A 72089-nucleotide genomic window follows, 5' to 3' on the forward strand; every position below is an offset into this window, starting at 1 on the left:
CCCGCCCAAAATGGTTTAAGGTTATTGTAGCAGTCAATTTATATTGGGGGTCGGGAGGGGGCGGGGCGGGGGTCCCGAGACGTTGCCAAAGCATTTTCGGGGGTCCCCGGCCAAAAACGTTGAGAACCCCTGCCTTAAAGGACCACTTCACCACTTTTCAACCTATCTTCATATAATATGTCCTCACTAATAATCATGATAAAATGGCACAATTGTTTTCTACTCAGTCTGTGTCTCATAGGAGGGCTGTGGGCAGTTTAGAAACCTGTCCACCAGTGACATCATCGTTAGGCAGATTCTTTTTTAAACAAGTTTCATTTACAAAAATGTTTCAATTTTTATTATCGTGAGAACGATGGCTTCCAATTTTGCGTTGCAACTTTTCAGGACTAGAAAGCCTGCAGTTTCTATTAGCTTGGATTCCCCATCGATGATGTCACTGGTGGACGGGTTTCTGAACTTGCCACAGCCCTCCTATGAGACACAGACCGAGTAGAAAAAAATGGTGGCATTTTATCACGATTATTAGTGAGGACCTATTATATGAAGATAGGTTGAAAAGTGGTGAAGTGGTCCTTTAATGACCAAATTAATAGAAAAAACACAAATAAAAAGTATGTCATGACATCACAGGTTAATCCTTAACCGTTGAGTATTAAAATGTGATTAATCGTGCTGCCCTGAACTCTATTGAAATGATTATTTTCACAATATAGATAAAGAGCTTCAACTTTTTAACAAAAAAAACCTTTGTTTTGACCAGAAATATCACTTACTGTACACTACCTTTAACTCTTTTTTTTAATGCGTTATGTAAATATGTTTATTTTTATTTTATTTTTTTATGTTGTTTGACAGAGCATTTACATCTTTTGAACAGATGGAATAATTCACTGTAATTACAGAACAGATGGAATAATTCACTAATTACAGAACAGATGGAATAATTCACTGTAATTACAGAATGAACAGATGGAATAATTCACTGTCATTACAGAACAGATGGAATAATTCACTGTAATTACAGAATGCATAATAATTCACTGTAATTACAGAACAGATGGAATAATTCACTGTAATTACAGAATGCATAATAATTCACTGTAATTACAGAACAGATGGAATAATTCACTGTAATTACAGAATGCATAATAATTCACTGTAATTACAGAACAGATGGAATAATTCACTGTAATTACAGAATGCATAATAATTCACTGTAATTACAGAATGCATAATAATTCACTGTAATTACAGAATGCATAATAATTCACTGTAATTACAGAATGCATAATAATTCACTGTAATTACAGAATGCATAATAATTCACTGTAATTACAGAATGCATAATAATTCACTGTAATTACAGAATGCATAATAATTCACTGTAATTACAGAACAGATGGAATAATTCACTGTAATTACAGAATGCATAATAATTCACTGTAATTACAGAATGCCAATTCATATTCCGCCAAGAATTTCTGCCGCTGTAGAAACAATGTTTGCAAAAAACCCTGAATCACGTTCGTTAATTATTGCACTTTATAGCAAACAATACGTCGATGCCATTATTGCCCTTTTTGCCTAGCGTGTTTCCTCGCTCGTGGACTCGTGTGCAACTGGCTCGGAGGGTTCATTTTGCATGCTCTGAAATGCAGTGGTGGAAATAAGTACTCTATTGTTTTACTTAAGTAAAAAGTACCAATACTGCAATTTAGAAGCACTTCGTTACAAGTAAGGCTGAGCTCACACCTTTCATGCAATTCTCTGTGCTCGTTGGGTGTTGTGTCATGGCCGCCCAGCGGCCCAATGCATTTCCAATGGAGGTCACATGGTTTGACCCAACATTGTGTTGTGTGAGGGGGAGGGGCGCAGTCGTCCGCCCCTCCCCCTCACACAACACAATGTTGGGTCAAACCATGTGACCTCCATTGGAAATGCATTGGGCCGCTGGGCGGCCATGACACAACACCCAACGAGCACAGAGAATTGCATTAACCGTGTGAGTGCACCCTAAAACTACGGAATTGAAAATGTACTTGAGTAAAAGTACAAAAGTATCGGCATGAAAATGTACTTAAAGTACTAAAAGTACTCATTGAGCAGAATGTGCCATTTCACAAGTTCAAAATGTGTACAAAATCTATTGAAAATAGACAATCTACAAGCTCACAATGCGTCGCAACGCGACGCATTGTGAGCTTGTAGATCGGCTATTTTCAAATGGACGAAATGTATAGGGTTGAAGTGGTTAATGTATGTTTTCTAATCAAAATCAAAATCGCCAAAGTAAGTTGTAACTAAAGTTTTCAAATATTTGTAGTGGAGTAAAAGTACACATTTTGACTCGAGTAAAGTACAAATACCTCAAAATTATACTTAAGTAAAAGTACTTAGTTACTTTCCACCACTGCTGAAATGTGACATTTGTAGCCGAGAAGCTTTAAATCAATATGAATAATGCTAGAGCGGCTTCGTTTTGTCTAAAACATGTCAATAAATGTCTTACAATTCAACCCTTTGTCTTCAATGTGCAATACATCCATCTTCAACCTCTTATACGTAGTCGGGTCGTGGGGGCAACATTAGAGACTTCCTCCTGGGGGATCCCGAGACGTTCCAAGTCCCAGTGAGTCGATGTGTTTCCTCCGAATGCGCCTTGGTCTGCCCCGGGGGTCTCCTCCCAGTGGGACGTGCCTCGAGGACCTCCCTTCGGGCATCCTAACCAGATGCCCGAACCACCTAAGCTGGCTCCTTTCCAGGCGAAGGAGCAGCGAATCTACTCCGAGTCTCTCTCATGTGACTGAACTTCTCACCCTCTTCTAAATCAACTTTTTCCTATTATTTATATCAAGGTCCATTATTTATTCAGCGTTTGGGCCACACGGACCACCATTTGGTGACATTTAGCCTCTCAGACCCAAAACTAAAAGAATATTTTCTTATCGTTGGATACGATTTTGTCCACATTTCCATGCTGTATTGATGTTGGTATCATTAGGAGAGACAACAGGCAAACGTTGATCAAAATAACAATTCTTCCACATTCTCTAGTTGTGTCTTGTAAATTAAGTAAGGCAGGTGATAACGATTTAATTCTTGAGAGCGTAAAATAGAAATTTGGTTTAATTTTACACTCTCAAGAGTTGAAGATCTAATAGGGGTCCATTTGGTTAGCAACTATCAATCATTTAGCTGTGTGGGGACCACCTGGAACCCTCCCTCTCAAGGACCACCGGTGGTCCCCGGACCACTGATTTAGAACACGATACTAAACTAAATATGGTATTCTCTTGGGTTGCCAATTTTGGTCACTACTAAAAATGGATTATTGAAATGTTTGTAAAAAAGATAATCACAATAATGAAATCAAGAGTTAAGCTTTTATTCAGCTTTTTTCCACATTAACAGATTTATATACACACTCAACAAAACAAGTACAAAGATATGATTAGTTATTCTATGTGTGAATCACAGGAGAGGTGAGAGGGGTACGACGTGCAGAAATCCACAGTTGGACCATTCAAATGTAAAAAGCCTATAGTTTCACCCATCCTGGGCGGGAACCCCTTTTGGTGTTAGCATTATGTTATGCTTTAGCTATTGAAAAATAGCAGATCTACAAGCTCAAGCTAGAACTTGGGTAAATTGACCCTATGGGAGCCAACCCAGGGCAAAGCCAGGAGGGGAAAGAGGCGCATTTGATGACATTTAGCCTCTCTCTCAGACCCAAAACTAAAGAATATTTTGTTGTTGGATACGATGTTTTTGTCCACAATTCCATGCTGTATTGATGTTGGTACCATTAGGAGAGACAACAGGCTAACGTTGATGAAAACGACAATTGTTCTGCATTCTCTAATTGTGTAGAGTTCTTGTAAATTAAGAAATGTAGATGTTTAACAATAATTGAACTCTTTGAGAGCGTAAAATGAAACCATTTTACGCTCTCAAAGAGTGAAAGATCCAATAAGGGTCCATTTGGTTACCAACTCTCCATCATGTAGCTGAATGGGGACCAGGTGGAACCCTCAAGGACCACTGGTAGTCCCCGGACTGCTGGTTTAGGGGGTTTAGGGTATCACGTGCGTGCGTTAGCTCTCTCGGCTACTGAAGGGACACACCACACAGACCTGGGCGATGTCGTCGTACTCGTACGTTCTCTTCAGGAAGGTGTCTGTGAGTCGGAGGCCAGAGATACTCTGGAAGAGAGGAGATTATGGTACAGGCTTTAGTTCCAGGAAGTAGAGATACTCTGGAAGAGAGGAGATTATGGTACAGGCTTTAGTTCCAGGAAGTAGAGATACTACAGGCTTTAGTTCCAGGAAGTAGAGATACTCTGGAAGAGAGGAGATTATGGTACAGGCTTTAGTTCCAGGAAGTAGAGATACTACAGGCTTTAGTTCCAGGAAGTAGAGATACTACAGGCTTTAGTTCCAGGAAGTAGAGATACTACAGGCTTTAGTTCCAGGAAGTAGAGATACTCTGGAAGACAGGAGATTATGGTACAGGCTTTAGTTCCAGGAAGTAGAGATACTACAGGCTTTAGTTCAGAGAAGTAGAGATACTACAGGCTTTAGTTCCAGGAAGTAGAGATACTACAGGCTTTAGTTCCAGGAAGTAGAGATACTACAGGCTTTAGTTCCAGGAAGTAGAGATACTACAGGCTTTAGTTCAGAGAAGTAGAGATACTACAGGCTTTAGTTCAGAGAAGTAGAGATACTACAGGCTTTAGTTCAGAGAAGTAGTGATACTACAGGCTTTAGTTCAGAGAAGTAGTGATACTACAGGCTTTAGTTCAGAGAAGTAGAGATACTACAGGCTTTAGTTCAGAGAAGTAGAGATACTACAGGCTTTAGTTCAGATAAGTAGAGATACTACAGGCTTTAGTTCAGAGAAGTAGAGAATGAAAGAGAGGAGATTATGGCACAGGCTTTAGTTCCGTGCCATACTATCGGTTCCGACTGTCATTAGACCGACACCCTTCCCCCGAAACCCTAACCGCACGCAGGGCGCAACGCATGTCGGACCAAACGCATTCTCGGGAGCGACGGGTGATTTCTGCATGTCATCCGCCCTAATTATGTTATATTTTAACTATTGAAAAATAGCATATCTACAAGCTCATAGCGCGGCACCGAGTGCCGCGCTACGAGCTTGTAGGTCTGCTATTTTCGAAAAATCGTGAAAATGAGGCACAAATCTTTGAATATATATTCTTTCAGAGCGCACGTTTTAACTCAAATCTTTGCAAGTTGTGGCAGCGGTGGCCGAACGGATAACGGCGCGGTCTAGATACCGGAAGGTTCCCAGTTCGAATCAGCCGTCCGACACGTTAAAATTACCACCGCTGAAATGCCCTTGAACAAGGCATCAACCACTACGATGAAATGTGTTCTATGAGCAGGGCCTGGCTGGAAACAAGTTCTTGAGCTTAGCCCAGATACCCTGGGTAAATATAGATTTCATTTCATTTCATTTCATTTCATTTCATTTCACCTGGGGGGGGTCCCTGGAACAACATATTTTCAGATGGGGGTCGGCGGCCAATTACATAATTCTGGGGGTCCTTGACATGAAAATGTTTGAGAACCACTGACATAGAAACATGGATTTTTCAGAAAACTGTCATGATTTAGAAGACATTTGTAGAATTGTGCTAAACAATTAAGGTTTGTTGAGGGATTCTAACCTGCAACCCCTGGACTGACGACAGCAGCTTGAGCGGCAGCGACAGGAAGGCGCTGGGGCCGAGCTTCCCCAGCTGTCGGCCCGACACCCCGCACCAGTGGATGGACCTGGTATTACACATCTCCAGGACCAGGTCCATGGTCCGCTCACTGAGAAACACAACGCCACTGTTAATGTATACGTATCACGGTCATGGTACCTGTACCAGAGATCAGTTCCAGACCCACAGGAACGCACCCAGGGTGCTGTCCTGATTCTGGCGAGCCGTCCTGCGTCCGAAACGGTTGAGAAAGGACAGAGTTACCATGTGGAGGTCCCTCTACTGTACTGTACAGTACAGTACTGTACTGTCACTGTACTGTACTGGCACACCCAAAATCACCATATATACAGTTAATATGTGCGTGTGTGTTTGTGTGTGTGTTAGGTTGCGCACAGGTGGTGAAAAACAACAATGCTGTTTTCGTGCTCAGACCCACCCACCCACCCACATAGCTCCGTACGGACATTTTTAAAGCGCAGCTCAAGACCCACTTCTACACTCTTGCTTTTAATTGATCTTTGAATCTTTTGTTATTCATGTCCTCACTGTATTGCATTACTGCTCTTGTTTTTTAATGTTTATGCCTTGCTTTTCTTTTCTTTCTTTCTCCGTTGCTCTGTAAAGCACTTTGAGCTGCATTTCATGTCATGAAAGGTGCTGTACAAATAAAGTTGTATTATTATTATTATTACTCAAAAACAAAAGAGATGTGTTTGGGTGAGCGGTGAGTCTCTTGACCTGCTTACCACCTAAAACTGTATGACGAGGACTTACAGTTACACATTGTCACTGTACCAGTACCACTGTTCATTTACTGCTCATCTCACCGTTTGATTGTTTGATTGATTGAAGAGTTTATTATTAGAGAGAAATGTAAAACAGCAACAGAGTACAGTCAAAGTATCGTGCAATCAATTGGTTCCTTGTTCTGTTCTTTGACTATATAGTAGTGTCTATTTGTACGTCTCTAAATGTTTTGATGAATTGAACAAGGTGGACCCTCTTGTAAACAAGTGTAATGCTTAATTGGGTCGTCCACTCACAGTTAACAGTCTTTGTATTGAGTTTGTGCTTGAAATGTACTGTAATTCTGCAAACTGTTAATAAATATTTCAATCAATGAAACGAAATTGAGATTTAAAGCGTGTGAAGTGAAGGTCTGACCTGCAGTTGGTGATCTTGCAGGTGATGTCGAAGGTTTCCTCTAGGCTGACGGTGTCTGGAATCATCTCCAACGACAGTCTGATGTCCCCGTAGCCAGGAGCCTGTTAGGAGAGGACCACACACACCACACCACACCACACACACACACACACACACACACACACACACACACACACACACACACACACACACACACACACACACACACACACACACACACACACACACACACACACACACACACACACACACACACACACACACACACACACACACACACACACACACACACACACACACACACACACACACACACACACACACACACACACACATTAAATAAGGTCTTCTGATGTCCCCGTAGCTAGGAGCCTGTTAGGACAGGACCGACCACACACACACACACACACACACCACACACACACACACACACACCACACACCACACACACACCACACCACACATTAAATAAGGTCTTCTGATGTCCCCGTAGCTAGGAGCCTGTTAGGACAGGACCACACACACAATCTTATTCAGTTTTAAGGGCCTTTCAAACGTGAAGCGATATAACGCGCCTATAGTTCGTTTTCAATGAGAGCTGCGTCTCTGCGCGGAGCACTGTGGGGAGCAGTCGCGGTGCGACAACGCAAGCGTGTTTACGTGAGCGCGGTGCTGTGAATCTGTTGCGCGCGTGCTCGTTACGCGCACACGCCTGCGACTCACCAGACCTGGATTCCTCACTTCACATTTGCAAGGCCCTTATGTACCATTCTCTGGTTAAATCAGTACCATTCCATTCTCTGGTTAAATAAGTACCATTCCATTCCATTCTCTGGTTAAATAAGTACCATTCTCTGGTTAAATCAGTACCATTCTAAATCAGTACCATTCTCTGGTTAAATCAGTACCATTCTCTGGTTAAATCAGTACCATTCCATTCTCTGGTTAAATCAGTACCATTCTCTGGTTAAATCAGTACCATTCTCTGGTTAAATCAGTACCATTCTCTGGTTAAATCAGTACCATTCTCTGGTTAAATCAGTACCATTCCATTCTCTGGTTAAATCAGTACCGTTCTCTGGTTAAATCAGTACCATTCTCTGGTTAAATCAGTACCATTCTCTGGTTAAATCAGTACCATTCTAAATCAGTACCATTCTCTGGTTAAATCAGTACCATTCTCTGGTTAAATCAGTACCATTCTAAATCAGTACCATTCTCTGGTTAAATCAGTACCATTCTCTGGTTAAATAAGTACCATTCTCTGTAGCTGGCTGGTTAAATCAGTACCATTCTCTGGTTAAATAAGTACCATTCTCTGTAGCTGGCTGGTTAAATAAGTACCATTCTCTGGTTAAATAAGTACCATTCTCTGTAGCTGGCTGGTTAAATAAGTACCATTCTCTGGTTAAATCAGTACCATTCTCTGGTTAAATCAGTACCATTCCATTCTCTGGTTAAATCAGTACCATTCTCTGGTTAAATAAGTACCATTCTCTGGTTAAATAAGTACCATTCTCTGGTTAAATAAGTACCATTCTCTGTAGCTGGCTGGTTAAATCAGTACCATTCTCTGTAGCTGGCTGGTTAAATCAGTACCATTCTCTGGTTAAATAAGTACCATTCTCTGGTTAAATAAGTACCATTCTCTGGTTAAATAAGTACCATTCTCTGTAGCTGGCTGGTTAAATCAGTACCATTCTCTGTAGCTGGCTGGTTAAATCAGTACCATTCTCTGGTTAAATAAGTACCATTCTCTGGTTAAATAAGTACCATTCTCTGGTTAAATCAGTACCATTCTCTGTAGCTGGCTGGTTAAATCAGTACCATTCTCTGTAGCTGGCTGGTTAAATCAGTACCATTCTCTGGTTAAATAAGTACCATTCTCTGGTTAAATAAGTACCATTCTCTGGTTAAATCAGTACCATTCTCTGTAGCTGGCTGGTTAAATCAGTACCATTCTATGTAGCTGGCTGGTTAAATCAGTACCATTCTCTGTAGCTGGCTGGTTACATCAGTACCATTCTCTGGTTAAATCAGTACCATTCTCTGGTTAAATCAGTACCATTCTCTGGTTAAATCAGTACCATTCTCTGGTTAAATCAGTACCATTCTCTGGTTAAATCAGTACCATTCCATTCTCTGGTTAAATCAGTACCATTCTCTGGTTAAATAAGTACCATTCTCTGGTTAAATAAGTACCATTCTCTGGTTAAATAAGTACCATTCTCTGTAGCTGGCTGGTTAAATCAGTACCATTCTCTGTAGCTGGCTGGTTAAATCAGTACCATTCTCTGTAGCTGGCTGGTTAAATCAGTACCATTCTCTGTAGCTGGCTGGTTAAATCAGTACCATTCTCTGTAGCTGGCTGGTTAAATCAGTACCATTCTCTGTAGCTGGCTGGTTAAATCAGTACCATTCTCTGGTTAAATAAGTACCATTCTCTGGTTAAATAAGTACCATTCTCTGGTTAAATCAGTACCATTCTCTGTAGCTGGCTGGTTAAATCAGTACCATTCTCTGTAGCTGGCTGGTTAAATCAGTACCATTCTCTGGTTAAATAAGTACCATTCTCTGGTTAAATAAGTACCATTCTCTGGTTAAATCAGTACCATTCTCTGTAGCTGGCTGGTTAAATCAGTACCATTCTATGTAGCTGGCTGGTTAAATCAGTACCATTCTCTGTAGCTGGCTGGTTACATCAGTACCATTCTCTGGTTAAATCAGTACCATTCTCTGGTTAAATCAGTACCATTCTCTGGTTAAATCAGTACCATTCTCTGGTTAAATCAGTACCATTCTCTGGTTAAATCAGTACCATTCCATTCTCTGGTTAAATCAGTACCATTCTCTGGTTAAATAAGTACCATTCTCTGGTTAAATAAGTACCATTCTCTGGTTAAATAAGTACCATTCTCTGTAGCTGGCTGGTTAAATCAGTACCATTCTCTGTAGCTGGCTGGTTAAATCAGTACCATTCTCTGTAGCTGGCTGGTTAAATAAGTACCATTCTCTGTAGCTGGCTGGTTAAATCAGTACCATTCTCTGGTTAAATCAGTACCATTCTCTGGTTAAATAAGTACCATTCTCTGGTTAAATAAGTACCATTCTCTGGTTAAATCAGTACCATTCTCTGGTTAAATAAGTACCATTCTCTGGTTAAATAAGTACCATTCTCTGTAGCTGGCTGGTTAAATCAGTACCATTCTCTGTAGCTGGCTGGTTAAATCAGTACCATTCTCTGGTTAAATAAGTACCATTCTCTGGTTAAATAAGTACCATTCTCTGGTTAAATCAGTACCATTCTCTGGTTAAATAAGTACCATTCTCTGGTTAAATCAGTACCATTCTCTGGTTAAATCAGTACCATTCTCTGTAGCTGGCTGGTTAAATCAGTACCATTCTATGTAGCTGGCTGGTTAAATCAGTACCATTCTCTGTAGCTGGCTGGTTAAATCAGTACCATTCTCTGTAGCTGGCTGGTTAAATCAGTACCATTCTCTGGTTAAATAAGTACCATTCTCTGTAGCTGGCTGGTTAAATAAGTACCATTCTCTGGTTAAATCAGTACCATTCTCTGGTTAAATCAGTACCATTCTCTGGTTAAATAAGTACCATTCTCTGGTTAAATAAGTACCATTCTCTGTAGCTGGCTGGTTAAATCAGTACCATTCTCTGTAGCTGGCTGGTTAAATCAGTACCATTCTCTGGTTAAATAAGTACCATTCTCTGGTTAAATAAGTACCATTCTCTGGTTAAATCAGTACCATTCTCTGTAGCTGGCTGGTTAAATCAGTACCATTCTATGTAGCTGGCTGGTTAAATCAGTACCATTCTCTGTAGCTGGCTGGTTACATCAGTACCATTCTCTGGTTAAATCAGTACCATTCTCTGGTTAAATCAGTACCATTCTCTGGTTAAATCAGTACCATTCTCTGGTTAAATCAGTACCATTCCATTCTCTGGTTAAATCAGTACCATTCTCTGGTTAAATCAGTACCATTCTCTGGTTAAATCAGTACCATTCTCTGGTTAAATCAGTACCATTCCATTCTCTGGTTAAATCAGTACCATTCTCTGGTTAAATCAGTACCATTCTCTGGTTAAATCAGTACCATTCCATTCTCTGGTTAAATCAGTACCATTCTCTGGTTAAATAAGTACCATTCTCTGGTTAAATAAGTACCATTCTCTGGTTAAATAAGTACCATTCTCTGGTTAAATAAGTACCATTCTCTGTAGCTGGCTGGTTAAATCAGTACCATTCTCTGTAGCTGGCTGGTTAAATCAGTACCATTCTCTGGTTAAATCAGTACCATTCTCTGGTTAAATAAGTACCATTCTCTGGTTAAATAAGTACCATTCTCTGGTTAAATAAGTACCATTCTCTGGTTAAATCAGTACCATTCTCTGGTTAAATAAGTACCATTCTCTGGTTAAATAAGTACCATTCTCTGGTTAAATCAGTACCATTCTCTGGTTAAATAAGTACCATTCTCTGGTTAAATAAGTACCATTCTCTGGTTAAATAAGTACCATTCTCTGTAGCTGGCTGGTTAAATCAGTACCATTCTCTGGTTAAATCAGTACCATTCTCTGGTTAAATAAGTACCATTCTCTGGTTAAATAAGTACCATTCTCTGGTTAAATCAGTACCATTCTCTGGTTAAATAAGTACCATTCTCTGGTTAAATAAGTACCATTCTCTGGTTAAATAAGTACCATTCTCTGTAGCTGGCTGGTTAAATCAGTACCATTCTCTGTAGCTGGCTGGTTAAATCAGTACCATTCTCTGGTTAAATAAGTACCATTCTCTGGTTAAATAAGTACCATTCCATTCTCTGGTTAAATCAGTACCATTCTCTGGTTAAATAAGTACCATTCTCTGGTTAAATAAGTACCATTCTCTGGTTAAATAAGTACCATTCTCTGTAGCTGGCTGGTTAAATCAGTACCATTCTCTGTAGCTGGCTGGTTAAATCAGTACCATTCTCTGGTTAAATAAGTACCATTCTCTGGTTAAATAAGTACCATTCTCTGGTTAAATCAGTACCATTCTCTGGTTAAATAAGTACCATTCTCTGGTTAAATCAGTACCATTCTCTGGTTAAATCAGTACCATTCTCTGTAGCTGGCTGGTTAAATCAGTACCATTCTATGTAGCTGGCTGGTTAAATCAGTACCATTCTCTGTAGCTGGCTGGTTAAATCAGTACCATTCTCTGTAGCTGGCTGGTTAAATCAGTACCATTCTCTGGTTAAATAAGTACCATTCTCTGTAGCTGGCTGGTTAAATCAGTACCATTCTCTGGTTAAATCAGTACCATTCTCTGGTTAAATAAGTACCATTCTCTGGTTAAATAAGTACCATTCTCTGGTTAAATCAGTACCATTCTCTGGTTAAATAAGTACCATTCTCTGGTTAAATCAGTACCTTTCTCTGGTTAAATCAGTACCATTCTCTGTAGCTGGCTGGTTAAATCAGTACCATTCTATGTAGCTGGCTGGTTAAATCAGTACCATTCTCTGTAGCTGGCTGGTTAAATCAGTACCATTCTCTGTAGCTGGCTGGTTAAATCAGTACCATTCTCTGGTTAAATAAGTACCATTCTCTGTAGCTGGCTGGTTAAATCAGTACCATTCTCTGGTTAAATCAGTACCATTCTCTGGTTAAATAAGTACCATTCTCTGGTTAAATAAGTACCATTCTCTGCAGCTGGCTGGTTAAATCAGTACCATTCTCTGTAGCTGGCTGGTTAAATCAGTACCATTCTCTGTAGCTGGCTGGTTAAATCAGTACCATTCTCTGGTTAAATAAGTACCATTCTCTGTAGCTGGCTGGTTAAATCAGTACCATTCTCTGGTTAAATCAGTACCATTCTCTGGTTAAATAAGTACCATTCTCTGGTTAAATAAGTACCATTCTCTGCAGCTGGCTGGTTAAATCAGTACCATTCTCTGTAGCTGGCTGGTTAAATCAGTACCATTCTCTGTAGCTGGCTGGTTAAATCAGTACCATTCTCTGCTTAAATCAGTACCATTCTCTGGTTAAATAAGTACCATTCTCTGGTTAAATAAGTACCATTCTCTGTAGCTGGCTGGTTAAATCAGTACCATTCTCTGTAGCTGGCTGGTTAAATCAGTACCATTCTCTGGTTAAATCAGTACCATTCTCTGGTTAAATAAGTACCATTCTCTGCAGCTGGCTGGTTAAATCAGTACCATTCTCTGCACCTGGCTGGTTAAATCAGAACCATTCTCTGCACCTGGCTGGTTAAAAAGTACCATTCTCTGGTTAAATAAGTACCATTCTCTGCAGCTGGCTGGTTAAATCAGTACCATTCTCTGCAGCTGGCTGGTTAAATCAGTACCATTCTCTGCACCTGGCTGGTTAAATAAGTACCATTCTCTGGTTAAATCAGTACCATTCTCTGCAGCTGGCTGGTCTGCAGGCGTCCTCTCTCTCCCAGGTTGGTCTTCCAGACGATGTCCAGCTTGCCGATGACCGTCACGCCCTTGATGACCCCGGCCTTCTCGGCGAACTCGGGCTTGGGTTTGAGGCAGTAGAGGTACTGGCGCGTGTCCATGGGCTGGAGGTAGGACATCTTACCGAACGTGGACATGCTGAGGACCAGGACATGGAAGAGACCAGTGGTGATTTTGTCGACTAAAAACTAAAACGAACAATGTTCGTCCACTACCTTTTTTTCCACTGACGAAAACTAAATTAACACTAAACTATAACGACTAAAACTAAGACTAAATATATTGACAATTTCGTCAACAGCTAAAAACTAGACTAAAATGTTAGGAAGGGACTAGTGGACAAGAGATCCAGTATAAGTAATTTTACACTTGGTTGCATGCTAAAAATAGCAGATCTACATTATTTTCCTAGCTCAATTCTAACGACACAGATGCGGTCCGGCCCGCCCCGGGGGCGTTCACGTCACGACGGTCGGTTGATGTAGTTACCCTTCTTGTCCAGTGGAGGCCACTGTGTTGAGCTCGGTGACGTTGTACATGATGGAGGGCTCCAACGAGACCTTCTCCATGAACATGGGAGAGGTGGTGATGTTCTGGATCTGGGCCTCCAGGAACACCTCATCAGTCTGAAGGATGGACCACAAGCACAGCGACACAGAACCCGCCGCGCAACCGCAGCACCGTTAGCTAGCTGCTAACCGCAGCACCGTTAGCTAGCTGCTAACCGCAGCACCGTTAGCTCGCTGCCAACTGCAGCACCGTTAGCTAGCTGCTAACCAACCGCAGCACCGTTAGCTAGCTGCTAACCAACCGCAGCACCGTTAGCTAGCTGCTAACCAACCGCAGCACCGTTAGCTAGCTGCTAACCAACCGCAGCACCGTTAGCTAGCTGCTAACCAACCGCAGCACCGTTAGCTAGCTGCTAACCAACCGCAGCACCGTTAGCTAGCTGCTAACCAACCGCAGCACCGTTAGCTAGCTGCTAACCAACCGCAGCACCGTTAGCTAGCTGCTAACCAACCGCAGCACCGTTAGCTAGCTGCTAACCAACCGCAGCACCGTTAGCTAGCTGCTAACCAACCGCAGCACCGTTAGCTAGCTGCTAACCAACCGCAGCACCGTTAGCTAGCTGCTAACCGCAGCACCGTTAGCTAGCTGCTAACCGCAGCACCGTTAGCTAGCTGCTAACCGCAGCACCGTTAGCTAGCTGCTAACCGCAGCACCGTTAGCTAGCTGCTAACCGCAGCACCGTTAGCTAGCTGCTAACCGCAGCACCGTTAGCTAGCTGCTAACCGCAGCACCGTTAGCTAGCTGCTAACCGCAGCACCGTTAGCTAGCTGCTAACAGCAGCACCGTTAGCTAGCTGCTAACCAACCGCAGCACCGTTAGCTAGCTGCTAACCAACCGCAGCACCGTTAGCTAGCTGCTAACCAACCGCAGCACCGTTAGCTAGCTGCTAACCAACCGCAGCACCGTTAGCTAGCTGCTAACCGCAGCACCGTTAGCTAGCTGCTAACCGCAGCACCGTTAGCTAGCTGCTAACCGCAGCACCGTTAGCTAGCTGCTAACAGCAGCACCGTTAGCTAGCTGCTAACAGCAGCACCGTTAGCTAGCTGCTAACCAACCGCAGCACCGTTAGCTAGCTGCTAACCAACCGCAGCACCGTTAGCTAGCTGCTAACCGCAGCACCGTTAGCTAGCTGCTAACCGCAGCACCGTTAGCTAGCTGCTAACCGCAGCACCGTTAGCTAGCTGCTAACCGCAGCACCGTTAGCTAGCTGCTAACCGCAGGACCGTTAGCTAGCTGCTAACCGCAGCACCGTTAGCTAGCTGCTAACAGCAGCACCGTTAGCTAGCTGCTAACAGCAGCACCGTTAGCTAGCTGCTAACCGCAGCACCGTTAGCTAGCTGCTAACCGCAGCACCGTTAGCTAGCTGCTAACCGCAGCACCGTTAGCTAGCTGCTAACCGCAGCACCGTTAGCTAGCTGCTAACAGCAGCACCGTTAGCTAGCTGCTAACAGCAGCACCGTTAGCTAGCTGCTAACAGCAGCACCGTTAGCTAGCTGCTAACAGCAGCACCGTTAGCTAGCTGCTAACAGCAGCACCGTTAGCTAGCTGCTAACAGCAGCACCGTTAGCTAGCTGCTAACAGCAGCACCGTTAGCTAGCTGCTAACAGCAGCACCGTTAGCTAGCTGCTAACAGCAGCACCGTTAGCTAGCTGCTAACCGCAGCACCGTTAGCTAGCTGCTAACAGCAGCACCGTTAGCTAGCTGCTAACCGCAGCACCGTTAGCTAGCTGCTAACCGCAGCACCGTTAGCTAGCTGCTAACAGCAGCACCGTTAGCTAGCTGCTAACCGCAGCACCGTTAGCTAGCTGCTAACAGCAGCACCGTTAGCTAGCTGCTAACCGCAGCACCGTTAGCTAGCTGCTAACCGCAGCACCGTTAGCTAGCTGCTAACAGCAGCACCGTTAGCTAGCTGCTAACCGCAGCACCGTTAGCTAGCTGCTAACAGCAGCAACGTTAGCTAGCTGCTAACCGCAGCACCGTTAGCTAGCTGCTAACACCAGCACCGTTAGCTAGCTGCTAACCGCAGCACCGTTAGCTAGCTGCTAACCGCAGCACTGTTAGCTAGCTCAGTGGTTCCCAAAGTGGGGTCTGGGGGGGGGGGGGTTCCAGGGGGTCCCCAGCTAATATAAAATGGGGGTCTCAGGGATAGAAATGCCATTAAATGGGGGGTCCGTAGACTAATTCATATCAAACTGGGGGTCCTTAAAATTAAACGGGTTGAGAATCACTGCTAGAGCCGTAAAAATCTTCTTATGGGGGTCCGTGGCTCATCTTTTCAAATGGGGGTCCGCTGGGCTAATAGGTGTCAATTTGGGGGTCCTTGACATGAAAAAGGTTGGGAACCACTGAGCTAGCAGCTAACCGCTAACCAACAACCTACAAGGTCAACTGAGTGACACGTTGATAAAAAAAAAGAAAAGGAGCACTTCACCCAATTTCAACCTATCTTCGTGTAATCGGTTCCTCACTAATGCTCATTATAATATTATTATGGCACCATTATCTACCCTGTTTGTGTCCGGGTAGCTCGGTCGGTAGAGCGCCTGCCTTTCGACCGCAAGGTCATCGGTTAGATCCTCGGGCAACCGCCAACTCAGCGTATGAGTAGCTGATGGTAGGTGTTGCGCTCCACCTCAGCACTCCATCTCCCAGAGGTCATTGCAACGGGGATAGACTCCATCTCCCAGAGGTCATTGCAACGGGGATAGACTCCATCTCCCAGAGGTCATTGAAACAGGGATAGACTCCATCTCCCAGAGGTCATTGAAACAGGGATAGACTCCATCTCCCAGAGGTCATTGCAACGGGGATAGACTCCATCTCCCAGAGGTCATTGCAACGGGGATAGACTCCATCTCCCAGAGGTCATTGAAACAGGGATAGACTCCATCTCCCAGAGGTCATTGAAACAGGGATAGACTCCATCTCCCAGAGGTCATTGAAACAGGGATAGACTCCATCTCCCAGAGGTCATTGCAACGGGGATAGACTCCATCTCCCAGAGGTCATTGAAACAGGGATAGACTCCATCTCCCAGAGGTCTAGTGCATTTTAACGGGGATAGACTCCATCTCCCAGAGGTCTAGTGCATTGAAACGAGGATAGACTCCCGCACCCTGGCTGATACCGACAATAAGCCTATCTGACCTACATACTTACTACCCTGCTTGTGTCTCAGAGGGCTGTGGACAGTTCAGAAACCTGTCTACTCACTCTGTGTCTCAGAGGAGGGCTGTGGGGGGTTCAGAAACCTGTCTACTCACTCTGTGTCTCAGAGGAGGGCTGTGGACAGTTCAGAAACCTGTCTACTCACTCTGTGTCTCAGAGGGGGGCTGTGGACGGTTCAGAAACCTGTCTACTCACTCTGTGTCTCAGAGGGGGGCTGTGGACAGTTCAGAAACCTGTCTACCAGTGACATCATCAATGGGGAATCCGAGGTAATGGAAACGGCAGGCTTTCTCTCCAATTATGTCACTGATCTAATGATGATGTCACTGGTATGCAGGTTTCTGAAGCCCTCTTATGAGGAACTGAACAGGATCTGAAGGTGCGGAGAGCACTTGCCTGGAAAGCCTTGCACGGGATGAGGAGAGTGTGGAAATCAGACATGGGAGAAGACCTTAAGAGGCGGCTGTTCTTAGCTACTGTGGAGTCAGTACTGCTGTATGGGGCCGAGACATGGACCCTCACAGTGGAGTCAGTACTGCTGTATGGGGCAGAGACATGGACCCTCACAGTGGAGTCAGTACTGCTGTAAGGGGCAGAGACATGGACCCTCACAGTGGAGTCAGTACTGCTGTAAGGGGCCAAGACATGGACCCTCACAGTGGAGTCAGTACTGCTGTATGGGGCCGAGACATGGACCCTCACAGTGGAGTCAGTACTGCTGTATGGGGCCGAGACATGGACCCTCACAGTGGAGTCAGTACTGCTGTATGGGGCCGAGACATGGAGCCTCACAGTGGAGTCAGTACTGCTGTATGGGGCCGAGACATGGACCCTCACAGTGGAGTCAGTACTGCTGTAAGGGGCAGAGACATGGACCCTCACAGTGGAGTCAGTACTGCTGTAAGGGGCAGAGACATGGACCCTCACAGTGGAGTCAGTACTGCTGTAAGGGGCCAAGACATGGACCCTCACAGTGGAGTCAGTACTGCTGTATGGGGCCGAGACATGGACCCTCACAGTGGAGTCAGTACTGCTGTATGGGGCCGAGACATGGACCCTCACAGTACAACAGGAAAAAGCCCTGGATGGACTCTACACAAGAATGCTACGAATGGCACTAGCTGTCACATGGACGGACCGCATCAGAAATGTGGACCTCTATGGGGACCTACCACGGGTCACGGACAAAGTCAGAGAGAGAAGCATGAGGCTGGCAGGGCACTGTGTCAGGCACCCAGAACTTGAGGCGAGTAAATTGACCCTATGGGAGCCAACCACAGGGCAAAGCCAGGAGGGGAAAGGAGTGTACCACCTATGGATAGACGTGCTGTGGCGCGACAACTTGGCTGACAACACTGCAGAGCTCAAGAACCTGATGTTGGATAGGAAAGGGCAGCGATCCAGGAATTGTTGTGTTGGCTAGACCTCACTCTCGCAGAAACTAACTAACTAATCAGTGAAGATAGGTTGAAAATGGGTGAATTCTTCCTTCAATTATTCCATACTAGCAGTAAACAGTAACAGGTATGAATGAATGCACTCTTCAGAACGATTAGGAATTAGGAGTGAAAGCGTCACAAGTGAAGCTGAGATTCAGGGAATTAAAAGGTAGTGTAAGAAGTTATATATTTTTATATAAGCTTTATATTGTGATAGCACTCATTTCTATAGTTTGTCCAGTAACAGCAGTCTTCCCATCTCTCCAGCTCAATTTCATCCAATCAGCAGAGAGAGAGAGAGAGAGAGAGAGAGAGAGAGAGAGAGAGAGAGAGGGAGAGAGAATTTCAGACTAGAAGGCTTTCGTACCTATTTTGTGCAAAAGCACATTATTGGCTATTTCCTCTACCATAAGCCCTCAATGAATTTAATTGAATTGAATTGGGCTATGGGTTTTAGTGCTAATTCGCTAATTTCCATCGCTCAAAAATCTATTTTTTTGTATATAGCCTCTCTTCATAATGTAAATAGTATCCCAAGCGGCACACTTTACTACTTATTTCGATGAAAATAAGCGAATTAGCACAAAAACCCAACCCCCATTGAGGGCTTATATTAGGGGAAATAGCCAATAATGCACTTTTGCACAAAATAACACCTGGACCTCTTTGGTGGGGACGTAACAACTACAAATAACACCTGGACCTCTTTGGTGGGGACGTAACAACTACAAATAACACCTGGACCTCTTTGGTGGGGACGTAACAACTACAAATAACACCTGGACCTCTTTGGTGAGGACGTAACTACAAATAACACCTGGACCTCTTTGGTGGGGACGTAACAACTACAAATAACACCTGGACCTCGTTGGTGGGGACGTAACAACTACAAATAACACCTGGACCTCTTTGGTGGGGACGTAACAACTAGAAATAACACCTGGACCTCTTTGGTGGGGACGTAACAACTACAAATAACACCTGGACCTCTTTGGTGGGGACGTAACAACTACAAATAACACCTGGACCTCTTTGGTGGGGACGTAACAACTACAAAAAACACCTGGACCTCTTTGGTGGGGACGTAACAACTACAAATAACACCTGGACCTCTTTGGTGGGGACGTAACAACTACAAATAACACCTGGACCTCTTTGGTGGGGACGTAACAACTACAAATAACACCTGGACCTCTTTGGTGGGGACGTAACAACTACAAATAACACCTGGACCTCTTTGGTGGGGACGTAACAACTACAAATAACACCTGGACCTCTTTGGTGGGGACGTAACAACTACAAATAACACCTGGACCTCTTTGGTGGGGACGTAACAACTACAAATAACACCTGGACCTCTTTGGTGGGGACGTAACAACTACAAATAACACCTGGACCTCTTTGGCGGGGACGTAACAACTACAAATAACACCTGGACCTCTTTGGTGGGGACGTAACAACTACAAATAACACCTGGACCCCTTTGGCAGGGACGTAACAACTACAAATAACACCTGGACCTCTTTGGTGGGGACGTAACAACTACAAATAACACCTGGACCTCTTTGGTGGGGACGTAACAACTACAAATAACACCTGGACCTCTTTGGTGGGGACGTAACAACTACAAATAACACCTGGACCTCTTTGGTGGGGACGTAACAACTACAAATAACACCTGGACCTCTTTGGTGGGGACGTAACAACTACAAATAACACCTGGACCTCTTTGGTCGACTCACCCCTGTTATTGAACAAATATAATATAGCAATGATTGCCATCACCATAGAGCTATTTAACACTTAATAGAACCCTTACGCCACCTTTACAAAGCTCTCAAACGGTGCTCAGTGACAGAACCTTCAGGGTTACAGTACAGTTAGTAAAGTGCTGACCACAACCAACATGGTACACAGTAGGGGTTGCACTAACTATTATTATTATTATTATTAATTTACTTAGGTCTTCCATCACCAATGATCCATACGACACTAACTAGTCACGTTTAACACATTTTGGGAGATCTACAAGATCTACAGGCACAGAGTGCCGCGCTACGAGCTTGTAGATCTGCTATTGTTGAAAAATTGTTAAATGTGCCTCAAATCTTTGAGTACAGTATATATAGTTTTTTAACTAAAATCTTTGCTTCTGGGTGGAGGGTCCCTCGGACAACATATGTTCAGATGGGGGTCGGCGGCCGATTACATATAATTTTTGGGGTCCTTGACATGAAATATTGAGCACCACTGATATAGAAACGTTTTTCAGAAAATGATTTAGAATACATTTTTTAAATTTCGATGTCAGGCCTTTAAAACCGTATGTAGGACGTCCCCCCCCCCTCTCTGCCCTCGGATGATTTACATTTCAGCTCCAAGACATGTTTTTGTACCGACGGGTTTAAACAAGCGTTTCTCAGTGCAACCTCTAGTATACAGTAATGAGTAAGAAGCAAAAGATTAGTTCAAAATTAGGTTGAAAATTTGAGTACCTTCATTCATTCATAAATGGAATAATAATAATAATAATAATGACGACAATCCCAACAACAATAATCATCATAACAACAAACCAGCCCAAGTTTCCCCAGTGTTTGATCAAGGCAATCAATCCCAGCCCTCTGCAACTCAGCAGCAAGCCCCCCCCCCCCCCCCCCCCCCCCCCAAAAAAAATAGTCAATTAATTAATGAAACCGTTAATTAGACAGTTAGCCCTGCTGTGTGAAATGAGTTAGCGAAGAGTGCAGAAGCATCCGAAGAAAGAGCAAAGGCTAAACGTGGTGGAAAGTCCATGTCGACTCGTCGTGTACCAACATACTTTTTTTTTATATATATAATTTTTATCCCACGATTTTTGTAACCCATCTTTTCACCCCTGTGTCAATTATCTAATGTGATCCTGGGCTCTACACACCCTCCGCCAACCTGGGGAGAGCAACGGACTTGAACCCGCCCACCCTTTTTTCCCCTCACTGTATGTTTCTTTTCCCTTTTTACCTCCTTTATGATGAATTCCTGTTCTGTTCTTTGACTACCGGTATATAGAAGTGTCTATTTGTACGTCTCTAAATGTTTTGATGAATTGAACAAGGTGGACCCTCTTGTAAACAAGTGTAATGCTTAATTGGGTCGTCCACTCACAGTTAACAGTCTTTGTATTGAGTTTGTGCTTGAAATGTAGCCTACTGTAATTCTGCAAACTGTTAATAAATATTTCAATCAATCAATCAATCCTTCATGCCTGAGTGTCCAAGTTGCTCCTTTACACCTGACAGGGGGGAGTTTCCCTGGTTGGACGTAGCGCGTGGAAGGAACACGTTATTCCGACCAGTTCCTTTTCCCGCCATCAGGCGCCCCAGCTGGCCAGGGGGAGGCAGTTTAGAGACCAGGATTACTGCATGTTTTTTGTGAGGGTACCTACCCTAGGGGACACGGGGAGAACATGCAAACTCCACACAGAAAGGCCCTTTCGCCAACCAAAGTACCAAAGTACTTTTAAAACACTTCTTGGGTCAGAGTAGCTTGATTCAATATTTAGACGTGTGATATTAATTTGAAGCCCATTGAACATCAAACTCCACGTGTTGACCTATATATTCATACATCCATCTTCAACCGCTTATCCGTAGTAGGGTCGCGGGGGCAACAGCTCCACCAGAGAGCTCCAGACTTCCCTCTCCAGAGCAACATTAGTGACTTCCTCCTGGGGGGATCCCAAGGTGTTCCAAGGCCCAGTGAGTCGATGTGTTTCCTCCAACTGAGCCTTGGTCTGCCCCGGGGTCTCCTCCCAGTGGGACGTGCCTCGAGGACCTCCCTAGGGAGACGCCCGAGAGGCATCCTAACCAGATGCGTCGAGAACCTCTCTAGGGAGACGCCCGAGAGGCATCCTAAACCAGATGCCCCGAACCACCTAAGATGGCTCCTTTCCAGGCAAAGAAGCAGCGACTCTACTCCGAGTCTCTCTCGCGTGACTGAACTTCTCACCCCATCTCTAAGGGAGATGCCAGCCACCCATCTAGAGGAAAACTAATTTTGTCCGCTTGTATTCGGGCCTTATTCTTTCGGTCATGATCCACACTTCATGAGCATATTAGGCGAAGACCTTATATAATCATAGACGAATTAAACATGACTTTCCACGCATTTGTCCCCGCTATACTTTTGCTCCTTCTTAGCGGCCCCAGAGAAAAGACATGGAAAGAAATGCAGCTTGCGTGGAGGTTAATTTGAAGCTAATTAATGTTCAGCGATGAGAACAGAAAAAACTAAACGAAAAAAAAAAAACATTTACCACTGAACTGAGGTCACTCTAATGGAGAAAATAAAATACAAGACATCATAAAACATGAATGAAGTTACATGCCAATGACAAATGAATGACCGTGAATGAATAATCTGCATTACACACAGTACAAAATGCTATATGCAAATGAAAGAAAATTAAAGAAATGTGGGGGGTAAAAAAAGCTAAATGTCTTTGCCTTTGGAAAAACCCTGTATGTCCAACTGTGGGGATTGAAAAGATGCTCTCACTGTGATGTTTTCTTTTCTTCGTAAAACATTGCCTTTGGCCCATTTAGACGCATATGTGTCACTTCATAGCTTTAAACCATTATTTTAAACTTTAGCTGTTGAAAAATAGCAATTATACCACAGGTCGTTTCGAGGAAGCAATCTGATTGGTTGAAACAGCCTTCTAGCCGTGGGTTAAACCAGCACCATTCACCACCTAATCAAAACAAAGAATTCAGCTGCTCTGTTCTCCCAGAGCGCTAGCAAACTCGGTGGCTAGGCTAGCTAGTTTCTTGGGACATTTGTGGTCATAGTGACTACATCTGTCATTAAAAAAATATATTCTTTCAGCGATTTTCTTAGTTTTAAGGGTAACTGTTGTATAATTGCAATATTACACTCGAGGGTGTGGGTTAACGTGATTATTGCCACTTCAGTGATGCTTGCGGAACTCGACTTCGTCTCGTTCCTCACCGCATCCCTGTCGTGGCAATAATCACGTTAACCCACACCCTCTCGTGTAATATTGCTTAATTCTAAAACGGTTAGTCCTTATCTCACCGATAATCCACACATTCAATCACTTCATATAATTCCCAGCTGATCTGTAGCTGTACTGGGGAAGGGGAGCGCTTGATTGCCTTACAAGCCCATTCCGTGCGGGCGTCTCTAAGCTCATATGACTGTGAATGTGTCCCTGGAACAACATGTTTTCAGATGGGGGTCGGCGACCAAATACATAATGTTGGGGCTCCTTCACATGAAATAGTTTGAGCACCACTGCTGTAGACAGTGGCCTTGTGGTTAGAGTGTCCGCCCTGAAACTGGGAGGTCGGGGGTTCGATCCCCGGGCCGGGTCATACCAAAGACTGTAAATATGGGACCCAACGCCTCCCTGCTTGGCACTCAGCATCAATGGGTTGGACTGGGGGGGTCAAATCAACTAATGATCCCCGAGTGCGGCGCACGCTGCAGCTCACCGCTCCAAGAGAGATGGGTCAAATGCGGAGAACAAATCAAACTAATCATACGACTTTGAAACAAAACTGTCATGATTGTTTGTACAATCTGGTCTCAGGTCTCCATGGTGTGGCGGGGGTGGGCGACGTTGACCATGGAGAGAAGCACCTGGACATACGTGGTCTCAGGTCTCCATGGTGTGGCGGGGGTGGGCGACGTTGACCATGGAGAGAAGCACCTGGACATACGTGGTTTTAATCTGGTCTCAGGTCTCCATGGTGTGGCGGGGGTGGGCGACGTTGACGATGGAGAGAAGCACCTGGACATACGTGGTTTTAATCTGGTCTCAGGTCTCCATGGTGTGGCGGGGGTGGGCGACGTTGACGATGGAGAGAAGCACCTGGACATACGTGGTTTTAATCTGGTCTCAGGTCTCCATGGTGTGGCGGGGGTGGGCGACGTTGACGATGGAGAGAAGCACCTGGACATACGTGGTCTCAGGTCTCCATGGTGTGGCGGGGGTGGGCGACGTTGACGATGGAGAGAAGCACCTGGACATACGTGGTTTTAATCTGGTCTCAGGTCTCCATGGTGTGGCGGGGGTGGGCGACGTTGACGATGGAGAGAAGCACCTGGACATACGTGGTTTTAATCTGGTCTCAGGTCTCCATGGTGTGGCGGGGGTGGGCGACGTTGACGATGGAGAGAAGCACCTGGACATACGTGGTCTCAGGTCTCCATGGTGTGGCGGGGGTGGGCGACGTTGACGATGGAGAGAAGCACCTGGACATACGGGGTTTTTCCATACTACTCTATATTAGAAAACGTTCCCAAAAGGCAGAATGTAAACGTGACTGACAACATGAGGCATGTTATTAATGCAATGCAGTGGTTCTCAAAGTGGGGCCTGATGAGTGTAGCAAAGAAAAAGCTAACTATTTCTATGAAAAAAAAAAAAGGGAAATGCAATAATCTTTCGAAGTCATTTTATGAACAAATGAAACAATGTAATGTAAGAAATTTCATAAATTAGAAAACAAATCAGTTGTTCAAGAAGTATATTGAAAATAGCCGATCTACAAGCTCACAACGTGCCGCGGAACGTTGTGAGCTTGTAGATCTGCTATTTTCACTAGTTTGGCTCCCCCGGGGGAAAAAGGTCTAATTTCTCTTGAGCTAAAAAAAAAGAAAAAGTTTGAGAACCACTGCTTTACAGGGTAACTGTGGAATAATATTATTACCTAAGTTTAAAACAAATTATTTCTTCCACCAGTGTTGCCAGTCAAGACTTCATAATAACAGCCCCTATAGAGCGTCGCAGTCCCGCCCCTTACCATGGACCAGGAAATGAATCCCAATGCATTTTTCCTCCTAGACATTTCGAAAAGTATTTATTTAAAGACCTTTTAAGCGTCGTACGAAGCCAACTCGAGTCGTGACAAATCATGACAACACACACAATATTTTGGACCAAACAAATAATTACATAGAAGAAAAACAACAAAAAAAGTGTTGTAACCTGCCCGTTTTTTTCTACTTTCTAATTCTTTGTTTGGCCGAAAAATTGTGTTTGTTGTCATGATTTGTCACGACAAGAGTTGGCTTTGTCCGCGGCGTAAACGTCTTTAATCCATTGAGACCTGGAACACATCCATGTCACGTTAGCATTTAACCACATTAACCATTAACCCATTTTGGGCGGGAACCCCTTTTGGTGTTTTAAATATTATGTTATAATTTAGCTATTGAAAAATAGCAGATCTACAAGCTCATAGCGCGCCACCGAGTGGCGCGCTATGAACTTGTAGATCTGCTATTTTTGAAAAATCGTTAAAATGTGCCTCAAATCTTTCCGAAAATTGTCACGATTTAGAAAACTTTTTTTTTTTAAATTTCGACGTCAGGCCTGAATGGGTTAAATAAATACTTTCTGAAATGTCTATGAGGAAAATGAACGGAGAATCATTTCCTGGGCCACGCTCTATAACGTACACATAACAACACATTATAACGCTTACCTCTGCGTTGTAGAACTTGGTCTTCACGTCCAGCGGCTTCAGGACCTGCTTGAGAATAGATTGTAAGCTAAAGGCCGGTGTCGGTGGTTTCTCAACGCTTTCCTCCATTCAAAAAAAAAAAAGGCAACAAAAAACAAATAAAAAATAAAAGTACAAAATGTACAGTGTCTAGTTTAATGTCCTCTTATTAACGTCAGGAGATCCTGTCCAAAGAAAGACCATACAAATGAAAGTGTAGAACTCAACGAAGGAGTTCCACCGTTTCATCTGTCTACGAGGTTAAGTTCTCCACACTGAGTGCAGTGTGTGTGTGTGTGTGTGTGTGTGTGTCTCTCTCTCTCTCTCTCTCTCTCTCTCTGTGTCTCTCTCTGTGTCTCTCTCTCTCTCTCTCTCTCTCTCTCTCTGGCCGGTCGCACAAAGCCCATAGCTTGTATGCTAATTGGTTTTTCGCTCTATTGTAGACTTGTGACATTTCTCAGACTGCTATCATCAACACATGCTGCTCTAGTCTGAAAGCCTCCGTCCTCGGTAAATAAACTTTTCCCCGAGCAAGTCTGTCCTTTCCTTGCTCGGGACTCGGAAACCTGTCTCTCTCTGTGTGTGTCTCTCTCTCTCTCTCTCTCTGTGTCTCTCTCTCTCTCTCTCTCTCTCTGTGTCTCTCTCTCTCTCTCTGTGTCCCTCTCTCTCTCTCTGTGTCTCTCTCTCTCTCTCTCTCTGTGTGTCTCTCTCTCTCTGTGTCTCTCTCTCTCTCTCTCTCTGTCTCTCTCTCTCTCTCTCTGTGTCCCTCTCTGTCTCTCTGTGTCTCTGTGTCTCTCTGTCTCTCTGTGTCTCTGTGTCTCTCTCTCTCTGTCTCTCTCTCTCTCTCTCTCTCTCTCTCTCTCTGTGTCTCTCTCTCTCTCTCTCTCTCTGTGTCCCTCTCTGTCTCTCTGTGTCTCTGTGTCTCTGTGTCTCTCTCTCTCTCTGTCTCTGTGTCTCTCTCTCTCTCTGTGTCTCTGTGTCTCTCTCTCTCTCTCTGTGTCTCTGTGTCTCTCCCTCTCTCTGTGTCTCTGTGTCTCTGTGTCTCTCTCTCTCTCTGTGTCTCTGTGTCTCTCTCTCTCTCTCTGTGTCTCTCTCTGTCTCTCTGTGTCTCTGTGTCTCTCTCTCTCTGTGTCTCTGTGTCTCTCTCTCTCTCTCTGTGTCTCTGTGTCTCTGTGTCTCTGTGTCTCTCTCTCTCTCTGTGTCTCTGTGTCTCTCTCTCTCTCTCTGTGTCTCTCTCTGTCTCTCTGTGTCTCTGTGTCTCTCTCTCTCTGTGTCTCTGTGTCTCTCTCTCTCTCTGTGTCTCTGTGTCTCTCTCTCTCTCTCTGTGTCTCTGTGTCTCTCCCTCTCCCTCTGTGTCTCTCTCTGTCTCTCTGTGTCTCTGTGTCTCTCTCTCTCTGTGTCTCTGTGTCTCTCCCTCTCCCTCTGTGTCTCTCTCTGTCTCTCTGTGTCTCTGTGTCTCTCTCTCTCTGTGTCTCTGTGTCTCTCCCTCTCCCTCTCCCCTTTCCGTTTACTTTTCATTTGTATTATATTCAAATACAATTGAGGCTCAGGAATGCAACAACAACTAAAAGGTATCCATGCGCTTCATGGCACGTGGAATTGATAGAAAATAAAGTCATAGTTTTGGGTTAACTATCCCTTTAAAGGAGAATTCCATGCTAGAAGGCTTTCTTACCGTTATTTGTAGTTGTTACGTCCCCATCAAAAGGTCCAGGTGTTATTTTGTGCAGAAGCGCATTATTGGCTATTTCCCCTAATAATAAGTCAATGAATTGAGGACTTATTTGTTTTGTATATATCCTCTCTTCATAATGTAAATAGTATCGCAAGCGGCACACTTTACTACTTATTTCAATGGAAATAAGCAAATTAGCACAAAAACCCAACCCCCATTGAGAGCTTATATTAGGGGAAATAGCTTTTGCACAAAATAACACCTTGACCTCTTTGGTGGGGACGTAACAACTACAAATAACACCTGGACCTCTTTGGTGGGGACGTAACAACTACAAATAACACCTGGACCTCTTTGGTGGGGACGTAACAACTACAAATAAAGGTAAGAAAGCCTTCTGGCATGGAATTCTCCATGTGCATGTGCAACCTTTTCTGTTTCCAGAGGTACAATCCGCAGACACATCCTTTGCTGTTCCACACTTTGCATAAACTCTGCCTCAACTCCGTCTACCCGATGTGGTTAAAAATAACGTTTTGTTCATCAAACACAACAAGTTCTGGATTGTGTCGTCTGAGCTCCTCTGATGCAACCTGACAGGAGAACGTCGTTCAAGCAGTGACAACAACAATAATGCAGTAACAACTCACCTGGAATTTGAAGAATTTTCGGAAGTAGAGTTTCTCCCCGTACTGAGTCGTGTAACTGACTGCACACACCAGGCTAACGAGTGGAGAAAGAGAACGGAGTTTAGCGCGACAAAAATATGTTGGGTTTATATTTGAACACTCTGTGTGTTTATATCAGTGGTTTTCAACCCTTTTCATATCAAGGTCCATCATTAATTCGGCATCTGCAGCCACGGAACCACCATTTGTGACCAGATTTGACTGAGGGACTGCCATTGGATTTGACTGAGGGACTGCCATTGGATTTGACTGAGGGACTGCCATTGGATTTGACTGAGGGACTGCCATTGGATTTGACTGAGGGACTGCCATTGGATTTGACTGAGGGACTGCCATTGGATTTGACTGAGGGACTGCCATTGGATTTGACTGAGGGACTGCCATTGGATTTGACTGAGGGACTGCCATTGGATTTGACTGAGGGACTGCCATTGGATTTGACTGAGGGACTGCCATTGGATTTGACTGAGGGACTGCCATTGGATTTGACTGAGGGACTGCCATTGGATTTGACTGAGGGACTGCCATCGATTTGACTGAGGGACTGCCATTGGATTTGACTGAGGGACTGCCATTGGATTTGACTGAGGGACTGCCATTGGATTTGACTGAGGGACTGCCATTGGATTTGACTGAGGGACTGCCATTGGATTTTTTTTTAAATTTTCGTTTTTTTCATGTCATATGAAAGCAGGGAATCATAGCTTCAAATTGACATATTATTGGTTGTTCAGTTTGACCCTCCAGTTTTGGAGATATGGCTTATAGAGTAATGTCTTGCAGAAAATGACATTTAGCCTCTCAGACCCATTTGATCCACGGACCACCATTTGATGACATTTAGCCTCTCAGACCCATTTGAGCCACGGACCACCATCTGATGACATTTAGCCTCTCAGACCCATTTGAGCCACGGACCACCATTTGATGACATTTAGCCTCTCAGACCCATTTGAGCCACGGACCACCATTTGATGACATTTAGCCTCTCAGACCCATTTGAGCCACGGAACCACCATTTGATGACATTTAGCCTCTCAGACCCATTTGAGCCACGGACCACCATCTGATGACATTTAGCCTCTCAGACCCATTTGAGCCACGGACCACCATTTGATGACATTTAGCCTCTCAGACCCATTTGAGCCACGGACCACCATCTGATGACATTTAGCCTCTCAGACCCATTTGAGCCACGGACCGCCATCCGATGACATTTAGCCTCTCAGGCCCAAAACTAATGAATATTGTTGTCGTCGTATGACATCATAAAGACACAGGTGATGACATCGTTATGACATCATAAAGACACAGATGATGACATCGTTATGACATCATAAAGACTCACATGTGCGTTCCGATCTCCTTGACTTCGTGGTGGATGACGTCATCGATGCAGCTCTCTGGCTTCAGCTCAGTGACGGTGGAGTTAGACGCCGAGAGGTTGAGCCTCTGGGAGCTGGTCTGGAGGTCAGCCTGCAACGCACGCACGCGCACACGCACACACGCACGCACGCACACACGCACGCACGCACGCACGCACGCACGCACACACACACACACACACACACACACACACACACACACACACACACACACACACACACACACACACACACACACACACACACACACACACACACACACACACACACACACACACACACACACACACACACACACACACACACACACACACACACACACACACACACACACACCCTATCATCATTCCATCATCTCAGAATCTTTGGACAACTGAAACATTTTCTAAATATGAATTTAACCCATTCATGGCGGGAACCCCTTTTGGCGTTAGCATTATGTTATGCTTTAGCTATTGAAAAATAGCAGATCTACAAGCTCGTAGCGCGCCACCGAGTGGCGCGCTACGAGCTTGTAGGTCTGCTATTTTTGAAAAATCGAAGAACCACTGAAATAGAAACATAGCTTTTTCAGAAAACTGTCAGGATGTAGAAGATATTTTTAGAATCTGATCTCAGGTCAACATGGGTTAAGCACATGCTACTTCTGTCACATTTTCAGTTGTAGTGTTAAATGTCACTCTGGCTTCAGTGGGAGAGCCAACGTAATGTTAATGAGAACGTACCTTCACCAGAACGTACCTTCACCCGAACGTACCTTCACCAGAACGTACCTTCACCAGAACGTCGTACCTTCACCAGAACGTACCTTCACCAGAACGTACCTTCACCAGAACGTACCTTCACCAGAACGTACCTTCACCAGAACGTACCTTCACCAGAACGTACCTTCACCAGAACGTACCTTCACCAGAATGTCCTTCACAATCTGGATGCTGTCGTTGTGAACACTGATGTAACTGGAGAAGGTCTCGCCAAGGAAGATGTTTCTGTTGAAAACACACATTATTTGAGATTGTGATATCATAAAAATTTGACAAACAAATGTGTCCAGTGGCTGATCCATACATCGATTGGCCAATGTAACAATGTATTTTTATTATTTATATCAGACGGAGATCACCGTCAAGTTCAAGTGCACGGTCAGTTGCCCGAGACGGAGATTGATAAAAACGACGGAGATTAATGATATCAAAACCGATCGCATCGCTCCACAGCCTAGGAGCGCTTGTTGCCCGATCCTCCACAGCCTAGGAGCGCTTGTTGCCCGATCCTCCACAGCCTAGGAGCGCTTGTTGCCCGATCCTCTGTGTTGCACAACAGTGACACGTCATCGAAAATGTTCCTTGGCTGTTTAGAGGACGACAACGAAAATCTTAAAACGTTCATAACTCGCGATCTAAATCATCCCGCCTAATTATAAAAAAAGATCCTGTGTTAGACGGCGGTCCAGTCGCTAGTCGCGATAGATTTATTCTTACCTCCCGTTGTTGTCGATCGACTCTAGAGTGGTGTGGCTATTGTTAGCTGCTACACACACATTCACAACAACTTCCGGTCCGCCGGTAAAAGTGGTCCGGGCGCTATAAACGATGGGCACATTTTATTAATGGCTTAAATAGGCCCGGGCCCTCAAGGTGTTAAGTGTCGAAACACTCTAAGAAGGTTGGGGACCACCTGACGACCTCTCATCAACACTCTAAGAAGGTTGGGGACCACCTGACGACCTCTCATCAACACTCTAAGAAGGTTGGGGACCACCTGACGACCTCTCATCAACACTCTAAGAAGGTTTGGGGACCACCTGACGACCTCTCATCAACACTCTAAGAAGGTTTGGGGACCACCTGACGACCTCTCATCAACACTCTAAGAAGGTTTGGGGACCACCTGACGACCTCTCATCAACACTCTAAGAAGGTTGGGGACCACCTGACGACCTCTCATCAACACTCTAAGAAGGTTTGGGGACCACCTGACGACCTCTCATCAACACTCTAAGAAGGTTTGGGGACCACCTGACGACCTCTCATCAACACTCTAAGAAGGTTGGGGACCACCTGACGACCTCTCATCAACACTCTAAGAAGGTTGGGGACCACCTGACGACCTCTCATCAACACTCTAAGAAGGTTTGGGGACCACCTGACGACCTCTCATCAACACTCTAAGAAGGTTGGGGACCACCTGACGACCTCTCATCAACACTCTAAGAAGGTTGGGGACCACCTGACGACCTCTCATCAACACTCTAAGAAGGTTGGGGACCACCTGACGACCTCTCATCAACACTCTAAGAAGGTTGGGGACCACCTGACGACCTCTCATCAACACTCTAAGAAGGTTGGGGACCACCTGACGACCTCTCATCAACACTCTAAGAAGGTTGGGGACCACCTGACGACCTCTCATCAACACTCTAAGAAGGTTGGGGACCACCTGACGACCTCTCATCCAGGCCAAGGCTTTATCCATTAAAACATTTAAAAGATAAAAGAATAAAGATTATTATCGCATCTTTGATGTATTTACAAAACTTATATTACCCAAAGTTCTGAGGTAACGTTAACATCTCTCCTAGCATTAGCGATTCGGCTCCTTTAATAGTGGACGGGTCCTCCTTCATGAGCCGATCAAACACATCCCCTGTGAACACACAGAACACATCATAGGTAGTTAAACAACTAGTCGACTAGGCAACTAGTCAACTAGTAAAAATGTGAAGTGAGTGGTGCAACTCCGTGTGGGGGTGCCCGGGGGGGGGGGGGGGGGGATGGGGGGGTGTTCCAGACCCACAGGAACGCACCCAGGGTGCCGGTCCGATTCGGGCGAGCCGCCCCGCGTCCGAAACGGTTGGGAAATGACAGTTACCGTGTGGGGGTCCCTCTACTGTACCCTCTACTGTACTGTACTGTACTGTCACTGTACTGTACTGGCACACCCGAAATCACCATATATACAGTTAATATGTGCGTGTGTGTTTGTGTGTGTGTTAGGTTGCGCACAGGTGGTGAAAAACAACCATGTTGTTTTCGTGCTCAGACGCACCCAGCCACCCAGCCACCCACCCACAGCTCCGTAAGGGAGTGGTTGCACCACTCAAAAATGACTAGAATTGAATGCCCTACTTTCTACGATTATAATTGGTACTAAAGGTGCCAACTACGTACATGTTCGTAGACAACCGTATACTCCATATATGAAAACGGCGACCGTCAAATCGAATGAGTTAACCCATTTAGACCTGGGAACAGATTCTACAAATGCCATGTTTTCAGAAAAACCTTTTACCATTTATATATCACCAAAAATATATGTAATTGGCCGCCGACCCCCATCTGAAAATATGTTGTTCCAGGGACCCTCCTCCCAGAAGCAACGATTTGAGTTAAAAAACGTTCGCTGTGAAAGAATATATATTCAAAAAACGACATTTTCACAATTTTTCAAAAATAGCAGATCTACAAGCTCGTAGCGCGGCACCGAGTGCCGCACTATGAGCTTGTAGATCTGCTATTTTTCCATAGATAAAGTATAACATAATAAAACACCAAAAGGGGTTCCCGCCCCAAAATGGGTTAAAACGAACACCATAAGTTCCCTGCATCTAAATTTGGGAGCTGGATCTAACACAATCAAAGGTCATATGATGATGGCTAATCTAATGGAGCTAATCTGCTGCCTCCTTGCTGTTTATTACCAAAACATAATGCAGATAATATAATAATATGACTCAGCAGCATACATACCTGCATAAACAGCTCTGGTCTGGAACTATTGTGATAATACCAGGATATACAGCTCTGGTCTGGAACTATTGTGATAATACCAGGATATACAGCTCTGGTCTGGAACTATTGTGATAATACCAGGATATACAGCTCTGGTCTGGAACTATTGTGATAATACCTGGATTTACAGCTCTGGTCTGGAACTATTGTGATAATACCAGGATATACAGCTCTGGTCTGGAACTATTGTGATAATACCAGGATATACAGCTCTGGTCTGGAACTATTGTGATAATACCAGGATATACAGCTCTGGTCTGGAACTATTGTGATAATACCTGGATTTACAGCTCTGGTCTGGAACTATTGTGATAATACCAGGATATACAGCTCTGGTCTGGAACTATTGTGATAATACCAGGATATACAGCTCTGGTCTGGAACTATTGTGATAATACCTGGATTTACAGCTCTGGTCTGGAACTATTGTGATAATACCAGGATATACAGCTCTGGTCTGGAACTATTGTGATAATACCAGGATATACAGCTCTGGTCTGGAACTATTGTGATAATACCTGGATATACAGCTCTGGTCTGGAACTATTGTGATAATACCTGGATTTACAGCTCTGGTCTGGAACTATTGTGATAATACCAGGATATACAGCTCTGGTCTGGAACTATTGTGATAATACCAGGATATACAGCTCTGGTCAGGAACTATTCTGATAATACCTGGATTTACAGCTCTGGTCTGGAACTATTCTGTTACAGGAGGACCCAATGAAGCTGATCACGGATTTATTTATTTATTAACCCATTTAGGCCTGACGTCGAAATTAAAACATAAAAAATGTTTTCTGAAATACCTATGTTTCTGTATCAGTGGTGCTCAATATTTCATGTCAAGGACCCCAAAAATGATATGTAATTGACCGCCAACCCCCCATCTGAAAATATGTTGCTCCAGGAACCCCTCAGAAGCAAAGATTTGAGTTAAAAACGTTCACTCTGAAAGAATATATATTCAAAGATTTGTGCCACATTTTCACGATTTTTCAAAAATAGCAGACCTACAAGTTCATAGTGCGGCACTCGGTGGCGCACTATGAGCTTGTAGATCTGCTATTTTTCAACAGCTAAAGCACAACATAATGCTTAAAACACCAAAAGGGGTTCCCGCCCAGAATGGGTTTTAATGTATATGCATACATTTTAAGATATTTATTTCACATCCATGTTTTAAACAAACAATAAATAGTAACAGAAAATAAACTTACCGAGGAACAATTTAATTCAGAGAAGTATTTAATTTATGAATTTAATACAGAGGACCCGAATGGAAACAAGTTTTTTTTTAATGTTATCCTTTGTCTAATAAAGTATTCAATCAATCAATCAGTCAATCAATCAATCGATCACAAATTTGAAAAACTATCTTTTTTGTGTCCATATCACTCGCCCAAAAAATAGTTCCATGTGATAGAGGGGTCAAAGTTGAACGAAAACCAGAGCAGAACTCCGACCACTCAGGCAATCAATTAATACAGTTGCAACCACTATATTAATGGTATTTCATACAGCTTAAAGGGACACTTCACCCTTTTTGCTAAAAAATATATGTTAATGACGTTTAGGAGCTTTAGAACACTTTCCTGGGGGTCTTTATGTGTGTAATATGTGGATTTAGATATTTTAGATTGTAGCAGTGAGCCCAGTGTCTCTGATGTCATGGACACTGGGCTCACTTACTTCCTGGACTACATGTTGTCTCAGTAAGACAGCCATCCCCCTATTCACAAGGAGGAGCAGTGCACCAAAGTATTATGGGAATTGTAGTCCAGGAAAGAAGTGAGCCCAGTGTCCATGACATCAGAGACACTGGGCTCACTGCTACAATCTAAAATATCTAAAACCACATATTACACACATAAAGACCCCCAGGAAAGTGTTCTAAAGCTTCTAAACGTCATTAACATATATTTTTTTGCAAAAAGGGTGAAGTGTCCCTTTAAGTTCAACAAATCTGAACTATCCCTTTAAGAACCAATTTTCGTTTTTTCATGTCATATGAAAGCAGGGAATCATAGCTTCAAATTGACATATTGGTTGTTCAGTTTGGCCCACCAGTTTTGGAGATATGGCTTATAGAGTAATGTCTTGCAGAGAAACAGCGAGTTGAGAAAACAGGCCTGAAAGGTTCACTTCTGTGGACTCTAACATTACACCTAGCTACATGTTTAAGCATTTATTTCATATTTACATGTCTTCTGTGGACTAACATTACACCTATAGCTACATGTTTAAGCATGTATTTCATATTTACATGTCTTCTGTGGACTCTAACATTACACCTATAGCTACATGTTTAAGCATGTATTTCATATTTACATGTCTTCTGTGGACTAACATTACACCTATAGCTACATGTTTAAGCATGTATTTCATATTTACATGTCTTCTGTGGACTCTAACATTACACCTATAGCTACATGTTTAAGCATTTATTTCATATTTACATGTCTTCTGTGGACTCTAACATTACACCTATAGCTACATGTTTAAGCATGTATTTCATATTTACATGTCTTCTGTGGACTCTAACATTACACCTATAGCTACATGTTTAAGCATGTATTTCATATTTACATGTCTTCTGTGGACTCTAACATTACACCTATAGCTACATGTTTAAGCATTTATTTCATATTTACATGTCTTCTGTGGACTAACATTACACCTATAGCTACATGTTTAAGCATGTATTTCATATTTACATGTCTTCTGTGGACTAACATTACACCTATAGCTACATGTTTAAGCATGTATTTCATATTTACATGTCTTCTGTGGACTCTAACATTACACCTATAGCTACATGTTTAAGCATGTATTTCATATTTACATGTCTTCTGTGGACTCTAACATTACACCTATAGCTACATGTTTAAGCATGTATTTCATATTTACATGTCTTCTGTGGACTCTAACATTACACCTATAGCTACATGTTTAAGCATGTATTTCATATTTACATGTCTTCTGTGGACTCTAACATTACACCTATAGCTACATGTTTAAGCATGTATTTCATATTTACATGTCTTCTGTGGACTCTAACATTACACCTATAGCTACATGTTTAAGCATGTATGTCATATTTACATGTCTTCTGTGGACTCTAACATTACACCTATAGCTACATGTTTAAGCATGTATTTCATATTTACATGTCTTCTGTGGACTCTAACATTACACCTATAGCTACATGTTTAAGCATGTATTTCATATTTACATGTCTTCTGTGGACTCTAACATTACACCTAGCTACATGTTTAAGCATGTATTTCATATTTACATGTCTTCTGTGGACTCTAACATTACACCTATAGCTACATGTTGAAGCATTTATGTCATATTTACATGTCTTCTGTGGACTCTAACATTACACCTATAGCTACATGTTGAAGCATGTATTTCATGTTGATTTCAGCTCTGACACTTATTTCAGACATGCTCTAGGACAGTGGTCCCCAAAGTGGGGTCCGGGGACCCCCTGGGGTCCTTGAGGGAGTTCCAGGGGGTCCCCAGCTAAATGATAATTTGGAACCAAATGGACCCTTATGGGTCTGTGACTCATAGTGTACAAATGGAACCAAATGTTCCATTTGTACACTCTCAGAGTTAAATTAGTATTGATTTTACAATATAAATTGGGGGTCTCCTTGAAATTAAACGGGTTGAAAATCACTGCTAGAGCGATACAAATCTTCTCTTATGGGGGTCCCTGGCATATCTTTTCAAATGAGGGGTCCGCAGGCTAATAAATGTCAATTTGGGGGTCCTTTTGGGAACCCCTGGTCTAGTATGTGAAGAGTCTGCCTGTGCTATTAACCCATTCAGGCCTGACGTCGAAACTTTAAAAAAAAAAGTTTTCTAAATCATGACAATTTTCGGAAAGATTTGAGGCACATTTTAAAGATTTTTCAAAAATAGCAGACCTACAGGCTCATAGCGCGCCACTCGGTGGCGCGCTATGAGCTTGTAGATCTGCTATTTTTCAATAGCTAAATTATAACAATGTTTAAAACACCAAAATGGGTTAATGGTTAATGTGGTTAAACGCTAACGTGACATGGATGCGTTCCAGGTCTCAATGGATTAACAAAAAAAAAAAAAAAAGGGTTTCCTCCTCTGGTGAAAAGCTGGAATTTGCAGGCTCTCAGTCAAATCTGGTCACATTTAACTTCGGTGCTGTACTTTAGCCGGGCCAGCGGTGCGCGCCGCGCCGCGCCGCGGCACCATGAAATGTCATGCGGAAGCCGGGGCGGAAGCCACCGTTTGATAACATTACAGATGATTATTATCCCAGACGCAAAACTCCACTCAATTCAATCTCATTATGGAGCAGAGAGTCACAGCCAGACCATCTCATGACAACACACTTCACATAATCGTTACTGTCGGGTAGAAGGAAAATATCTCTCCTCTCCATATTTCAAAATGTTTAGGGTTTAAAAACCCATTCTGGACGCGGAACACACTGGAGCACTGTGTTATACTTTGGCTATTGAAAAATAGCAGATCTACAAGCTCGTAGCGCGGCACCGACTGCCGCGCTACGAGCTTGTAGGTCTGCTATTTTTTTTTTTTATCTGGAAAATGTGGCGCAAATCTTTGAATATATATTCTTTCAGATCGAATGTTTTTTAACTCAAATCTTTGCTTCTGGGAGGGGTTCCTGGAACAACATATTTTCAGATGGGGGTCGGCGCGTGGCCAATTACACATCATTTTTGTGGTCCTTGACATGAAATATTGAGCACCACTGAAAAAACCAAAAGGTATTTAGAAGACATTTGTGACCAGATTTGACTGAGAGACTGCCATCGCGCACATTACAGCTTTTCACCAGAGGAGAAAAACCTTTTTTTTTCCTTTTTTTTCAAAATGAGTTAATAGCACAGGCAGACTCTTCACATACTAGAGCATGTCTGAAATAAGTGTCAGAGCTGAAATCGACATGTAAATATGAAATAAATGCCCAAACATGTAGCTATTTGTAATGTTAGAGACCACAAAAGTGAACCTTTCAAGCCTGTTTTCTCAACTTGTTGTTTTCTGCAAGACATTACTCTATAAGCCATATCTCCAAAACTGGTGGGTCAAACTGAACAATCAATATGTCCATTTGAAGCTATGATTCCCTGCTTTCATAGGACATGAAAAAACGAAAATTCCAAAAAATCCAATGGCAGTCTCTCAGTCAAATTTAGTCACATTTTTTTAAATTTCGACGTCAGGCCTAATGGGTAAACAAATGGCCTACTTCTTCGTGCAACGGTGCACAAAAGTAGCCAAACAAAATAGGCGACGAGACGAGTCGTGAACGGCGGAGATACACAGGTTCACCTTTCCATTTCCTGATAAGTCACAGTTTTGGACGCAACCTCCGTAGACATTTGTAAAGCACAGCTCAAGACCTACTTCTACACTCTTTTAATTGATCTTTTAAATGTGTGGTTATTCATGTTCTCACTGTATTGCATTACTGCTATTATTTTAATGTTTTATGCCTTGCTTTTCTTTTCTTTCTTTCTCCGTTGCTCTGTAAAGCACTTTGAGCTGCATTTCATGTCATAAAAGGTGCTATAGTACAAATAAAGTTTTATTATTATTATTATTATTAACCGTACTTGTCCTCCTCGATATCACGGGGCATTCTCACATTCTAATACAGACTGACAATTTCGTCAAACAAATAAAAACTAGACTAAAATAAAAATGTTAGGAAGGGACTAGTGGACAAGAGATCCAGGTCATTTTACTCTTGGTTGCATGCTGAAAATAGCCGATCTACAAGCTCACAACGCGTCGCGCTGAGAGCTTGTAGATCTGCTATTTTCAGCAAGTGTAAAAGCAGTCATTGCGCCTGCATCATCAAGGCACCGCCTAAATACATTTTAGGCGACTAAATCAACAGCAGGCTGGCCTAATCATGTCCATTCTTACCTGGCAGGTCTCGGTCTTCACATGTCACTGGCATGTTGGTGAACAGAGTGGGTTTGGTCAACCGCATCACTGGAAAGAAAGCACGCGCACGCACGCACGCACGCATGCACACACGCACGCACGCACGCGCACACACACGCACACACACGCGCACACACACACATAGTTATTATTAAGACTAATATTAACCAATATTAATGTAACGAAAACCGACATTTAGAACCACCAATAACAGACTTCGATTCGAAATAATCCAAGATTAAATTTAAGCAGGTTTTATTTTATAGTGGTTTTTTGGGGGTAATTTCTCTTATATCAACGCTAATAATCGACTAAATCCATTAGTCTGACTATAACAGCTCAAACATGTATTACATTGTGATGGTGTTTACATTACGGGTCCATTTGGTTCCATGTGTACACTCTCAGAGTTACAGACCGATAAATGTCTATTTGGTTCATGATTTTCACAGTTATGGGGTTAGGGTTAGGGCATCCTTTACCCCCAATTTATATTGTAAAATCAATGTTAACCCATTTTGACCTGAGATCAGATTCTAAAATTGTCTTCTACATCCTGACAGTTTTCTGAAAAAGCTATGTTTCTATGTCAGTCGTTATTCGATTTTTCAAAAATAGCTAAAGCATAACATAATGCTAACACCAAAAGGGGTTCCCGCCCCTTTTGGTGTTAGCATTACAATGTATTTTGGCAGGCCTTGATGCCGTCGTAATGACTGTTTTTACACTTGCTGAAAATAGCCGATCTACAAGCTCAAGCTTGGTTGCAAGCTATTTCCAGCATGCAACCAAGTGTAAAATGACTCATACTGGATCTCTTGTCCACTAGTCCCTTCCTAACATTTTATTTGTTGACAAAATTGTCAATATATTTAGTCTCAGCTTTAGTCATCATAGCTTAGTTTTCATTTAGTTTCTATTTAGTTTTCGCCAGGGCAAAATGGTAGTCGACGAACATTTTTCGTCTTAGTTTTAGTCGACGAAATCAACACTGTCTGGTATAATGTGTGTGTTTATAAAGCCATTGTATTAGCGTAAACGTCTTGTGTGTGTGTGTGTGTGTGTGTGTGTGTGTGTGTGTGTGTGTGTGTGTGTGTGTGTGTGTTTATAAAGCCATTGTATTAGCGTAAACGTCTTGTGTGTGTGTGTGTGTGTGTGTGTGTGTGTGTGTGTGTGTGTGTGTGTGTGTGTGTGTGTTTATAAAGCCATTGTATTAGCGTAAACGTCTTGTGTGTGTGTGTGTGTGTGTGTGTGTGTGTGTGTGTGTGTGTGTGTGTGTGTGTTTATAAAGCCATTGTATTAACGTAAACGTCTTGTGTGTGTGTGTGTGTGTGTGTGTGTGTGTGTGTGTGTGTGTGTGTGTGTGTGTGTGTTTATAAAGCCATTGTATTAGCGTAAACGTCTTGTGTGTGTGTGTGTGTGTGTGTGTGTGTGTGTGTGTGTGTGTGTGTGTGTGTGTGTGTGTGTGTGTGTGTGTGTGTGTGTGTGTGTTTATAAAGCCATTGTATTAGCGTAAACGTCTTGTGTGTGTGTGTGTGTGTGTGTGTGTGTGTGTGTGTGTGTGTGTGTGTGTGTGTGTGTGTGTATAAAGCCATTGTATTAGCGTAAACGTCTTGTGTGTGTGTGTGTGTGTGTGTGTGTGTGTGTGTGTGTGTGTGTGTGTGTGTGTGTGTGTGTGTTATAAAGCCATTGTATTAGCGTAAACGTCTTGTGTGTGTGTGTGTGTGTGTGTGTGTGTGTGTGTGTGTGTGTGTGTGTGTGTGTGTGTGTGTGTGTGTGTGTGTGTGTGTGTGTGTGTGTGTGTGTGTTTATAAAGCCATTGTATTAGCGTAAACGTCTTGTGTGTGTGTGTGTGTGTGTGTGTGTGTGTGTGTGTGTGTGTGTGTGTGTGTGTGTGTGTGTGTGTGTGTGTGTGTGTGTGTGTTTATAAAGCCATTGTATTAGCGTAAACGTCTTGTGTGTGTGTGTGTGTGTGTGTGTGTGTGTGTGTGTGTGTGTGTGTGTGTGTGTGTGTGTTTATAAAGCCATTGTATTAACGTAAACGTCTTGTGTGTGTGTGTGTGTGTGTGTGTGTGTGTGTGTGTGTGTGTGTGTGTGTGTGTGTGTGTGTTTATAAAGCCATTGTATTAACGTAAACGTCTTGTGTGTGTGTGTGTGTGTGTGTGTGTGTGTGTGTGTGTGTGTGTGTGTGTGTGTGTGTGTGTGTGTGTGTGTGTGTGTGTGTGTGTGTGTGTTATAAAGCCATTGTATTAGCGTAAACGTCTTGTGTGTGTGTGTGTGTGTGTGTGTGTGTGTGTGTGTGTGTGTGTGTGTGTGTGTGTGTGTGTTTATAAAGCCATTGTATTAACGTAAACGTCTTGTGTGTGTGTGTGTGTGTGTGTGTGTGTGTGTGTGTGTGTGTGTGTTTATAAAGCCATTGTATTAGCGTAAACGTCTTGTGTGTGTGTGTGTGTGTGTGTGTGTGTGTGTGTGTGTGTGTGTGTGTGTGTGTGTGTGTGTGTGTGTGTGTGTGTGTGTGTGTGTGTGTTTATAAAGCCATTGTATTAGCGTAAACGTCTTGTGTGTGTGTGTGTGTGTGTGTGTGTGTGTGTGTGTGTGTGTGTGTGTGTGTGTTTATAAAGCCATTGTATTAGCGTAAACGTCTTGTGTGTGTGTGTGTGTGTGTGTGTGTGTGTGTGTGTGTGTGTGTGTGTGTGTGTGTGTGTGTGTGTGTGTGTGTTTATAAAGCCATTGTATTAACGTAAACGTCTTGTGTGTGTGTGTGTGTGTGTGTGTGTGTGTGTGTGTGTGTGTGTGTGTGTGTGTGTGTGTGTGTGTGTGTGTGTGTGTGTTTATAAAGCCATTGTATTAACGTAAACGTCTTGTGTGTGTGTGTGTGTGTGTGTGTGTGTGTGTGTGTGTGTGTGTGTGTGTGTGTGTTTATAAAGCCATTGTATTAGCGTAAACGTCTTGTGTGTGTGTGTGTGTGTGTGTGTGTGTGTGTGTGTGTGTGTGTGTGTGTGTGTGTGTGTGTGTGTGTTTATAAAGCCATTGTATTAACGTAAACGTCTTGTGTGTGTGTGTGTGTGTGTGTGTGTGTGTGTGTGTTTATAAAGCCATTGTATTAACGTAAACGTCTTGTGTGTGTGTGTGTGTGTGTGTGTGTGTGTGTGTGTGTGTTTATAAAGCCATTGTATTAGCGTAAACGTCTTGTGTGTGTGTGTGTGTGTGTGTGTGTGTGTGTGTGTGTGTGTGTGTGTGTGTGTGTGTGTGTGTGTGTGTGTGTGTGTGTGTGTGTTTATAAAGCCATTGTATTAGCGTAAACGGCTTGTGTGTGTGTGTGTGTGTGTGTTTATAAAGCCATTGTATTAACGTAAACGTCTTGCAATAACATATCAAGTCCTATAGCCTACAATAACATATCAAGTCCTATAGCCTACAATAACATATCAAGTCCTATAGCCTACAATAACATATCAAGTCCTATAGCCTACAATAACATATCAAGTCCTATAGCCTACAATAACATATCAAGTCCTATAGCCTACAATAACATATCAAGTCCTATAGCCTACAATAACATATCAAGTCCTATAGCCTACAATAACATATCAAGTCCTATAGCCTACAATAACATATCAAGTCCTATAGCCTACAATAACATATCAAGTCCTATAGCCTACAATAACATATCAAGTCCTATAGCCTACAATAACATATCAAGTCCTATAGCCTACAATAACATATCAAGTCCTATAGCCTACAACCAACCACATACATAATAACATATCAAGTCCTATAGCCTACAACCAACCAATAACATATCAAGTCCTATAGCCTACAATAACATATCAAGTCCTATAGCCTACAACCAACCAATAACATATCAAGTCCTATAGCCTACAATAACATATCAAGTCCTATAGCCTACAACCAACCAATAACATATCAAGTCCTATAGCCTACAATAACATATCAAGTCCTATAGCCTACAACCAACCAATACCATATCAAGTCCTATAGCCTACAACCAATAACATATCAAGTCCTATAGCCTACAACCAACCACATACAATAACATATCAAGTCCTATAGCCTACAACCAATAACATATCAAGTCCTATAGCCTACAATAACATATCAAGTCCTATAGCCTACAACCCAATAACATATCAAGTCCTATAGCCTACAACCCAATAACATATCAACCAATAACCAATAACATATCAAGTCCTATAGCCTACAACCAATAACATATCAAGTCCTATAGCCTACAACCAACCACATACATATGATGCTGTTAAACTATAGCTATAGTTCAGTGGTTCCCAAAGTGGGGTCCGGGGACCCCCAGTGAGTTCTAGGGGGGTCCCCAGCTAAATGAGTTTAATAGGAACCAAATGGACCCTGACATTGGGTCTGTAACTCTGAGAGTGTACTTGATTGATTGATTGAAATATTTATTGACAGTTTGCAGAATTACAGTACATTTTCAAGCACAACTCAATACAAAGACTGTTAACTGTGAGTGGACGAAACCATAAAGCATTACACTTGTTTACAAGAGGGTCCACCTTGTTCAATTCATCAAAACATTTAGAGTACAAATAGACACTTCTATACAGCCAAAGAACAGAACAGGAATTCATCATAAAGGAGGTAAAAAGGGAAAAGAAACATATACAGTGAGGGGGAAAGGGGTTCCCTTTGAGAGCGGTTTTGAAGGAGTCAAGGGATGCGCATGTCTTAATGACTGGTGGTAGGGCGTTACACATTTTGGTGGCATAGGAGCGAAAATAATTTAGTCCCTTGTTTGTGCCGAATCTGGGTTGTACATGGTTAGTTGCACTCATGGTGTTGTGGGTGTGGACCAGGCAGCAGACGTTATGTTTTACACCACCAATCCTCTGCTGTCATCATCAACTAACTCTCTCTCTCTCTCTCTCTCTCTCTGGGATTCATTTAAATAAACATTAAAGTCAACGTAAATAAAACACCAGCATACCTTTCAGCGCCAGCAGGTGTTCCTGTTTGGTCTGGTTTACGTCCATTGTTTACAGTTTTAAAGCTCATTGAGCTGCTGAACTGAACTCTAATGTTGTTGTTGTTGGTGGTGGTGGTTAGCCTGTAGCTAATGCTAGCTTGACCCGGATGTAAACAAATAAGCTTCTTCTTCTTCTTCCGAGGTTAATGCAAGGATAGTCTAAGAAGGATAAGACAAGAAGACCGTACGGGCGACGCCATGTTGCTTTGGAAGGAAAGAAACATGCGCAGTTGAGACCAAGGAAGCTGAACGCGGAAGTGTTGGCTGCATATAGCCCATTGCGCATGTTTCTTTCCTTCCAAAGCAACATGGCGTCGGCCGTACGGTCTTCGCGTCTTATCCTTCTTAGACTATCCTTGGGTTAATGCTGGTTGGTTGGTTGCCTGCTGCACCCTAGAGCAGTGGTTCCAGAACGTTTTCATGTCAAGGACCCCCAAATTGACACTAATTATCCTGCGGACCCCCATTTGAAAATATATGCCAGGGACCCCCGTGAGAGAAGATGTTTTACGGCTTTAACAGTGACTTTCAACCATTTTCATTTCAAGGACCCCCCATGCAGTTTGACATGCATCTACGGACCCACATTTGATGGCATTTCTATCTCTGAGATCCCCAATTTATATTGTAAAATCAATGTTAATGTAACTCTGAGAGCTACACTCTCTGATGGAGTTACAGACCCATAAGGGTCCATTTGGTTCATGTGTAGGCTACACTCTCTGATGGAGTTACAGACCCATAAGGGTCCATTTGGTGCATGTGTAGGCTACACTCTCTGATGGAGTTACAGACCCATAAGGGTCCATTTGGTTCATGTGCACTCTCTGATGGAGTTACAGACCCATAAGGGTCCATTTGGTTCATGTGTAGGCTACACTCTCTGATGGAGTTACAGACCCATAAGGGTCCATTTGGTTCATGTGTAGGCTACACTCTCTGATGGAGTTACAGACCCATAAGGGTCCATTTGGTTCCAAACTAAATCATTTAGCTGGGGACCCCCATGGAACTCCCTCAAGGACCCCTAGGGGTCCCCACTTTGGGAACCACTGGAGTAGACAATGAGACTGCTCTGTGCACTTCAAGCGGACTTTTGAAGAAAAAAAATCACACCCGTGTGAAGTGAGGGGCGCTCTTATCATCGTACATCATCATGCATCATCTCATACTGGCCAATCAGAATGTCTGTTGCCACAAATTGACGTCATATGTTGCGGACATTTGACCTAATTTCTCCTTTCATTGTCAATGGTGGGGTCAAAAGATGTATATAGGAGGGGCTAGCGCCCCTCAAAAAAAGACAAGAAAGGTCTATGCATTTTCTGAATATTAAAAAAAAATCACACCCGTGTGAACTGAGTGGTGCAACTACACATTTATTGTTATAGTTACTGTACATTAGAACCAGGAAAGCATCTGTGTCATAAGTACGTCAGTGACGTCACATACTAACCATAGCAACCATGCTCACCCGTACAGGCACAAACACACACTCACACGGGTACTAACAAAGCCAGTTGTTGGAGTGGTTTGCACCACTCAAAAAAAATGAAATAAAAATCTCTTCTCTCTCTGCGTCCCTAAGACTTTCTTTCACTTTCTGCGTGGCCCTAACAAGCATGCGTGGCCCCTAACAAGCATGCGTGGCCCCTAACAAGCGTGCGTGGCCCCTAACAAGCATGCGTGGCCCCTAACAAGCGTGCGTGGCCCCTAACAAGCGTGCGTGGCCCCTAACAAGCGTGCATGGCCCCTAACAAGCGTGCGTGGCCCCTAACAAGCGTGCGTGGCCTCGTAGCTAATCTTGGAAACCACTGCACCAATCAGTGCCACATGTCTTGTGCACAATTGCCAGTAGGCCAATGATATTACGCTCCACACTTTGTTTTTTGTCGTTTTATTATTCATTTTTCAACATTTGAATTGCATTCTATTATGGGAGTCAATGGCGCTCCGCCCCAAACCATGCCCAAAAACACCTGGGCTCCTAACGAGCAGTGTTGGAAAAGTTACTCAAAAACGGTAATATAGTGATTGCATCTTTTGTCCCCAAAAGTCTCACACTACCCAGTTTGTGACCTGATGTGCAGGTTGGTGCCTTGTTTCCGCTGCCATCGGTGTATGGATGTGTGTGTGTGTGTGAATGTAAAGCGCCTTGGATAAAGGCTCTATATAAATGCACCATTTACCATTTAGACAAACCTCTCCTTAACCCATTCCAAGCCATCCACGAGATATCTCGTGGAAATCAATTATTACCGTTTTGGCCAACCATGAGAAACACATTCATTTTATTAATAAGCATTAATCCAGCTTTACAAATATTAGTTTTTACCTTTTTTTCCCCCAGGGCTGCACCCCACCCAACTCCCATGGTAGAAACAGCCTAAATCCCGATCGTCGGTGCACGCGCCCATGCACGCGGTTATTAGTTTGTTTTTTTATGGTCAGAATGGGATAAAGTATACTTCAAAGCCTAAAAAAACCATACATTCGAGATCACGCTAAGAAGAAACATCGTCCGCGCGTTACACCGGGGCTCCACCGGGCGCGTCAGCGTCGTGCCTCCGTCACCGTCAGGGAATGTTTCCTTTTTAATCAATGAAGGGTGGCTCCACTGCCCGCATTGCGTGACATTAACGCGTGCATTAAAATTGAACCGGTGCGTTTTTTGACGCACGCGACGGAGACGCAACGCGTCCGGTGGAGCCCTGGCGTTAGTAACTCAGCCTGGAGCTACTACAGGATATGGAGGGCTATCACTTCCGGGTCGGGCCGATGTGGTTCTTCTTCTTTTATTTCGCACATTTCTCCGTAGTAGGTCTCCTTCTCCCACGGTTGTGGATCAGTAAAGCTATGCAAGGTATCTGGGTTGTAAAGCCAGACACCTTGGTTCGTATGTGTTGAGGTGTTCTTGATCTTGGATCTTGTGTCTTGAGTGTGGTTGGTGTCTTGAGTCTTGTCCTATGTGCTGTATCCTGTATCCTGTATCCCGGGTCTTGCTTGGGTCCTGTAGATTCTGAGGATTTGAGATCGTTGGAGATACCGTGTGGTCTCCTTCTCCACCCATAGCCTCCGGGGGGGAGGGTTGTGGATCAATAATAATGAATTGCATTTTATAGCGCTTTTCCAAGTCCTCAAAGCGCTTACAATGGTTCATTCATTCATACATTGGGAGGTGAATCTTTACAATGGTTCATTCATTCATACATTGGAAGGTGAATCTTTACAATGGTTCATTCATTCATACATTGTGAGGTGAATCTTTACAATGGTTCATTCATTCATACATTGTGAGGTGAATCTTTACAATGGTTCATTCATTCATACATTGGGAGGTGAATCTTTACAATGGCTCATTCATTCCTACATTGGGAAGTGAATCTTTACAATGGTTCATTCATTCATACATTGGGAGGTGAAGCGGCGAACAGTCAACGCCAGCGTCCTCACTTGACGCAGATTCACACACCAATTCTGGCAAGCTCACACCGACCAACCCACTGGAGGCAATGTGGGGTTCAGTGTCTCTTGCCCAAGGACACTTCGACATGTGGACATGAGGAGCCGGGATTCGAACCGCCGACCCAGGGATCATTGGTACGAAATGCTCTACCTCCTGAGCCACAGCTGCTGCCCCACGAGTAGGTCTCCTTCTCCACCCATAGCCTCCGGGGGGTTGTGGATCAATAGTAGGTCTCCTTCTCCACCCATAGCCTCAGAGGGGTTGTGGATCAGTAGTAGGTCTCCTTCTCCACCCATAGCCTCCGGGGGGTTGTGGATCAATAGTAGGTCTCCTTCTCCACCCATAGCCTCAGAGGGGTTGTGGATCAGTAGTAGGTCTCCTTCTCCACCCATAGCCTCCAGGGTTGTGGATCAATAGTAGGTCTCCTTCTCCACCCATAGCCTCCGGGGGGTTGTGGATCAATAGTAGGTCTCCTTCTCCACCCATAGCCTCAGAGGGGTTGTGGATCAGTAGTAGGTCTCCTTCTCCACCCATAGCCTCCATGGTTGTGGATCAATAGTAGGTCTCCTTCTCCACCCATAGCCTCCAGGGTTGTGGATCAATAGTAGGTCTCCTTCTCCACCCAGCCTCCGGGGTTGCGGCGTATGAGCAGCTTGCGCAGCTCGTCGTAGGCAAAGATGAGCAGGCTGTAGGGCAGCGCGCAGAACCACCAGGTGTACTTGAGCGGGTACATCCGCAGGGCCACGCCCATGCCCGGCGTGTACGACAGGAAGGCGGCCAGCGCCGTCTCGAAGAACAGCCCGAAGAGCAGCACGCGGTTCCTCATCCCTTGCTGGAAGACGGAGTTGCGGCGCGTCTTGCAGATGATCAGGTCGGCCCACTGCACCACCACGATGCTCACGAAGAAGGCTGTGTGCGTGGTGAACTCCAGGATCTTGCGCTGCTCGTACGTCCACTGCTGCCCGTAGCTGTCCTGCAGGTCGTTGACGCCACGGTCGTCCCACAGAACGCGCAGGCCCGGCAGCAGCGCCGGCAGGAAGCCGTTCTCGGCGTGGATCACGCAGTACGAGAAGAAGCCCGCCAGCGCCTGGATCATGCCGATCTGCCCATAGGCCATGCTGATCAGCCGCTCGTTTACCAGCTTGTCGTTCTTGGGGTTGCGCGGCGGCTGCTTCATGATGTCGCTCTCGGCCTGCTCGTACGCCAGCGAGATGGCGGGCACCATGTCGGTGCCCAGGTCGATGCAGAGGATGGTGATGGTGCCCAGCGGCAGCGGCACGCTCAGCAGGATGAACAGAAGGAAGGGCGTGATCTCGGGGATGTTGCTGGTCAGCGTGTAGGCGATGCTCTTCTTCAGGTTGTCGAAGATCAGCCGGCCCTCCTCCACGCCCGTGACGATGCTGGCGAAGTTGTCGTCGAGCAGGATCATGTCGGCCGCCTGCTTGGACACGTCCGAGCCCGAGATGCCCATGGCCACGCCGATGTCGGCCCTCTTCAGGGCGGGCGCGTCGTTCACGCCGTCGCCCGTCACCGCCACGATGGCGCCCTGCCGCTGGCAGCCCTCCACGATGAGGAGCTTCTGCTGCGGCGACGTGCGCGCGAACACGATCTCCTTGTGCTCACGCAGCACCCAGTCCAGCCGCTCCGCCGACATGTCCTTGAGCTCCGCGCCGGTCACCACGCAGGCCACGACGAGCGTCGGGTCCACCTGGTCCACGGGCACGCCGAGACGCGCCGCGATGTCCTCCACCGTCTCGCTCTTCTGCGAGATGATGCCCACGCCCCGGGCGATGGCCTTGGCCGTGATGGGGTGGTCGCCCGTGACCATGATCACCTTGATGCCGGCCGAGCGGCACTTGGCCACGGCGTCCGGGACGGCGGCGCGCGGAGGGTCGATCATGGACACGAGGCCCACGAAGCACAGGTCCTCCGTGGGGAAGTTGACGTCGTCGGCGTCGAAGGGGAAGCCGTGCGGGTAGCGGTCCTCGGGCAGCAGCAGGTGGCAGAAGCCCAGCACCCTCTCGCCGAGGCCGCCCAGCTCCAGGTACGCCCGCTGGAAGGCCTCCTTGGTGGCGCCGTCCATGGGCTGCTCCTTGCCCTGCAGCAGCACGGTGCTGCAGCGCTCCAGGATGCGCTCCGGCGCGCCCTTCATCACCAGCAGGTGGCGCCCGTCGGCGGGGTCCTCCGTCTCGTGCACCGACAGCTGGTACTTGTTGGTGGAGTTAAAGGGGATCTCGGCGAGCAGCGCGTTGCTTTCCCGCATGGCGCGCACCGAGCCGCACAGCCCCTCCACGCACTTGAGCAGCGCCGTCTCGGAGGCGTCGCCCGCCACGTCCCTCTTCTGGACGGGCAGCGCGTCCTGGCCCGCCTTGAACTCGGCGCGGTTGCACAGGGCTGCCACGCGTGCCAGCGAGAGCCACGTGGGCGAGCTCTTGTCGAAGGCGGCGCCCGACTGGTCCTCGGTGGTGTCGGCGTCGTGGATGCGGCCGTCGAACCACATGTGCGCCACAGTCATCTTGTTCTGGGTCAGCGTGCCCGTCTTGTCGGAGCAGATGGTGGAGGTGGAGCCCAGCGTCTCCACGGCCTCCAGGTTCTTCACCAGGCAGTTCTTCTTGGCCATGCGCTTGGCGGTCAGCGTCAGGCACACGGTGACCGTGGCCAGCAGGCCCTCGGGCACGTTGGCCACGATGATGCCGATGAGGAAGATGACCGCCTCCAGCCAGGTGTAGCCCAGCGCCTTGGCCACGGCGAAGAAGGTGACGCCCAGGAACACGGCCACGGCCGTGATGATGTGGATGAAGTGGGCGATCTCGCGGGCGATGGGCGTCTGGCCCGTCTCCAGGCCTGAGGTCAGCGTAGCGATGCGGCCCATGACGGTGCGGTCGCCCGTGGCCACGACCAGGCCGCGCGCCGAGCCCTCCACGCAGTTGGTGGAGAAGAAGGCCACGTTGCGCGTCTCCAGTGGGTTGTCGTGCGTGCAGTCGGGCGAGCGGCCCTGGGGCTCCGACTCGCCCGTCAGCGACGAGTTGTCCACCTTGCAGCCGTGCGCCGAGACCACGCGGATGTCGGCGGGGATCCGGTCGCCCCCCTTCACCTCGATCAGGTCGCCGAGCACCACCTGCTCGGCGTTGATCTGCACCTTCTCGCCGTCGCGGATCACCAGCGCCTGCTGCGGCACCATGTTCCGGAAGGACTCCATGATCTTGGAGCTCTTGGCCTCCTGGAAGTAGGAGAAGCAGCCCGTGATGAAGACGACGGCCGAGAGCACCACGCCCAGGTAGAGGTTATCGGGCGCCGGCTCGTCCTCGCTGAACACCTGGACGGTGTACGCGGCAAAGCAGAGGGCAGCGCCGGTCCAGAGCAGCAGGGCGAAGCCGCCAAACAGCTGGCGGCAGAACTTTAGCCACTCGGGCGTGGTGGGCGGTGGCGTCAGGGCGTTGGGGCCGTCCCGCGCCAGGAACTCGGCCGCCTTGGCGACGGTCAGGCCCCGGGCGGCGTCCGTCTCAAACCTGCCGCACACCTCCTCCACGGACATCTTGTGCTCCGTGATGGGAACCTCCTTCTTCAGCTCGTCCATGTCCTTCTTGACGCCCTTCCTCTTCTTGGTGATGGAGCGGTCGGCGTTGGCCTCCTCCGAGATGGTGACGCGGTAACTGTCTCCCATGTTGTTTGCCGTGGAGAAAAAGTCTTCTCCTCAGGGGTGAAGAAATGAGTCGGCACCCTTTGGAATTCTATTCAATTACCTCCTTTCTTCTAGCACAGAGAAAATGAGTTCTGATTTGTCTCTCGAACCTGGAAAGAAAGGTCAGATCACAATCCTCCCCCCACAAAAACAGAGATGGGCCTTTCCCTGAAACACTGATAGTTAGAGACGGTGTTATTGTCCTCCGTCTGTCTTCCACTACGTTTAAAAGTCTCTCAGCGTCTCTTAAATAACCGTGTCTCCGAAGGGGGTAAAGCTCGAGGTCTGGAGGAGGTCTTTATGTGGCCTAACGGAGCTCCTAGTCTGACGTCAAACACAAACGCAAACCGTTGCCTGACGACGCCGATTCGTGCGAGCGTGTCCAGAACGTGCCTCTGTGTGAGACCGACCTCGGGTGCATGGGAAGGACTTCCTTTCAGAGTACCGTCCTCTCACTCGTTTCAGAGTACCGTCCTCTCACTCGTTTCAGAGTACCGTCCTCTCACTCGTTTCAGAGTAGAGACTGACATTTTGTCGGGACTCCCGCGGGACACGGGATTCCCACGGGATTCCTGTGGGATGGGATTCATATTTTTATTAATCCCGTGATCGGGACGGGACGGGAATGAAAGTCAACGGGAGCGTGCAGGAACGTGAATGACGTGGTCGCGCTGCCAAGTTCCAACCAAAAGAACAGAAGCACCCATTTTTGTTGTAGTCATCTTTCTGTGAGCCAACACTCTTTTCACTTGCTGACGCAAATCAAAAGAACTACATACATAGTTACCCATAATCCAGCAGTGCTAGTGCTTCCACAACACAAAAACCTCCTCCATGCAATCCAGTCGGGCTGGACGTCTTATACAGTTTTATATGAAGACATCGCAATGCGGCCGTATGATTCTGCATCGCGCCGGTGCTGTGATTTAATCGATTATTTATAGCCAGATCATCCTGATGCATTTGTTTACCCTGGCAGTGGCAACGTTGCAACTTTCAATTGTGATGCTACGTTAGCTACATGCTAACGCTGTTACTGTTAGCTAGCTCCCTGAACAGCTGTCTGAGCGAATGTTCTACAATAGCCTACATCGTCTCCCTTCTTTCTCCCAAACGAGTCCCATACACCAGTGGTTCCTAAACATGTTCATGTCAAGGACCCCTAAATCGACATGTATTAGCCCGCGGACCCCCATTTGAAAAGATGCCAGGGGCAGGGACCCCCATAAGAGAAGATTCTTTTTATTACGGTTCTAGCTGTGATTCTCAACCATTTTAATTTCAAGGACCCCCAGTTTGACATGCATTAGTCTACGGACCCCCATTTAATGGCATTTTTATCGCTGGGACCCCCAAATTATATTGTAAAATCAATGTTAATTTAACTCTGAGTGTACAAATGGAAAATTTGGTTCCATTTGTACACTCCCATAACATCCTTTGTTACAGACCCATAAGGGTCCATTTGGTTCCAAACTATTATTTAACTGGGTACCCCCTGGAACTCTCACGGACCCCTGGGAACCACTGCCATACACATAGACTTGTACACTGAATAATTATTCATATAGAGTTAAATTAACACTGAGGTTTTTTTTTTATCGTAATTGACAAAGCACTTGTTAACTGTTAAGCTTTAAATGTTAAGCGTTAAATCCAACACTTTATTTATTTTAATTTTATTGGTAGACTATCTGTCTTGAGAAGCCAGAAGTGATAGATAGATAGGCCTATAGATGGATCAATCGATCAATTGCCTAATGACTAACAAAAAAACAAAAAAACAGGAGCGGGATGGGAGCGGGAGTAATTTCGAGTGGGAGCGGGATGGGATCCGGAGTCATTCTACAGGAGTGGGACAGGATGGGATTTTTTTTTAACTCTGGCCCAGGATTGGGACAGGACAGGATTTTTTCTGTGGGAGTGGGACAGGACAGGAGTGAAAATCCACTCCTGTGTCAGTCTCTATTTCAGAGTACCGTCCTCTCACTCGTTTCAGAGTACCGTCCTCTCACTCGTTTCAGAGTACCGTCCTCTCACTCGTTTCAGAGTACCGTCCTCTCACTCGTTTCAGAGTACCGTCCTCTCACTCGTTTCAGAGTACCGTCCTCTCACTCGGTCTCTGATGAGCAATAGGCCTATCTCACAGAATTTCCCCGCCCCCTTTCCACACCCCCTTTCAGGGCTAGTGGTGATAGCGTGACGTCACTCCATAGACACTACATGTTAACAGAGGTCATTTAAGAAGTCTACAACTTTTGTTTTCTCAAGGTAAGGTTTGTTCTATCTGTTCGAGCTGATTTACCATCTTGTTTGCTTCATAATAATATTGGTCTGTCACATTTTTACATTAGGAAATGTACTTAGATTCTCCAGAGAAAAAAACCGTGTAAATGCTAATGTTAAATGACACCACTAGCTAACGGAAGGGGGCGTGGAAAGGGGGCTGTGAGATAGGCCTATCTGGGAACCCAATAAAAAATCACACTCGTGTGAAGTGAGTGGTGCCCTTCATCACAATGATGACGTGGGATGATGTCAACAACGTGATGTCTGCTCAAACGGACAGACAGACATACACACAGAGCTGTGCATTGGAGCTAGCCTGGTTAATAAACCAGACCCAATCAGCCGTTGGCAAAAAGAAATTGCCTACCAGCGGATTACGGTCTGGCGAGGCTCAGTAGCACGCCTCTTTCCTACAACCGAGAACAGGTCGGACCAATCGGGACACGGTATGCAATATGGGCGGGCTTTGGTACAGTGACGTTCAATGCTTGAGACTTTTGACTGACAGTAGCTCTGACCAATTGCGTCAAAGAGAAAATGTTTGAACCCGCCCCCCGGGAAATGAAATCCAAGTGGAGCCAGCCCAGACTAATATACCGCGACAGTGTTGTGTGATATTAGTCTGGCTTATTAGCCAGGCTACATTGGAGCGGCTACACCGCTCAATAACATCATTATATATGTAGGCCTATAAATAATATATAATAAAATCACACCTGTGTGAAGTGAGGGGCGCTCTTATCATTATACATCATCTCATGTAACAACTGAATGTATGTGATTGGTTCGCCGATTTGCTCGTCTACATAATGACGAAAATGTTCCCTTTCATTGTCAATGTTGTGTTGCCACAAATTTGCGTCATATTCGGCGGACATTTGTCCTAATGTTTGACCTAAAGACATTTGACCTAATGTTTGACCTAAAGACATTTGTCCTAATGTTTGACCTAAAGACGTGTGGGGACAAAAGCTGTATAGGTATAGGAGGGGCTAGCGAGCGCCCCTCGATAAGCTATTTAGATCTCCAAGCTCACAATGAGATCCATTGTGTGCGACATCAGCAACACTTTCATAGAACAAGGCATATGTAGAACAATGCGTAAGTATTAGGCGTGCACGTATGATCCATATCCGATCTCCGATTATTTGCAAGATCGTAGCTGCCGATACCGATTCTGACCGATTCCGATATTAACACATTTTGGGCGGGAACCCCTTTTGGTGTTAGCATTATGTTATGCTTTAGCTATTGAAAAATAGCAGATCTACAAGCTCATAGCGCGCCACCGAGTGGCGCGCTACGAGCTTGTAGGTCTGCTATTTTTGAAAAGTTGTGAAAATGTGGCGCAAATTCTTGAATATATATTTCAGAGCGAACATTTTTAACTAAAATATTTGCTTCTGGGGGGGTCCCTGGAACTACATATTTCGAGATGGGGGTCCGTGGCCCAATAGAGATAATTATGGGGGTCCTTGACATGAAAAAGGTTGAGCACCACTGACATAGAAACATGTTTTTTCAGAAAAAATGTAGGATTTAGAAGTCTTTTTTTTAATCGACCTCAGTCCAAAATGGGTTAAACAAGACTAGGCGCGACTTCTAATTTCCGAGCGGCTCTATAGAACCCTCCTATGCCCAGCGTTTGGTGTTTGTGTAAACACACAAACATTGACAAGTGAGCACCGCAAATTGTGATTGGCCGGCGTGACATTAGTGATAATTTGATTGGTCGAGCACGGAATGTGATGTATGATGATAACTTGATAAGAGCGCCCCTCACTTCACACGTGTGTGATTTTTGTTTGTTTGTTGTACAAACAGAAATGAGTTGAGGAATTCATGACCTTATCCTACCCTTTCGAAAAGTAATACAGTAAAGTCTATAGTCTGTGTCACCCTCAAGTGGACAACATCTATATTGCAGGGTTAGGTTAGACATTTATTCAATTTACATTTAGAGGCCAATAGAGCGTCACAGTCCCGCCCTCTACCAGGGCCCAGTCCCGCCCCCTACCAGGGCCCAGGAAATGATTCCCCGTTCATTTTCCTCATAGACATTTCAAAAAGTATTTATTTAAAGACCTTTTAAGCCTCGTACAAAGCCAACTCTTGTCGTGACAAATCATGACAACAAACACAATTTCTGGGCCTCTGTCAATCACACTCCTTAACAGAGTCCTTGCAGAGGGCAGACAGGGTATAGGGGCTCTAAACAAGTTCGTCCAGATCCAATATAAGTCATTTTACAATTAGTTGCATTCTGAAAATAGACGATCTACAAGCTCACTTGTGGGCTTGTAGAAGTGTAAAAAACTGTCATTACGACGGCATCAAGGCCCACCTAAATACATTTTGTTCGATTAAATCTTATATTTAGTCGACTCAAACTAGACTAACACTAAAACATTCCGGGTGACTAAAATGTGACTAAAACTAAATGAAAACTATTCAAGAGACTGTATTGTATCTGGATCTGTATGCTGCAGGGCGGGTCCTTGATCTGTATGCTGCAGGGCGGGTCCTTGATCTGTATGCTGCAGGGCGGGTCCTTGATCTGTATGCTGCAGGGCGGGTCCTTGATCTGTATGCTGCAGGGCGGGTCCTTGATCTGTATGCTGCAGGGCGGGTCCTTGATCTGTATGCTGCAGGGCGGGTCCTTGATCTGTATGCTGCAGGGCGGGTCCTTGATCTGTATGCTGCAGGGCGGGTCCTTGATCTGTATGCTGCAGGGCGGGTCCTTGATCTGTATGCTGCAGGGCGGGTCCTTGATCTGTATGCTGCAGGGCGGGTCCTTGATCTGTATGCTGCAGGGCGGGTCCTTGATCTGTATGCTGCAGGGCGGGTCCTTGATCTGTATGCTGCAGGGCGGGTCCTTGATCTGTATGCTGCAGGGCGGGTCCTTGATCTGTATGCTGCAGGGCGGGTCCTTGATCTGTATGCTGCAGGGCGGGTCCTTGATCTGTATGCTGCAGGGCGGGTCCTTGATCTGTATGCTGCAGGGCGGGTCCTTGATCTGTATGCTGCAGGGCGGGTCCTTGATCTGTATGCTGCAGGGCGGGTCCTTGATCTGTATGCTGCAGGGCGGGTCCTTGATCTGTATGCTGCAGGGCGGGTCCTTGATCTGTATGCTGCAGGGCGGGTCCTTGATCTGTATGCTGCAGGGCGGGTCCTTGATCTGTATGCTGCAGGGCGGGTCCTTGATCTGTATGCTGCAGGGCGGGTCCTTGATCTGTATGCTGCAGGGCGGGTCCTTGATCTGTATGCTGCAGGGCGGGTCCTTGATCTGTATGCTGCAGGGCGGGTCCTTGATCTGTATGCTGCAGGGCGGGTCCTTGATCTGTATGCTGCAGGGCGGGTCCTTGATCTGTATGCTGCAGGGCGGGTCCTTGATCTGTATGCTGCAGGGCGGGTCCTTGATCTGTATGCTGCAGGGCGGGTCCTTGATCTGTATGCTGCAGGGCGGGTCCTTGATCTGTATGCTGCAGGGCGGGTCCTTGATCTGTATGCTGCAGGGCGGGTCCTTGATCTGTATGCTGCAGGGCGGGTCCTTGGGGTCCAAGACAAATTTCTCCCTCGTGAGTCGTGAGACAAAATAAAGAAACTTTGAACCTTGAACCTTGAACAAATAATTATAAAGAAGAAAAAAACGTCAGGTTACAATACAATTTTTTTGTTGTTTTTCTTCTTTGTAATTATTTGTTTGGTCCAAAATATTGTGTTTGTTGTCATGAGTTGTCACAACTCGAGTTGGCTTTGTCCGCGGCGTAACAGTAAATACTTTTTGAAATGTCTATGGGAAAAATGCATTGGGAATCATTTCCTGGGCCTGGCGTCGTCATGAAAGGGGGCGGGACTGCGACGCTCTATATTGTACCATCATTACAGTATAGTAACTTCCTCCACTGGTGATGTCATCACTGTGTAATTCTGTACGGCTGCCTTTTCAGAACTTCTCATTTGAAGTCATTTACATATAATTATATTTAAACAGCGACTGGTATTGTCTAGATATGGACTAGTATGTAAATATCTGACGTTGTTCCTTATCTGTTGACCTACATTTAAAGAAGTCCAAACTCAGGGATGTTTAATATTAAACTGCACATCCTGTATATTAATTTAGTTACTAAAGTGTACTCTTTATCATATGAGGTACAGCAGTTTATATCAACTCCCTGGTGTCACAAACACAACATTGATGTGATCAATTCTACACGTTGAAATGTAACAGTAATTTACAATGCACGCAGTAATTAGAGTTAATGTACTGTTTTATTTATAACATTCACTGTTTTAACAAACTGATTTGGACCAAAGTCCAAACTGTTTTACCTTTTAAAGTAAAACAGATAGCTATTCTTCATGTATTACATAAATAGAGGGTATGCGCATTCATAAAGTGAGTGACAAAGTGAGTTTAATTAACATTAACCTTGTTTAATGCAATCAGACTTTGCTGTTTGGATGTATGGGCTGTCAAGGCCAGAAAGTAGTCTTTGTGCCACTCAGCAGGCGTTCCCGCATAACCTTCGGGTATGATGATGATGATGTCATGCGCATACCCTCTATAATGAAAATATCCTCTTGAACCACAGCATGCCTATCAGTCAGGCGGGGACATTTGCCAATAATAGCAGATCTACAAGCTCACATCAGGTTGTGTATTTGATGTACAGTTGGGTGCCATCGATATTGTCCCTTATCATTTGACCCATTTAGGCCTGACCTCAAAATTTTAAAAAATCCTTCTAAATCCTCCAGTTTTCTGAAATAAATATTTTCACGATTTTTCAAAAAATAGCAGATCTACAAGCTCATAGCGCGCCACTCGGTGGCGCGCTATGAGCTTGTAGATCTGCTATTTTTCAATAGCTAAATTGTTTTGAACACCAAAAGGGGTTCCCGCCCAAAATGGGTTAACTGTCCTTTTCCGCAGATCACGCAAACCTCAGCAAAAAGAAAAGGACAATATCGATGGCCTCCAACTGTACACAAACAAAAAGCGAATAAATTGTGAATCGGTGAGCACCCGCATGGCGAAGCAGCAGCACCACCCCTCCCCAGCCCCCCCAGGTCGTAACACCAGGCACCACAAAGGGTTAATCAGGTGCTGTACATATAACTAATACACATCACTATTATTAAATTAAATCCACACGCAAACCAGTGTTGATTTCGTCGACTAAAAATAAGACGAAAACTGTTCGTCGACTACATTTTTCCACTGACGAAAACTAAATGGAAACTAAATGAAAACTAAGCTATGATGACTAAAACTAAGAGTAAATATACTGACAATTTTGTCAACAAATAAAAACTAGACTAAAATGTTAGGAAGGGACTAGTGGACAAGAGATCCAGTATAAGTCATTTTACAATTAGTTGCATGCTGAAAATAGACGATCTACAAGCTCACTTGTGGGCTTGTAGAAGTGTAAAAAACTGTCATTACGACGGCATCAAGGCCCACCTAAATACATTTTGTTCGATTAAATCTTATATTTAGTCGACTAAAACTAGACTAACACTAAAACATTCCGGGTGACTAAAATGTGACTAAAACTAAATGAAAACTATTCAAGAGACTAAAGACTAAAACTAAAATCAAAATTTGCTGTCAAAAACAACACTGAATCAAACACATTTCTGGCCACTTTAAATTACTAAGTAAGTAAGTAAGTAAGTAAGTAAGTAAGTAAGTAAGTAAGTAAGTAAGTAAGTAAGTAAGTAAGTAAGTAAGTAAGTAAGAAAATACTTTTCAAAATAAAGTTAAGAGGTGCTGAACAGTGAGCACAGAACAAGCAATCAACAAGTTAAAACAAACAGGAAAACAGAGCACAATAAAGTAAAAATACAATATAGAATTTAACAAAACCAATAAACAAGGCAAACGTCTTTGAGAATCTTTGAGAATTATTAGTGAGGACCTATTATATGAAGATAGGTTGAAACCCCCCACCCTCACCCCCCCACAGGCGGGTGGTAGCTCCAGGACCACAAAGGGTTAATCAGGTGCTGCACATACACAACTATTACTAGTTAATGCATAACTCTAGAAAACTATTTCACAAATCCAATAGGTTGTTGACCGACATGCAGCGTCGCCCCATCCTCCATTATCCAACGCAGCACAGTCTTCTCCTCCTCCACGGTCATTAGGCTGACCAGGGTCCCAGTACCTGTAGAAGGAGAAACATTAATACATTACAATACCTTCACAACAAGGATTTCATCTGAATGTTTAGGTTTTTTTTAATCATGACTTCAAATTATATTACATTATATATTTACGTACAAATGAACTGGACAATGAAATAGACAACGGATACAGAGTAACTGTTGTATTATAGCCTTTGATTCCATTTAGAAATAAATATGAAGAGGAAATAATGTGAAATGTAGTTTGCTGAAAATAAATGTAGTTAAAATGTTTTATTTAACCCATTCTGGACGGGAACCCCTCTTGGGGTTCTGTACAGTATGTACAGTATTAAATAAATGTGATGCTGCTATATAAATATTTGTTTTTCAGAAAACTTAGGTCAGTATTTAGAAGGCGTTTTTAGAATCGGCCTCAGTAGAATAATGAAGGTAAAGTCTTACGTTGTGGTCAGTGGTGTTCCATCCACCCACTTCCACACTCCTTCTGTCTCGCTGTCGGTCAGTCCAAACCACACAAACTTGTCTCTGCCAACGAGTCCGCCAACAAAGTCCTGGACAGACAAGCAGCTGGTTACTGAAGTACAATCTGTACAATACTAGATGTGTGTCTCAACTAGATGGAGTAGGTTACAGCATGCACGCACGCACACACACACACACACACACACACACACACACACACACACACACACACACACACACACACACACACACACACACACACACACACACACACACACACACACACACACACACACACACACACACACTGCACCTGCTTCTCTCTGCTCTTTATGGTCATCAGGTCAGATTGTCTGGCTGTACAGAATGCTCTGCTGTCATCCCAGTTCTTCTTCTCAGTAGAGTAGTAGTAACACACACCATCACCAAATGTAAATCCATGTGATTCTAACAACAAAATATAATGTTAGACACTGTTTTTAATGTGATCAGATTAATGACAAATGCTGAACAACATGATATAAGAATGTATAAAAACAGTGATGTCTCACTGACCACAATGAATCCTCTTCAGTTCGGTCAGGTTGTCATGTCTGGTCAGTAACTCATCATAACTGGTCTTCCACTGGTCTCTCTGTTTAGTCAGGTCCAAATCTGCAAGAAGGAAAATCAACAAACTGATTAGGTTTACATCCAACTTTATTGCATTTGACAATGAGACAAATAGAGGTGTCCGGTTGGCACAGGGTTGAAGTTCTAGCGTTTGTCATTGTAAAATATCTATGTGTCCACAAGGACAGACAGTTAACAGACAGGACCAGGTCCTAAAGGTCCACACGCAGTCATTTATTTTGGTGTTGTCGGACAAATGTCTATAATTTGGGCGGTATTATGCTCTGCGTCAATCCACTCCTAAAGGTCATGTTGTGACTTATTGCACGCACGCACGCACGCATGCACGCACACACTCACTCACACTCACACCTCTGTTTGTTCAGAGGATTGGAAGCATGGTGTGTGTGTGTGTGTGTGTGTGTGTGTGTGTGTGTGTGTGTGTGTGTGTGTGTGTGTGTGTGTGTGTGTGTGTGTGTGCGTGTGTGTGTGTGTGTGTGTGTGTGTGTGTGTGTGCGTGCGTGCGCCGCTGTACAGCAAAAAACTGTGGGGAGGAGCCAGGTATGAACGCACACACGCAAGCACACATTCATCCACAGATACACACCAAATCCTAATCAGACTTTGTATTGAACTGTACTTTTCTGTGCTCTTTTTGGCAAACTGTTAAAGTATTCAATCAATCAATCAATCAATCAATCAATCAATCAAACTATTCCTGACTCAAATATGAGACATAAAGATACAGTAGTGTTTATAAAATGCTACTCACTGAGTATGACCAGGACAATGATGCCAGCCAATAGGAGCAGCCCCACACACGCTGCAACAGCTTTGAAGACATTCTTCTTAAATCCTGAATGTAAACATCAGACACATTTTCACTATTATTGTATACATTAAGGCAGAGCACATGTATTGTGTTGCTCATATGATTGCATGTGAATAAAAGCGAATTCCATTAAACACATCCAATAAAGCATTGACAAGAGAGGCTCTGTGATGTGGCTGCACCAAGAGAGGCTCTGTGATGTGGCTGCACCAAGAGAGGCTCTGTGATGTGGCTGCACCAAGAGAGGCTCTGTGATGTGGCTGCACCAAGAGAGGCTCTGTGATGTGGCTGCACCAAGAGAGGCTCTGTGATGTGGCTGCACCAAGAGAGGCTCTGTGATGTGGCTGCACCAAGAGAGGCTCTGTGATGTGGCTGCACCAAGAGAGGCTCTGTGATGTGGCTGCACCAAGAGAGGCTCTGTGATGTGGCTGCACCAAGAGAGGCTCTGTGATGTGGCTGCACCAAGAGAGGCTCTGTGATGTGGCTGCACCAAGAGAGGCTCTGTGATGTGGCTGCACCAAGAGAGGCTCTGTGATGTGGCTGCACCAAGAGAGGCTCTGTGATGTGGCTGCACCAAGAGAGGCTCTGTGATGTGGCTGCACCAAGAGAGGCTCTGTGATGTGGCTGCGCCGACAACTGCTATTGCGTAAGATTGATAGATGTGTTACTTAAATCATTGTATTATTATTATTATTATTATTATTATTATTATTATTAGTAGTAGTAGTAGTAGTAGTAGTAGTATTCTTTGTTTTTACCTCCATGCTGTGCTGTGTTCCCAGGGTCAGAACCTCAGAGGTTTTCGTAGACGGTTAGTTCTATACCTCCATGCCGTGCTGTGTTCTCAGGGACAGAAACACTGAGGGTTTCATAAGTGTCGTCGGTCGGTTCTGGTGTGGTGTAGATGTCTTCAGACATTTTAGGTTGAGTTCAGTTGAATTTCTGAGTTGAATTGAGTTGAGTTGAGTTTCTGAGTTGAATTGACTCCAGTTGAGGTGTACACGTCTTCAGATATTGTAGTGGGTTTTCAGACTGCTCTCCTTATATAGCTTGATGGAACACATGTCACAAGAGAGGAAGTTTGAGAGAGGATGAGGATGTGGTGAAATTGCACTGCTTCCAGCCAATCAGGTGGATTGACCCATAATATGTGAGAAAGAGTCTTACTGTCCGAATCAAGGGAGAGACACACGCATTGACCCTCTTCACATGCACGTACGCAACTGTCGCAACACATCATATTTCTCAGGGGGGGGGGGGGGGGACGATGACAACACATCCATCAAAGCTGTGTTTAGACACAAGTCAGGTGTCTTGAATGCAGCTCAGTAAGGGGCATATGTCGACCCCGCCCGCTCACCTCCGCCCCACCCCCTCCTGGTGCTGCGGCCATCTTGGAAACTAAACACAATATAAACAGTGGGAGAAGGGTGGGCTCGAGAAAGGCCCTTATTCATTTTCTTAATAGAACCCTTACGCCACCTTTACAAAGCTCTCAAACGGTGCTCAGTGACAGAACCTTCAGGGTTACAGTACAGTTAGTAAAGTGCTGACCACAACCAACATGGTACACAGTAGGGGTTGCACTAACTATTATTATTATTAATTTACTTAGGTCTTCCATCACCAATGATCCATACAACACTAACTAGTCACGTTTAACACATTTTGGGCGGGAACCCGTGTTTTAAGCATTATGTTATAATTTAGCTATTGAAAAATAGCAGATCTACAAGCTCATAGCACGGCACCGAGTGCCGCGCTACGAGCTTGTAGGTTTGCTACTTTTGAAAAATCGTTAAATGTGCCTCAAATCTTTGAGTACAGTATATATAGTTTTTTAACTCAAATCTTTGCTTCTGGGAGGAGGGTCCCTCGGACAACATTATGTTCAGATGGGGGTCGGCGGCCGATTACATATAATCTTTGGGGTCCTTGACATGAAATATTGAGCACCACTGATATAGAAACGTTTTTCAGAAAATTGTCATGATTTAGAATACATTTTTTAAATTTCAATGTCAGGCCTTTAAAACGGTATGTAGGACGTCCCCCCCCCCCCCCCCCCCCCCCCCACCCCCCCCCCCCCCCCCCCCCCCCCCCCCCCCCCCTCTGCCCTCGGATGATTTACATTTCAGCTCCAAGACATGTTTTTGTACCGACGGGTTTAAACAAGCGTTTCTCAGTGCAACCTCTAGTATACAGTAATGAGTAAGAAGCAAAAGATTAGTTCAAAATTAGGGTGAAAATTTGAGTACCTTCATTCATTCATAAATGGAATAATAATAATAATAATGACGACAATCCCAACAAGAATAATCATCATAACACAAACCAGCCCAAGTTTCCCCAGTGTTTGATCAAGGCAATCAATCCCAGCCCTCTGCAACCCACTTGAACCCCCCCCCCTCCTCCCAATCAATCCCAGCCCTCTGCAACTCAGCAGCAAGCCCCCCCCCCCCCCCCTCCTCCCTTTTTCCCCTCACTGTATATGTTTCTTTTCCCTTTTTACCTCCTTTATGATGAATTCCTGTTCTGTTCTTTGACTACCGGTATATAGAAGTGTCTATTTGTACGTTTCTAAATGTTTTGATGAATTGAACAAGGTGGGCCCTCTTGTAAACAAGTGTAATGCTTAATTGGGTCGTCCACTCACAGTTAACAGTCTTTGTATTGAGTTTGTGCTTGAAATGTACTGTAATTCTGCAAACTGTTAATAAATATTTCAATCAATCAATCAATCAAAGATACTAGAGTGTGTGTGGCGAGTGTGTGTGTGTGTGTGTGTGTGTGTGTGGGGGGGGGGGGGGGGCAAACACTGTCTTTTAAAGTGAACGTGTATGCTGGCACTGGGAACTGGGGTTTATGCTAACAGCTAGCGGTAGAGATAAAAAAGTCCCAACTATAGTCATTTGAATTTCATACTTTACCAGATTTGAACCTGGGCAGGAAGGCTATTTCTCAGCAGAATGTTTAAGCATTCCTAAATGATTCTTCCTTGTATTGTTTCATTCTCATGATGTGAAAGAAAGCCCTTCAGAAAGACCTAGTTGAACTCAAGGGTCAATGACCTTTATAGTTTATTGTGTGAGAGAGAGAATAGAGAAGTTGGCCTTATTGAGAAGTAAAATAGAGAAGTTGTCATAGTGGCATTATTGAGAAAGAGTCTTACTGTCCGAATCAAGGGAGAGACACACGCATTGACCCTCTTCACATGCACGTACGCAGCTGTCGCAACACATCATATTTCTCAGGGGGGGGGGGGGGGGACGATGACAACACATCCATCAAAGCTGTGTTCAGACACAAGTCAGGTGTCTTGAATGCAGCTCAGTAAGGGGCATATGTCGACCCCGCCCGCTCACCTCCGCCCCACCCCCTCCTGGTGCTGCGGCCATCTTGGAAACTAAACACAATATGAACAGTGGGAGAAGGGTGGGCTCGAGAAAGGCCCTTATTCATTTTCTTAATAGAACCCTTACGCCACCTTTACAAAGCTCTCAAACGGTGCTCAGTGACAGAACCTTCAGGGTTACAGTACAGTTAGTAAAGTGCTGACCACAACCAACATGGTACACAGTAGGGGTTGCACTAACTATTATTATTATTAATTTACTTAGGTCTTCCATCACCAATGATCCATACGACACTAACTAGTCACGTTTAACACATTTTGGGCGGGAACCCGTGTTTTAAGCATTATGTTATAATTTAGCTATTGAAAAATAGCAGATCTACAAGCTCATAGCACGGCACCGAGTGCCGCGCTACGAGCTTGTAGGTCTGCTACTTTTGAAAAATCGTTAAATGTGCCTCAAATCTTTGAGTACAGTATATATAGTTTTTTAACTCAAATCTTTGCTTCTGGGGCGGCCGATTACATATAATCTTTGGGGTCCTTGACATGAAATATTGAGCACCACTGATATAGAAACGTTTTTCACAAAATTGTTATGATTTAAAATACATTTTTTAAATTCCAATGTCAGGCCTTTAAAACCGTATGTAGGACGTCCAACATACTATTTTTTTTTTATATATCATTTTTATCCCACGATTTTTGTAACCCATCTTTTCACCCCTGTGTCAATTATCTAATGTGGCAGCGGTGGCCGAACGGATAGCGGCGCGGTCTAGATACCGGAAGGTTCCCAGTTCGAATCAGCCGTCCGACACGTTAAAATTACCACCGCTGAAATGCCCTTGAACAAGGCATCAACCACTACGATGAAATGTGTTCTATGAGCAGGGCCTGGCTGGAAACAAGTTCTTGAGCTTAGCCCAGATACCCTGGGTAAATATAGATTTCATTTAATTTCATTTCATTTCATTTCATCCTGGGCTCTACACACCCTCCGCCACCCTGGGGAGAGCAACGGACTTGAACCCCCCCTCACCGCCCACCCTTTTTCCCCCTAACTGTATGTTTCTTTTCCATTTTTACCTCCTTTATGATGAATTCCTGTTCTGTTCTTTGACTACCGGTATATAGAAGTGTCTATTTGTACGTCTCTAAATGTTTTGATGAATTGAACAAGGTGGGCCCTCTTGTAAACAAGTGTAATGCTTAATTGGGTCGTCCACTCACAGTTAACAGTCTTTGTATTGAGTTTGTGCTTGAAATGTACTGTAATTCTGCAAACTGTTAATAAATATTTCAATCAATCAATCAATCAATCAATCAAAGATACTAGAGTGTGTGTGGCGAGTGTGTGTGTGTGTGTGTGTGTGTGTGTGTGGGGGGGGGGGGGCAAACACTGTATTTTAAAGTGAACGTGTATGCTGGCACTGGGAACTGGGGTTTATGCTAACAGCTAGCGGTAGAGACAAAGAAGTCCCAACTATAGTAATTTGAATTTCATACTTTACCAGATTTGAACCTGGGCAGGAAGGCTATTTCTCAGCAGAATGTTTAAGCATTCCTAAATGATTCTTCCTTGTATTGTTTCATTCTCATGATGTGAAAGAAAGCCCTTCAGAAAGACCTAGTTGAACTCAAGGGTCAATGACCTTTATAGTTTATTGTGTGAGAGAGAGAATAGAGAAGTTGGCCTTATTGAGAAGTAAAATAGAGAAGTTGTCATAGTGGCATTATTGAGAAAGAGTCTTACTGTCCGAATCAAGGGAGAGACACACGCATTGACCCTCTTCACATGCACGTACGCAACTGTCGCAACACATCATATTTCTCAGGGGGGGGGGGGGACGATGACAACACATCCATCAAAGCTGTGTTCAGACACAAGTCAGGTGTCTTGAATGCAGCTCAGTAAGGGCATATGTCGACCCCGCCCGCTCACCTCCGCCCCACCCCCTCCTGGTGCTGCGGCCATCTTGGAAACTAAACACAATATAAACAGTGGGAGAAGGGTGGGCTCGAGAAAGGCCCTTATTCATTTTCTTAATAGAACCCTTACGCCACCTTTACAAAGCTCTCAAACGGTGCTCAGTGACAGAACCTTCAGGGTTACAGTACAGTTAGTAAAGTGCTGACCACAACCAACATGGTACACAGTAGGGGTTGCACTAACTATTATTATTATTAATTTACTTAGGTCTTCCATCACCAATGATCCATACGACACTAACTAGTCACGTTTAACACATTTTGGGCGGGAACCCGTGTTTTAAGCATTATGTTATAATTTAGCTATTGAAAAATAGCAGATCTACAAGCTCATAGCACGGCACCGAGTGCCGCGCTACGAGCTTGTAGGTTTGCTACTTTTGAAAAATCGTTAAATGTGCCTCAAATCTTTGAGTACAGTATATATAGTTTTTTAACTCAAATCTTTGCTTCTGGGAGGAGGGTCCCTGGGACAACATATGTTCAGATGGGGGTCGGCGGCCGATTACATATAATCTTTGGGGTCCTTGACATGAAATATTGAGCACCACTGATATAGAAACGTTTTTCAGAAAATTGTCATGATTTAGATTTTTTAAATTTCAATGTCAGGCCTTTAAAACCGTATGTAGGACGTCCCCCCCCCCCCCCCCTCTCTGCCCTCGGATGATTTACATTTCAGCTCCAAGACATGTTTTTGTACCGACGGCCGGGTTTAAACAAGCGTTTCTCAGTGCAACCTCTAGTATACAGTAATGAGTAAGAAGCAAAAGATTAGTTCAAAATTAGGGTGAAAATTTGAGTACCTTCATTCATTCATAAATGGAATAATAATAATAATAATGACGACAATCCCAACAACAATAATCATCATAACACAAACCAGCCCAAGTTTCCCCAGTGTTTGATCAAGGCAATCAATCCCAGCCCTCTGCAACCCACTTGAACCCCCCCAACCCCCCCTCCTCCCTTTTTCCCCTCACTGTATATGTTTCTTTTCCCTTTTTACCTCCTTTATGATGAATTCCTGTTCTGTTCTTTGACTACCGGTATATAGAAGTGTCTATTTGTACGTTTCTAAATGTTTTGATGAATTGAACAAGGTGGGCCCTCTTGTAAACAAGTGTAATGCTTAATTGGGTCGTCCACTCACAGTTAACAGTCTTTGTATTGAGTTTGTGCTTGAAATGTACTGTAATTCTGCAAACTGTTAATAAATATTTCAATCAATCAATCAATCAAAGATACTAGAGTGTGTGTGGCGAGTGTGTGTGTGGGGGGGGGGGGGGGCAAATACTGTCTTTTAAAGTGAACGTGTATGCTGGCACTGGGAACTGGGGTTTATGCTAACAGCTAGCGGTAGAGATAAAGAAGTCCCAACTATAGTCATTTGAATTTCATACTTTACCAGATTTGAACCTGGGCAGGAAGGCTATTTCTCAGCAGAATATTTAAGCATTCCTAAATGATTCTTCCTTGTATTGTTTCATTCTCATGATGTGAAAGAAAGGCTGTTTTAATTATTGTATTAAATTCTTTGAAGAGTCTCTTTTCACACTTTTATACTAAGACAATGTATTGGACTGTAGGCTGTCGGGGTCAAGGTCGGGGTCAAGGTCGGGGTCAGGGTCAAGGCAGTTTGTATAAGTGCTGACCCTCTGAAGGACAGCTCTGCACCAGGTAGAACCCTTCAGAAAGACCTAGTTGAACTTAAAGGGTCAATGACCTTTATAGTTTATTGTGTGAGAGAGAGAATAGAGAAGTTGGCCTTATTGAGAAGTAAAATAGAGAAGTTGGCATAGTGGCATTATTGAGAAAGAGTCTTACTGTCAGAATCAAGGGAGAGACAGGAACCCACAGAGGGGGAGCCATCTTAACTGGATAGTGTAATTGACAACAGGTGGTCTCAGTGTGGTAGGTTTGTATTTTATAATAGCATTTAAAATAGTTCAACTGTTGGATTGAGGAGAGTGTAAATGTATCAAACAGCAGAACAGCTACAGTACATCTGCTCAACATGATACAAGAATGAATAAAAACAGTGACGTCTCACTGACCACAAAGAATCCTCTTCAGTTCGGTCCGGTTGTCATGTCTGCTCTGTAACTCATCATAACTAGTCTCAGTAGTCTGACACTGGTCTCTCTGTCATGTCGTTAAGTCTGGTCAGTAACTGGCCTCTCTGTTCAGTCATGGTGTTAAGTCTGGTCAGTAACTGGCCTCTCTGGTCAGTCATGTTGTTAAGTCTGGTCAGTAACTGGCCTCTCTGGTCAGTCGTGGTGTTAAGTCTGGTCTCAAACTTGTCCAAATGGTCAGTCAGTTCGGTCAGGTTGTCATGTCTGCTCTGTAACTCATCATAACTAGTCTGACACTGGTCTCTCTGTTCAGTCATGTCGTTAAGTCTGGTCAGTAACTGGCCTCTCTGGTCAGTCATGGTGTTAAGTCTGGTCAGTAACTGGCCTCTCTGGTCAGTCATGGTGTTAAGTCTGGTCAGTAACTGGCCTCTCTGTTCAGTCATGTTGTCAGAGTACACAACGCAGCATGTTGTCAGAGTACACAACGCAGCATGTTGTCAGCATGTTGTCAGAGTACACAACGCAGCATGTTGTCAGCATGTTGTCAGAGTACACAACGCAGCATGTTGTCAGCATGTTGTCAGAGTACACAACGCAGCATGTTGTCAGCATGTTGTCAGAGTACACAACGCAGCATGTTGTCAGAGTACACAACGCAGCATGTTGTCAGAGTACACAACGCAGCATGTTGTCAGCATGTTGTCAGAGTACACAACGCAGCATGTTGTCAGCATGTTGTCAGAGTACACAACGCAGCATGTTGTCAGCATGTTGTCAGAGTACACAACGCAGCATGTTGTCAGCATGTTGTCAGAGTACACAACGCAGCATGTTGTCAGAGTACACAACGCAGCATGTTGTCAGAGTACACAACGCAGCATGTTGTCAGAGTACACAACGCAGCATGTTGTCAGAGTACACAACGCAGCATGTTGTCAGAGTACACAACGCAGCATGTTGTCAGAGTACACAACGCAGCATGTTGTCAGAGTACACAACGCAGCATGTTGTCAGAGTACACAACGCAGCATGTTGTCAGAGTACACAACGCAGCATGTTGTCAGACAGGGCTGCCAAGTCTCACGCTTTGAGAGTGAGAGTCACGCAATTTGACCTTTTACCACGCACCACGCCACACCTCTCATTTCTCACGCACGCACAATACGCACGCCGAGGGGGGCATAAAATGTGCCAAAAAAGCCAAGCCGGCTATCATAATAACAATTTTCTCCGCGCGCCCATGTGTGCGTCCTCACAAACGGCAAAAATAGCCGATCTGCAGGAGATCATGCAGCGCTGTTATATGCAGTAGAAGGGTAACCAGGCAGTGGACCACCAAATCGTCAGCAGGGTCCCTGACTGTGACGCATGGAAATGAGCCATGCAGAGTTTAACATCGCATCGAAATATTTTTCATGGAAGACAATATAGCCTCCACAAGTTACAACGTAAGTGAGTAAGTCACAAGTGACTATCTCTCTTCTATACTGGTGTGTGGCGTGACTGGCGTATCTTGCGTGATATGAGGAACGGTGCCAGTAGCCTACGCACATTATAGGGACAAAGTCGTGTGTGTGTGTGTGAAGGGGGAGGGGCCGCATCGCAACTTGTCGTTATAGTTCTGTTCAGAGAGGGGGTGGGGGGGGGAGAGAGAGAGAGAGAGAGAGACCACAGATGTGTGGGCATGGGGAAATTAAAAATAAGGCATTTTCCCAAATTCCAGTTTTCTGACTTTTTATTTCACAACATATTCCCCAATTTCCACTGAGATTATGGGGTGAATGAATGTGGCCAGACCCATCTTCTCTTTCTGTCATAGTGACATTGTCCTGCATCAGATCATGTCCAAATCAGGTTCTCCAATCTCCAGTAGCCTCTTCAGTTTTTTGAAGATTTTTTTGAGTGGTGCAACCACTCCCTTACGGAGCTATGTGTGTGGCTGGCTGGGTCTGAGCACTATGTGTGTGGATTGCTGGCTGGCTGGGTCTGAGCACTATGTGTGTGGCTTGCTGGCTGGCTGGCTGGGTCTGAGCACTATGTGTGTGTGGATTGCTGGCTGGCTGGCTGGGTCTGAGCACTAGTCCATGAGCCAGACCCCCCTAATTTGCGCGTTAATTACGAAATGGGTGGGCAAATTCTTGTTTGAATTTTTGACTAGCTGTACTTGTCTACTTCACATTTTTGTATGATAACAATCGCAGACTAGCAGCTTAGTGGTAGTTATCATGCATTGAGTACATGCACCCCTATATTGCCACATGCAAATTGTGACAACAAATATATGATCAACTTTTGAACCTTACTTTGTGCAGAGACCAATGAAACCACTTTTCTGCATAATTCAAATATGGGGAATTGATTGGAATGGTTATTTTACTTCCACAAAACTTCCATATATGCTTAAATGGGCTTTTAATGCAGTATTTTGCACACACATCTAAGAAATTTAAAATAAGGCTTGCAAATATCCCCATTTTGGAAGTGTGTGCTAAGAACCAACATGTTCCTAATGGCTATAGAGAACTGCTCACCATTCTAAGCTTTAA

General features: G+C 44.6%; 3 protein-coding genes across 4 annotated transcripts in view; all 3 read right to left on the reverse strand.

Annotated features, from left to right (window-relative positions):
• Nucleotides 1-3374: 3374 nt before the first annotated feature.
• trappc13 (trafficking protein particle complex subunit 13) lies at nucleotides 3375-44726 on the reverse strand. 2 transcript variants are annotated; one of them, XM_079524692.1, is made up of 13 exons: nucleotides 44575-44726; nucleotides 39570-39638; nucleotides 32370-32469; nucleotides 30728-30812; nucleotides 29787-29914; nucleotides 28400-28472; nucleotides 26057-26101; nucleotides 22858-22875; nucleotides 13876-14012; nucleotides 13326-13524; nucleotides 6902-7002; nucleotides 5696-5843; nucleotides 3375-4205 (listed from the first exon to the last, which is right to left on the reverse strand). In XM_079524692.1, the coding sequence occupies exons 1-13, from the start codon at nucleotides 44618-44620 to the stop codon at nucleotides 4098-4100; spliced, it is 1257 nt and encodes a 418-aa protein (XP_079380818.1). In that variant the 5' UTR covers nucleotides 44621-44726; the 3' UTR covers nucleotides 3375-4097. The 2 variants fall into 2 exon arrangements, with proteins under 2 accessions (XP_079380818.1, XP_079380817.1); XM_079524691.1 differs by having other exon boundaries at nucleotides 26057-26104.
• Nucleotides 44727-48677: 3951 nt separating this feature from the next.
• Nucleotides 48678-51743, reverse strand: LOC306940212 (sodium/potassium-transporting ATPase subunit alpha-3-like; the record flags this gene model as incomplete). Its single annotated transcript, XM_079525234.1, has 1 exon — nucleotides 48678-51743. The coding sequence occupies one exon, from the start codon at nucleotides 51741-51743 to the stop codon at nucleotides 48678-48680; it is 3066 nt and encodes a 1021-aa protein (XP_079381360.1).
• An 8317-nt stretch (nucleotides 51744-60060) lies between these two features.
• The window catches only part of LOC306940285 (CD209 antigen-like protein A), a gene marked incomplete at its 5' end in the record, with an annotated part of 342118 nt that continues 330089 nt past the window's right edge, over nucleotides 60061-72089 (reverse strand). The window contains 2 exons of the mRNA XM_079525307.1: nucleotides 60061-60232; nucleotides 60657-60766. Coding sequence (XP_079381433.1) covers nucleotides 60106-60232; nucleotides 60657-60766 — 237 coding nt within the window. The 3' untranslated portion in view covers nucleotides 60061-60105. The remainder of the gene's footprint in view (nucleotides 60233-60656; nucleotides 60767-72089) is intronic.

The sequence above is a fragment of the Electrona antarctica genome (assembly GCF_951216825.1).
Source record: "Electrona antarctica genome assembly, chromosome: 16".
NCBI lineage: Eukaryota > Metazoa > Chordata > Actinopteri > Myctophiformes > Myctophidae > Electrona > Electrona antarctica.

Excerpts from the sequence above, each read along its gene's own strand:
- trappc13 (XM_079524691.1), bottom strand. The coding sequence starts at position 44,620 with ATGGACGTAAACCAGACCAAACAGGAACACCTGCTGGCGCTGAAAG. Across the intron at positions 29,915-30,727 it reads TGAAGGACATTCTGGTGAAG|GCTGACCTCCAGACCAGCTC; the intron begins GTACGTTCTGGT and ends CGTGCGTTGCAG. Across the intron at positions 4,206-5,695 it reads CGTCAGTCCAGGGGTTGCAG|AGTATCTCTGGCCTCCGACT; the intron begins GTTAGAATCCCT and ends CCTCTCTTCCAG.